Here is a 72,089-nt window from a genome sequence, read left to right as displayed (position 1 = left end):
GTTAAAATATGTCAAAAACCACGGGTGCATTTATGTGACGTGGTTCAAGACTTGTTTTAATGACGTTGCAATTTTCCTTTAAAAATAAATAAAAAGCGGTTGAAGTTAAAATTTGCACATAGGTTCAACATGTATTAAAATCAGATAAATAAGCCGAATATGACAGTTAAGCGACCGTGCTAGAACCATGGAACTCGGGAATGCCTAACACCTTCTCCCGGGTTAACAGAATTCCTTATCCGGATTTCTGGTTCGCAGACTGTAATACAGAGTCAATCTTTTCCTCGATTCGGGATTCAACCGGTGACTTGGCACACCATAAATCTCCCAAGTGGTGACTCTGAATTAAATAATAAATCCCGTTTCGATTGTCCTTTAATTGGAAAAACTCCTCTTACGCCCTTGCGGGTGTAGGAAAAAGGAGGTGTGACAATAAGAATAAGTGGAGCCTGTATCGAATAGAACCGATGCATCTCTATGACAAACCAGTATAATACCTGTGATGATAGAATCAGAGGCAATAGCCTCGGTACGGGCAGGAAGGGCATAGTATCGGGCCTGGCCTCCCCCTCTAGGGTGACCTCTACCTCCCCGACCTCCACCTCTGGCTGACTGAGCAGGTGGGGTAGCAACTGGAGCTATAACCATAGCCTGGGAACTTTACAGGGCGCGTTGTGGCTGAGAAGTCTGTGGAAGCGCACTCCTCCCAAGTCTAGGGCAATCCCTCACCACATGGCGTGTGTCACCACACTCAAAAAAAGCTCTGGGAGGGCGTGGCAGTTGTGACTGGCTCGGGCCAAGTCTGCTGGACTGACCTCTAAAAGCACCCCGCGCAAGAGGCGCGTTAGATACCGGGGGTGCATAATAAGGCTCCTAAGGCCTAGGAGGAGATGGAATACCACTAGCTGCTGGAAGAGCTGAATGAATAAGGTGACTCATATAAACCCTACCATAAAGACCTGCAGCTGGGGCACGGGCACCAGAATAATGGCCTAACTCTCGAAACCTCTTGGCCTCCCTCTCCTGTCTATCCCTATCATGCATACCCTCAATCCTCCTAGCAATGCTCACCACCTGCTGATAAGAAATATCCATCTCTAACTCATGAGCCATGCTAGACCTGATGCTGGGAATAAGGCCCTCAATAAACCGGTGAACCCTCTCGCGAACATTAGAAACCAAGGCTAGTTCATGTCTAGCCAAACTAGTGTAACAGATAGCATACTCTGAGACAATCATAGCACCCTAGTGCAAATGCTCAAACTCTGCGCGCCATGCGTCCTTGAGGCTCTGAGGAACATACTCTCTCAGGAACAGATCTGAAAAATGAGTCCAAGTCAGTGAAGCAACCTCATCCGGACTGTCTAACTCATAGGTGTGCCACCACTCATAGGCGGCTCCTCGAAGCTGGAAAATAGTGAAGGAAACCCCACTCAACCCTGATATACCCATGGTACGGAGAATGCGATAACACTCATCTAGAAATCCCAGAGCATCATCCGATGCTAGACCACTGAATACAAGAGGCTTGTACTTCTTGAACCTCTCAAGCCTCAGCTGCTCATCCTCAGATATCGCTGCCCTGTCCTCGGGCTGATCTCGGACTGCAGGCTGTACAGGAATAATCTTAGGGACCTGCTCAACATGCACTCGCTGCTCAGGAGTGCGGGTGGCGAGAGTCTGTGATCCTTTCCCGGCCTGAGATGTAGCTGTAGTAAGGGGAAGCAACCCTGCCTGAGCCAAAGTGGTGTACATGCTCATGAACTATGCCGGAGTCTCTTGAAGTGATGGAGTAGGAGTAGCAGTAGGCGTATCAGGTGCCTAGACTTAGACTGGAACTGGTGGTGGTACCTCGGTGGCAGCTCGTTCAGGTGCTCTGGCTGCACCACGTGCGCGTCTTTGGCCTCTACCCCGGCCTCGGCCTCTGACGGCTGCAGTAGGGGTGCGGGTGCCTGATCATCTCAGGTAGCGCGTGTCCTCACTATCTGTGAGAATAGAAAATAGAAGTTTAGAATTGTGATGTCAAAAACCTCGCATGACAAGGAAATCAAATAAAGTGGAATTTTCCTAATAGTTACATAGCCTCTTGCAGATAAGTACAGATGTCTCTGTACTGATCCACGAGACTCTAATATACCGGCTTGTGATTCATGACTCCTATTAACCTAGAGCTCTGATACCAACTTGTCACGACCTCGGTTCGCCCTCCGTGAACCATCGTGACAGCACCTAGTCTTTACGACTAGGTAAGCCTAAAATGTGGAAGATAAACCAATTTGCAGAAGAAAACAATTTAAAGCAGAAATAGTGTAATAAAATAGCGTTTAAAAGTGTCGCTTGGCATACACAATATTAACTCTCAAAAACTAATACATTTTCCCAAAACCCGGAATCTCATGAAACTACAAGCCTTTGAATGTCTACCAGTGTCTAACTCCAGAATATCTAACAAGGAAAGAAATACATAAGGGCTAATACAATAGGGAGAGTAGAAAGTCACTCCTCGGTCTACGGACGTGACAGATATACCTCGAAATCTCTGGAACAGTCGCCTCGCCTCAAGGGTGATAGGACTGAGTCGAAGTACCTGGATCTGCACATGAAAAACATGCGCAGAAAGGGCATGAGTACACCACAGCGGTACTTAGTAAGTGCTAAGCCTAACCTCGGTCGGGTAGTGACGAGGAAGGTCAGAGACCTACTGAGATAAAATAAAAATATAAGGTATGACAGAATAAGATAAGTAGTACAGTTGAAAGCTAACAATAAGAATTTAATACAGGAAAATAAGGACTCAATAACTAAAACAGAGGCAGAAACAATCATAAGGAGATACCACTCTTCACAAGGATAATAACCGGGGATCTCTCAGTATCCCGAGGATCTCTCGGTATCCTCAATATATTCTAGGGATCTCTTTGTATCCCGAGGATCTCTTGGTATCCTCAATATACGTGCTAGGGATCTCTCGGTATCCCGAGGATCTCTTGGTATCCTCAATATACGTGCTAGGGATCTCTCGGTATCCCGAGGATCTCTTGGTATCCTCAATATACGTGTTAGGGATCTCTTGGTATCCCTCACCTCAACTCAAATCATAAATACGTGCAGGGGATCTCCCAGGATGCCGTCCCTAGTCCCAAAGTAAAACACGCAGCAACAACACAAGGAATACTCAATTAAGCTAAATTCCGTACCAAGTAAACAGGTAATTCTAACCTAACATGCTTCACATAATGAAATTAAGGCAGTTTAAGCAAATAAGCAATTAAGTCAATTAAACATGCTTTTCTAAGCTAACAACAGGCTTAATTTGCAAGTAGTATAAAACAGAAAAAAGGAACACGGTTGAAATTACTTAAAGAAAATTGAATTTTCAACAATTAGATCAAGTACGCACTCGTCACCTCACGTACAAGACATTTCAATTATCAAATATACCAAATCCTAAGGGGAAGGTCCCCACACAAGATTAGGCAAGCCACTTACTTCGAACAAGCTCAAATCAATCTGAAACCACGCTCTTGCCACAAGTACTCGACTCCAAATGGCCCAAATCTATTCAATTCAATTTCATAATGTAAATAACACTTCAAGTAACTAATTCTGCAAAGAAATTCTAAGCTAATACACAAAATTAGGTAAAATAACCAAAACGCCCCTCGGGCCCACGTCTCGGAATTGGGTAAAATTTACATTTCTAGAATCCTCACACTCTCACAAGTTCAGTCTTACCAAAAGTACCAAAATCCAAGGTCAGATTCCCAATCAAAATTCGAATTCTAGGTCTGAGAAATGTTTTCTAGCTTTTCCCCAATTTTCATCTCCAATCCGAGATTAAATAATAAAACTAACAATAGATTGATGGAATATAACTAGAAAGGGTTAAAGAATTGTTACCCAATGATTTCCTCTTCAACTTCCTACCAAATCGCCCTCTCTCGAGCTCCAATTTGATTTTTCGAAGTTTTGAAACTAAACCCTCGAAGTCCCTATTTTCTGACCAGTGAAATCGTATTTGCGGTCCTGGGACCGCACCTGCGGTCCCACTTCTGCAGAGCCAAGTTCGCATCTGTGAACTTTCATTAAATCACCATTTTCGATTCTACGACATGCTTCCTGCACCTGCGACCTCGCAGGTGCGGCCTAACTCCCGCGTCTGCGGATGCAGCCCATCTTCCTCTTGGCCGCATCCGTGGCTTCCCTTATTGCTTCTGCGGGCTTGCACCTGCGGTCCCCAAACCGCAGGTGCGGTTATGACAGCAGAACTGAAACTTCAGCTGCAAACTTGCAACTCCAAACTTCCCGTTAACCACCCGAAATCATCTCGAGGCCCCCGGGACCTCAACCAAAAGCACAAACAAGTCATATACCACTGTCTAAACTTGTACCAATCTTCCAAACACCTCAAACAACATCGAATCAACCAATTAGCATCGTATTCAAGCCTAAGAACTTCAAAACTTTCCAAATACGCTTTCGATCAAAAAGTCTGTCAAACCTCGTCCGAATGACCTGGAATTTTGCACACACGTCACATTCAACACTACGGAGCTACTCCAACTTCCGAAATTCCATTCTGACCCTCGGATCAAAATCTCACTATCGAACCGGAAACTTCAAAATTCGACTTTCGGCATTCAAGCCTAAATTAGCTACGGACCTCCAAAACACAATCCGAACATGCCCTTATGCCCGAAATCACCCAACGGAGCTAACAGAACCATCAGAATTCCATTTCGAGGCCGTCTTTACACTGTTCCGACTACGGTCAAATTTCCAACACCTAAGCCTCATTTAGGGACTAAGTGTCCCAAAACTCTCCGAAACTCAAAACCGAACATCCCGAAAATAAAAATAGCAGAAATAAACACGGGAAAATAGTTAATAGGGAATCAGGGTGTTAATTCTTAAGACGACCGGTCGGGTCGTCACATCTACTTTATGTTATGTAAATGAGACTCCTTGAACATCTTAATTGCATTGGTTATGGACCCTATGTACTGAGTAATATGAGAACATTGTTATGTAAAGATAGATAGAAATATGTGGGCATAAGGTGCTGGGTGTGCTAAAGGTTTGGTAATTAAAGTTATGATATGAGACATCGAGTATGAGATGGCTGGAATTGTGCATCAGAAATGATATGATTTATTGAACTGACATCGCCTTCCTTGTTTGAGTACATTTTTACTTGTTTGTGTCCCAACTATTTTGGTGTTAATTTTTTTGGTTATCTTTCGTTTCCATCCGTGTTTCCCTTTATTGTTTCTACCGATTGTAGTTTGTTCTTTCCCTACTGTTGATATTGTTGATACCCAATTTTTTTATATATTTTTAATACATATATAAACTTTTAAAATAGCATATATACATATATAATCATGCATAAGTATTTTTTATAATTTTTCTATAATTTTAAAGGCTTCAAATTGATTTATTTCTTCCCTTTTACTCATAAAATTTCCAATAATTATCCTTCAAATTATCTTGTGGTGATTTAGTCATCTAAATTCATTATTTATGCCAAAATATTATTTAAATATTTTAGTACATTTTTTACAATTGCATTTGCATTTTTTAAGCTAATTTGCATATATTTGCAATACATCCCTATCAATGCATAATTACATTATTGATGCAGAAAATGATATTTTATATTTTTAAAATATTAAATAACTATTTTAATTCATTTTAGTACATGAAATTATCTTTCAGAAATCATTTATTATTTCTTATAAATTATATAGTGTTAAAATGGCTATTTAAAATTTAGCCTAATTTCATTTCAATTTCAGCCCCAATACTCAGCCCAATTTTTGATTAAATTACCAAAGCCCAATACCCGTCTGACCCTAACAAACCTACCCGACCCGACTCTTATTAGATACTGGCCGTTGATCATTTTGATTAACGGTCTAGATCTCTCATTACCTAAAATAAACTAACATATACCCCCCAAACCCTAACCATTTCCCACCTTACACCGCCGCCCTAAAATCTTCTCTGTTCTCAAACGCTCTCACCCTACCTCTAATCCCCAATCTCACTGACCCCCATCTATGGCTATCTCCGGTATATTCTCATCACCTCTCAGGCCCTCAAGGGACCAGGGCTATGTCGACTTGCATCTAGGGTTCATCTCTCGCCTGTTCCAGGCTATTCCGGTGTGATTTTGAGTGAGATCATCCTATATTATCCACGATCCATGATTTTCTAAACAGGTTTCTTCACCTCTGTATGGTTCTCTTCGAAACCCTAATATCTTTTCTAAAAACCTCCCAGATCTGTACAGATCTAAGGTGATTTGAGTTTGTTTCCTGTGAGTTTTACAATAACCTTGAGATTCTTTACAAGAATCGTATGATTTCAAGTGATTTTCATCTTTTTCTAAAATTAGGGTTTCCGAAATTTCTTTTTAAAATTTGTTCGATGATTCTTTGTGTTTAAACATCTGCTTCTCATACATTTTTTGGCTGATTTTATGAACCTGCTACAACCCTATCCCGTTTGTACTGAAACCCTAATTTTGGGGGGTTCTTCGTTTGATTTCTGGATATTGGTACATCTGATTGTGTTCTTGTCTTGGGTTCTTGTGACTTCTCATGATTTTCTTGTCCTAATATGCTTCTACTGAATTTTTCTAGTTCGAACTTTCACTGATATTATGTACTTGTGTTCATACTGACCATCCGTGCAAGACTTGTATACTTCTCATTGAATCAGTGTTGTTTAACTTTTGTTTTGTTGAAATTATGTATCGATTCCTGACTACTCATGCTTTACCTCATCTTATATGCTAAGCATGATGATTCTTTCATGACTTTCTCTTCGACTGAACCCTTGATTATTCTAAATCCCTTAATTCCTGGTTTAATTTGAACACTTTCCTTTAAATGTTTGATTCTTACCTCTTTACCCAATTTGATTGAATTTGCCTGCCTAAATTGTTTTTCCCTGCCATGTTTGTATTCTGCTGATTATTTATTGATTTATTTACTTAATTAAGTTGTTGTGCATTTACCCCTAATTATCTATTATACCTAAACTTTACTTTATATTTTCCTTAAATACTTAGTATGTTTTACCGTTGATTGAATTGTCCCTTGATTAAGGGAGGATCTTGCTCATTTACGTATGACTTCCCTGATTTACTACTTAATTGATCTCTTACCTTATGTGTCAAGCTTTTGATTATTATATAAACCTCCTCTTCTTTTAAGTTCAAGAGATAACAATGAACACTAGTTCAAAAACTCTCTCTTATACTTAAACTTTCTGCTCTTTTCTGTTACTTGCTACTTCTATTGAACTAGCCGGCTGTAAGCTAAGGCTAGTTATTGCACTATACTGCTCTATACTTTGTATCTGCTCTCCTTAACTGATATGTCCCTAATTAAGTTTTGAAAATCAAACCCTATGTGTTTCATTCCTGCATTAGTCCATCAATTGTGATTTTAACTTGTATTCATGTTTATCTGTTTGCTCAGCCTGTCTAAAGTTCTGTCCTGTTCAATGTATGTTTTACATTCTGCCCCCTCTCTTGCTTACTCCTTTGTTTAACATGTCTAAAATTCTGTCATATTCAATGCATACTTTACACTCTGCTTACTTCTTTACTTAGCATGTCCAAACTATATGCTTAAATCCTGTTCAAGACAAGCCAACTATTATTTATGTTCTAAACTATTTACTAAGTCTCCAAGATCCTAAGCATGTATGCAGTTTGTGACTATATGTTTCTACTATCCCTATCCATGTACCCTGAAGTGATTCTTATGCGCCACAATCCTTTTATTCCCATGTGAAGTTCTGTTTTTAAGTGATCCGAATATGACCAATTGCTTGTCTGCTGCTTGATACACTTCTCAAACTATCTTTTTCCACTAAGTTATTTCTTGTTTTCTGGAAAAAAACCTTTCCTACTTCTGAAGCCATCTCTATACTATTTTCAAAACAAAACTATGTCAAGCACTCTCACACTACTCCTAGAGTGTTAGGTTCTGCCCCTCTGGCATGTGTACTGCCTTGATATCCTTGAGATTTCTCTGAACTCTGGCATGTCAGAGCTGGCCTTTCCACATTGCACTTAAATCAGTTCTTGTTTGAGAAAAGTCTAGGTGTGAGCACTGCCCGGAATCCTTGAGGTCTTTAGGGAACTCTGACACACATAGACAAGATATTGTCTATGGAACCTTGGCATTTGAGGCTATTGGAGGCTTGGGGAAGTCATTTGGGCCTGCTTCAGGCTCCCTATAGTTAACTTCTTCTTTTTCTTTATTGTTTATGTAATTTATTCAGCTGGTCTGTAATAATTATTTGTAAACAACATTAGGGTGATTAGTGAAAAGGGCTGGGTAGCTACATATCTGTTGGGTAACTTGGGTAGATACCATGCCTATAGGATAATGTTAATACTTTGCTATGTTTGCTTTGCTAGAAATCATGCCTATAAGATCTAAATGGATTCAATAATAGAAATCATGTCTATAGAGTTAAAATTAACTTTATAATTAGATACCATGCATTTAGAGTGTAAAGTGATTAAGTTCAATTTCTGCCACTGGATGTATCCACATTCGTCTCACTAGAAATCATGTCTGTAAGTTCAAAAATCAGCTCTTAACAATTAGATACCATGCCTATAGGAATTAAAATCAGAAATCCTGCCTGACTTAAAATCAGTTTAGTTAAACAAATTGGCTTAATTCACGTTAGTTCATTCTAAATTGGCTTAATCAACGGTCTGCTTCTTTAAATGAGTTTTCAAACACTGTTTTAATTTACTACCGCTAGAGAGCATGTCTACAGGATATTAGGTGTCTGTTTAAAACTGCTCAGTATTTTACTGCATCAATGTAGATGTCATGCTCTTAGGACGTCACTGTTTTGTGTTTAGGCAAGCCTATAGGGCGTTTCAAATTTCTGCAACTCTGAAACTGTGCTTTGTTATTTAAAATTGTTCAGATTTAACAAGTCTAAATCAGTAGACAAGCTAAATAGAATTTTTACACTTTGTCCTAAGTCAATATTATATAATCCCTGCTCACCTAGATGTCATGTTCTAGGATTTTCTCTTAAATACCTAAATGTTGTTTGAAGACGTGCATTTATTTGTTATTTTTGTGGAGGTGACTGTGAGCCTATAATTTGTTCTCTTTTAAATGCAATCCTAATTTTTCTTAATTGATGCCTAGACTTTTATCCTTTAAAACCTTAGGATGGTCTAGAACTATCCAAAAGTAGAGGTCCTAAAATACCTCCAGGGCCACGAGGAAGGGACGGGTAGTGCACGCATAGGACATTTATCAAGGCTATTAGAACGCTTTAGGCTATGACTAAGGGGAGGGAATTGTGTAGTAAGGACATAATGACTACGCGCTAATATCACATGTAGCCCCTCATTGAGGAGTGTTTATCGGGCATTGTATGAGTGATCCTATAGGCTAACCAACCTAGGACCCCTCTTTCCAACTCTTATAATTTTAAACAAATTTAATTCTCTTTATAGATGTTCAAACCTTTCTCTTGTTTTCATTACTTGAACCTTACATATCCTTACAATGTCCAAAAATATGCCTTTATTTGCAAGTACGTGTTTAAGCTATTTATTTGTTAAAAGGACCAATTCACATAGTATAAGTTCGGTCGGGACCCACTATTGTAAACCGCGAGGGGTGCCTAACACCTTCCCCTCAAGATTATTTTGAGCCCTTACCCTAAATCTCTGGTAATGCAAACTAGTATAAGAGTTAATCGCTCTAGGTGCCCTAACGCACCATAATCCGTTAAGTGACGACTCTTCAAAAACCTAAATTCCCCAAAGGAAATAAGTTATTACTCCTATGAATTTTGGAACCTGGACTTCTCTCTCTCTCTCTCTCCGTGGAGGGAAAAGAAAAAGGGGGCGCGATAGATATTACTTTGTCATCTTTAGGTTGATAGTTTATTATCATATCCTGTTCAATTTATTTGACCAGTAGGTGTCTGGACTGCTCCTCGTCACTACGCCACCGAGGTTAGTCTTGATACTTACTGGGCACCACTATAGTGTGCTCATACTACACTTCTATACATTTTTGTGTACAGATCTAGGTATTTGATCTATAGCAGTTGTGCGGGTCGATGCAGTGGAGACTCAAGGTAAACCTGTTGTTGCGTTCACAGGCCTTGGAGTCACCTTCATTTGTACTTATTTCCATTTGTTCCTTTTGTTTCGGAACAGTGATATATTTATTTTGTGTAACTACTCTTAAAAAGGCTTATGACTTGTACCACTGGTTTTGGGAGTTATATTTTATTAAGAGTTATTTAAATTAAAGCTAGTAAATGTCGAGGTTAATTCAGTTAATGTTAGGCTTACCTAGTTTAAAGACTAGGTGTCATCACGACTCCTTCAGAGGGATTTTGGGTCATGACAAGTTGGTATTAGAGCTGCAGGTTCGTAGGTGCTACGAGTCATAAGCAGTTTTAGTAGAGTTTTGCGGATCAGTACAGAGACGTATGTACTTATCTTCGAGAGGCTACAAAACTGTTAGGAAATTCCACTTCTTTCATTCCTTATCATGCGATATTGATTCAGCTCGAAGTGTATAACTTATGTTCCTTTACATTCACTCAAGTATAATATTATGCTCTCCGTGTCCGCTATGCACCAATGGTTCTGATGCTACAGACGGGCTACGAAGGGGTCAGAGATGCTCAAACATTATCTCAACGTGTTGTCCAGACTGAAGATACAAAGGTATTGAGAGACTATTCAGTTGTCGTATGGAGGCACAACAGTTTCCAGTGTCTGGTTGACGAGTGCGAGCTTGGAAAGATTTAATTAGTTGACTAGTCATCACGATTGTGGCAAGGTCGCGAGGTGGATGTTGATTGAGGATAACTGGTGGTATTGGAGTGCCTTGTGATTTTTGTTGTACGAGCTGTGAAAGTTAGTTTTGTGGATCATTAGATGTTATTTTCTATGGCTTTACGCCAAGTAGAGGAGTCCAATAGCCGCGTTCAGACTGCAAAGTCAGATTTACATCAGTTTTGGCCTAAGGAATGGGTATATGCGGTATTGGTCGGTTCCTGGATTTTGTATATGATCAAGGTCTGAGATATTGCCCGAGATGATGTGGGGCTTACAATATTTCTACATCAATAATGGATCTACATTTCAGCATCAAGGGGAGTCGGAGGAACAACTTCAAGTTCACAGGAGGTCTATTCAGCGTGGGTATCGTGGTTGCGGCAGAACGGGATGCTTTAGAGGAAATGTGGTGGTTTATGAGCGTCTGCCTACGTGATTCATGTTAGGATCATCTATATTTGGGACTTTGTTTGGGATTATTACATAACGACTATCCGAAGATATGGGTCAGTCCCGTAGTATTGGGTCAACATGGCAATGGAAGTAATTGGTCCCTTGAGTAAGAATTCTCTACTAGCATTTGTGGAAACACTCTGGTATTGGATGATTGGTGTGAATCGGTTGATTTTGGGAGGTGCAATCCGAATGGCTTAGTTACGTGTGGGCGGATCTCGGGGAGTCCCCGATGGTTTGGGCAACGGCTTGAATCGGCTGGCTACTATGAGCATAAGGAATATGTTGTACATTGTGGATTTGGTATCAACAATTAATAAGGTGTTGGCATTGTTGGCTATCATATGTGAAAAGTGTGCACTTTTGGAAAAGACCTTGAGTTTTGGTTTGCAGTGTGTGGCTGGTAGCATGATGATTACAAGGTTTTGAGGTTCATGTTTTGTTACGCGGCCAGAAACTATATATGAGTGCTTCAGCAGAATGATAGGGTGTAAGTGATATATCGGCCATTTGATTTGCGTAGTTGAGTTTGAGTTTGGAAGTTTTGGTATTCGTGAGGTTTTGGGGCTAAATGCCCTTATATGTGGACTATTTCATGTCTGTAGATTGTGAATAAACGTTGAGGATGAGGTAGTTAATAGCATGTATGATTGATAGGTTGCTGTGGATTTTTGGAAAGGATATTTACCTATTTGGAAATAATTAGGATTTGGGTTAGGGGCTATTTGAAAGCTCAATGAGAATATATATCTTGTATCAGGTCAAGTTTGTATGCTCCTGTAAGATTGTCATTATGGTTATGTTATCAGGCAGAATGGATATTATTTGTGCCCCTAGCCTATGATATGTGCTACTCTTTTATGTTGTGTTAGGCGGTAAGGTTGTATGATTATTCCCCACGCATGTTGTAATTCTGTTCAGGCTTTATGGCGATGCGGGTGAGATAGCCCTCGTGATGTTGATCTGCTCATTGCACCTTGGTTGTGCTTGTTTCTTTCATGTTTTATTACTTATATTCATTTTTCCCACAATTTTATTTGTGCGCTCTATTTTACTTGATATCATTATTCATATGTTCAGTGAGCCCGAGCATTTTGGCTTGATGAGTATTTGGGAGCGGGCTGCACGCCACAGCGAATGTTATGTCGGATACCCTTTTCTTGTGTTTATTTGGTATTGTGTTTTTCCCTATGTGGGATGATTCTATGAAGAACTACACTTTTGTTGTTACACATGTTGTACTTGTTAGATAATTCTTATACTTTGCTTTTCTTTATTTGTACTGCACAATTGAGTTATTGCTGGTTTGGTGTACGAATTGTGTAGTGTGAGAATCTATGTGGTTTCATGATGAGATATTAGTTGGGTTGCTTTTATTAGGTTGAGATGAGGTTCTTAGACCTGAAATTAGTACTATGGTATTGGGAGTGAGGAGTGTTTGGAAGTGTGAGGGTGTTTCTGCTTAGATTTGGGTAATGGCCCTTGGCGGGCGAGAGAGCCTCTTGACTTTTTGTCTTTATGGGCAAATAAGAGTTCTCGCATGTTTCTTTATTATGAGCAGCGATGTGGAGGTCCAAAACAAGGTTATATTCAATGTGAAGTGTATTGCCGGCATCCAGGATGTTAATTGAGCAGCTATGGTGGTCAGAGGTTATTGCTTCGAGCATTTGAGTTGTGTGGGGAAGCATGTGGTTGTATTCTGGATTGGAATTTTGGCTCGATTCAGCTTGTTAAGGTTCATGCAGTGTGACGACGTGGAATTCGGATCCTATAATGAACTTCAGATGTTGAGGTTTGGGTTCTGTCCTAAGGGTATGGACTAGAGATGAGATGAGATCTTCAGTTAAGTTGCATTGTCAGTTCTGCTTAGGTTGGGTGATGGGGAATCACCCCCGGGTGTATGTATGGTGAGCTCATGCAGTGGTTCGATGGCTTTGGAACGACTCCGGGCACGTTCGAAGACGAACGTATGTTTAAGTGGAGGAGGATGTAACGACTCGACTGTTCGTTTTGAGCAATTTTGTTTGGTTCAGCAGTTTGAGGTCACGAGCAACTTCATAATATGTGTATCAACTTGCGTGCATGGTTGAATTTAGTCAACGGATGATTCAGAGTCAAATCGGAAGAAGGAAACTAGTTTTGGAAGTTTAAACGGTGAGAATTTGACCGGAATTGGACTTTTGAGTAAACGGCCCCAGAATGGGTTGTGGGTGATCTCAACAGCTTCGTATGGTTATTTTGGACTTAGGCACACGTCCGGATTCATCTTTGGAGGTCCGTAGGGTAATTTGAGGTGTTTCGGCGGAAATTGGAAAAGTTGAAGTTTGGAAAATGAAGAAGTTTGACCCATAGTTGACTTTTGTGATATCGGGGTCGAAATGAGATTACGAGAGTTGGAACAGCTCCGTTATGTCATTTTGGACTTGTCTGCAAAATTTGGCGTCATTCCGGGTTGATTTGATAGGTTTCGGCACGAGTTTTGGAAGTTGGGAGGTTTGAAAGTTCCTAAGTTTGATTCATGGTGTGATTCGTTGTTTCGGCATTGTTTGATGTGATTTGAGACCTCGAGCAAGTCCATGTTAGGTTATATGACCTTTTGTGTGTTTGGACGGGGTCCCGGGGGCCTCAGGTGTGTTTTGGGTGGGCTACGGGTCATTTTTCCTTGTTTTTGAACTGCTGCTTCTGGTATCTGATATCCTCTTTCGCATTCGCGAAGCCCCTTCCACGTTCACAAAGTATCTCTGATGGTCGCCTCAATTTTCCTTCTTCGCGTTCGCGAAGCTTTGTTTCTTCCTTCTTTGCATTCGCAGCTATCCATCACATTCGCGTAGTTGTGCCATCCCACCCTTCGCGTTCGCGTACAAGTTCACGCGTCCGCGAAGTGCAGTCTTTGGGCCATCAGACTTCCCTTCTTTGAGTTCGCGGATGCACTATCGCGTTCGCGATGAGCAACCTGGGCACCTTCATTTTTCTTCTTCGCGAACGCTATACTTCCTCCACGTTCGCGATGCTTTAAGACCTGGGCAGAATAAATAGTACTCTATTCCGAGGGTTTGCCATTTTCACCATTTTTTGGAGTTCTAGAGCTCGATTTTGGGCGATTCTTTGTGGGTCTTTCAAGCAAAACGATTGAGTAAGTGTTCTTCACCTAGAATTGATTATATTTCATTCTTCATTTTTATCATTTAATTTGTGATTGGGTTGAGGAAAATGTTGGTTTTTGAAGAAAATTTCTAAAATGGAAAATCATGATTTGAGGGGCCAAATGGTATCGGAATTTAATAAATTTTGTATGGTTGAACTCATATTGGAATGGGTATTCAATTTTTGTAAAATTTGTCCAGTTCTGAGGTGCGGGCCCGGGGGTCGACTTTTGGACCGATTTTTGGATTTTGTTAAATATTGATACTTTATGATCCGGAATAGTTTCTTATGTGTTTTATTTGTGCTTTGAAGTTAATTTGGTTAGATTTGAGCCGTCCGGAGGTCTTTTCACCCGAGGAGTGCATTTTAGAGTATCGGTTTGTCGTCTTTGAGGTAAGTATCTTGCTAACCTTGTGTGTGGGACTTCTCTTTAGAATTTGAGTCTTCTATGCTAATTGTAGTCCGTGCACGCGAGGTGAGGAGTGTGTGCTCGGACTTATTTGTGGAAAATTTGCCTTTAGGGTTTTTAGGTCCTTATATTCATTATGTGGAAAGTATTCCGTTAAGATTGAGTTTCCTAATTACTTAAATTACCTCTATATGCTCCATATGATGTTGTTAGCTTTCCTTTAATTCTTACTTGTTACTTGATCCTTAATTGCCTTAATCGAAGTGATTGCCTTCCTTATTGTTTTGATACTTCTTGATTGTGAGTCCCTTATGATTTCGTGCAAATATGTTATATGTCCAATCGTTGTGGTTAACGGTGTAGTTATCACGTGCTTATTATGTCTTGTTGTTTTGTTATGGTTATCATGCTTTTTAGTTTTTCCGTGATCCTTATTATGTGTTATTCATGCTTAAATTGATGATTATTCATGTTGAACAAGACTTATGACATTCTCTTGGTAATTGACCTTTGTTGAGTATTGACTCAAGTTGAGATCTATATTGCGAAGCTAACTGTTGAAACACGATTGGTTATTGTTGATTCCCTTTCCTGGAGGTTGTTTTTTCTATTGTTGATTCCCTTGCCGGGATGTTATTGTTTCTATTGTTGATTCCCTTGTCGGGATGTTATTGTTTCCGTTATTGATTCCCTTGCTGGGATGTTATTGTTTCTATTGTTTGGGGTGAGGAAGAGTGTAAAGCATGAAGGGTGATGCCATGCATGATATTGCGAGTGAGTGTTGATGCACGAAGGGTGATGCCGTGCCGATATTGTGAGTGTTAAAGCACGAAGGGTGATGCCATGCCGATATTGTGAGTGTAAAGCACGAAGGGTGATGTCGTGCCACATTATTGAGAGTAAAAGCATGAAGGTTGATGCCGTGACACATTATTGAGAGTAAAAGCACGGAGGGTCATGAGATGCCATGATTATGAGAGAGTTAAAACACGAAGAGTGATGACGTGCACTTTCCGTTTGTTGTGTTTATTTGTGGTTATCAATTCAAGTATTTAATTGTTCAGATTCTTTTACTATTGTGATCCTTTGTGATGGAATCCCATAGTGTTTTCAATACTTCGCCGTATTTATATATATATTTCGATACTTCAAATTTCAATAATTATTTCATTTTTAATTTAAGTAGTTACTCAATTAAATTCCCTTAAACCGTCTGAGGTTGTAATTTACTTAAAAGGAAATTTCTACTAAGTTAATTTATTAAATCCCATGTTAAAGGTAATAGTTCATTCGATGTTGTATTTTAATTGAAAATGGTACTTCATTTATTCAAATGATTTCTAAAGATAACTTTATCTTTTCTTGCTGAGTTCCTAATTGGCTTAGAAGTTGTACTCTACTTTATGTTATGTAAATGAGACACCTTGAACATCTTAATTGCATTTGGTTATGGACCCTATGTACTGAGTAGCATGAGAACATTGTTGTGCAAAGAGAGATAGAAATATGTGGGCACAAGGTGCCGAGTGTGCTAAAGGTTTGGTAATTGAGGTTAAGATATGAGACATCGAAGTTTGAGATGACTAGAATTGTGCATCATAAATGATATGATTTATTGAGCTGATATCGCCTTCCTTGTTTAAGTTCATTTTTACTTGTCTGTGTTCAAGCTATGTTGGTGTTAATTTATTTGGTTATGTTTTGTTTCCATCCATGTTTCCCTTTATTGTTTCTACCGATTGTAGTTTGTTCTGTTTTTGCTGTTGATATTACTTTGTCATCTTTAGGTTGATACTTTATTATTATATCCAGTTCAATTTATTTGACCAGTATGCGTCTGCACTGTTCCTCGTCACTACCCTACCGAGGTTAGTATTGATACTTACTGGGCACCGCTGTGGTGTGCTCATACTACACTTCTGTATATTTTTGTGTACAGATCCGGGTATTTGATCGGCAGTAGCTGTGTGGGTCGATGCAGTGGAGACTCAAGGCAAACCTACTGCTGCGTTCGCAGGCTTCAGAGTCACCTTTATTTGTACTTATTTCCATTTGCTCCTTTTGTTTCGGAATGGTAATGTATTTATTTTTTGTAACTACTCATAGAAAGGCTTATGACTTGTACCATCGGTTTTGGGAGTTGTTATTTTGTTAAGAGTTATTTAAATTAAAGCTAGTAAATGTCGATGTTAATTTAGTTAATGTTAGGCTTACCTAGTTTCAAGACTAGGTGTCATCACGACTCATTCGGAGGGATTTTGGATCGTGATAGATCTGAATCAATTTTCGTCGCCATTGCAGCAATCAAAGCCGTTTCAAAGATGAAATTCAGAAAACCTCAACTAACGGAACAAAATTCTAGAAGATTTAGAAGAAATATGTAATAGATTGTTAGTGAAAAGTAACTAGGTCGAGCAAGAGCTCTGATACCGTATTCATTTTAGAGAGAGAATTTCTGAAGAAGCCAAAATTGAATTTCTATTCTATTGAATATATCTTTGTTACAAGCAGAAAGGGAATATATATATATATATATATATATATACATCTCAATAACTACTAACCGCCTCCCTTGTATCACTAGCTAACCACGTATGTAATGAAAAATGAAATTACATAATTAACTTGTTCTAGAAACTACTCAAACTATATGATACAACTGTAGCTTATGGACAGCCCATGTGAGAAATAAAAGGAGTGTGATGAAGGTCCAATAGCTATTTTTACCCGCATAGCCCAATGTGGTCATTTACCTCATTTAATCGTAGTCATTTGGAAGAAAACCCTAGCACTTCTTGATCTTCTTCATTTAATATGGGTCTGGTGAAATGTCACCGGCAATATAAAGACACGCAAACTATATTCAGATACATATTAAGCATGTGTCTCCTTAATGACCAAGACTCATGGCGTAGCCAAATTTAATGAAGGGTGGTCAATTGAACATCCTTCATAAAACAGTTAGACTGTGTATATAAAATTCTACTGCCTATATAAATCAAAAATTACTTTTTATATATGTATCAATCTTGAACAGTCTTAGCAAAATTCCTGGCTTTTGCCACTACGGAAAACTGCATCACCACAAAATATGTTTCCTATCAGTATGACTTTTATAGAATACAAATGCAAATTGTAAAGAAATATATGAAAAATGTATTTACATGAAGACTCATCTAATGTTATTTGGTTGGAGATGAAAACTAGTTGCATGTGATAATGATAGAAGTTGGTAGCGGGGTGTAATGATCAAATTAGAGGTGAAGCATTTAGACATTCCTTAATTTTTTGAACTAAAAATTAACAAGAAATTGCGTTGAGCTACTATAAATTAAATTTCCTCCATTTTATTTTATCTGAACTAGTTAAGCACAAGGTTTAAAACCGTAAAAAGACTTTTAAATATTATAGTCATAAATTAAAGGTGCATACAACATATAGAGATACCCTTGAATCTTTGTAATCTTAAATATGTCATGTCATTTGTATAAGTAAGTGTCATTGAAGGTAAATAGAATATTGAAACTAAAAACATACTAAATATAAAAGGATGATATCAGTTGCGGAAGATTTCACCAAGGGCTTCAAAAAATAAAGAAGTAAACATACAAAGTTCAAAAAGATTCAACATATAGTATATAGACATAAAACTACTTGTCTATTTAGTGTAATTTGACTTCCTTTAATTAAAGGTAGCTCCCCACTAAATGAGTAAAAATTGCATGAGGTAGTCACTTTTTAAAGTGGTATTTACTTTTTATCCATCATTTTTAATGCTGAGCAAAAGTAGCCACTAATTTATTAAAATTAATATGAAAAAATGGTGTTACCCTTTCTTCTAGCCATTATTCTTTAGGCTTATGACCTCTCAGTACAATCTGTTTAGCTGTATGGTGCTCATTTATCTTAGGTTTCTATACGAGTTTTGAAATTCTAATGTTCATTAGTTCATCCTTAATCACAAAAATTCCATCTTATGCTGGAAGTTTGAATAGGTGATCCTTTAAAATATTTTCTTGTCATTCTTGTTGCTGCTTGTCCTTTGGTCACAAGAAATTTATTGTTTCTTTATTCTGGTGGAGGGTGTTCTTATCATGCGAGTTTCACTTTATTTTTTCATTTTGGAGTTCTTAACATATGATCTTTGTACGCCGCATGGTGTCACTAGATTTGATAATTGACTTTTATGATTTGCTTGACTGTGCCAGATATGTATAGCCAAGAGAGTATGAGTCCTTTGTGTATGTGTATTTGTTGGAAAGAAAAAAGTGAGTGCGAAGAAGAAAGAGTGAGAGTTGTAAGTTGTCTGAAAAAATGGAGGAGGGTCGTCAAAGTAGGGAGGTTATCGGAATAGTTAAGGACGGGTAGTCTTTAACTTAGACTTACAAGCTTATAAATTAACGACAACTAGTCCGGAACTTATAGTAACAAGCTCATAAGTTAAGGATGCTTGGTCCTGAACTTAGAGTTACAAGTTCAAAAGTTAAGGACATTTGGTCCTGAACTTAGACTAACAAGCTCAAAAGTTAAGGACAATAAGTCCTGAACTTATAGTTACAAGTTCAAAAGTTAAGGACAATAGGCCCCGAAGTTCTAAACTTAGACTAACAAACTCAAAAGTTAAGGACAATAGGTCCTGAACTTAGGCTAAGAAGCCCAAAAGTTAAGGACAATAGGTCCTAAACTTAGACTAACAAGCTCAAAAGTTAAGGACACTTGGTCCTGAACTTAGACTAACAAGCTCAAAAGTTAAGGACACTTGGTCCTGAACTTACAGTTACAAGTTCAAAAGTTAAGGACAATAGGTCCTGAACTTAGACTTACAAGTTCAAAAGTTAAGGACAAATAGTCATTAGCTTAGAGTTACAAGTTCAAAAGTTAAGGACATACAGTCCTGAAGTTTTGAACTTAGAGTTACAAGTTCAAAAGTTAAGGACATGTAGTCCTGAAGTCCTGAACTTAGAGTTACAAGTTCAAAAGTTAAGGACAGCTGGTCCTGAACTTTATGAGCAGAAGAGTGTTTTCGTCTGGGCAAGTAAAATTTATTAAAGTAGTGGCAAAAGACTAAGACATTTTAAACAGTGGCTTAAAAGTAAATACATTGTTATTAGTGGCTAACCGTGTACTTCCCCCACTAAATGATAAGTATTATTTTTGAAATAGACTAAAAAGAAAAGTAAAATAAATAAATAAATAAAATGGGAAGATAATTAAAATTTTATTTAGATATTATTAAAAAATATTTAATTTTCAAATAGCAATATGAGTACTCCTATTATATAGAACGAGATAATAGGAAAAAAAAAATGCACGATTTGATGACAAGGAAATTGGATTCTCATTCTGGCCCCTACACGACACGTATTCAAGTCAGCTGTCGGCAAATGGCAAGTATCCTAAATTATCGCAGCATCAATTTGGACATTTAAGAAAAAAGTGGCTTTGGCCGGTTTTGGCTGTCCAAATCTTTTATCACAACACCAAACAACCCTTTGAAAAGCAAAACAAAAAAACAAAGACTTCTATTTGACGCAATGTTCGTAGTAAATATAAATATAGATGGCAGTATACGCTCTTTGTGTTTCTGCAAAAAAGGTTGTGTACAGGGACTAATGTTGTGTGCTAGTTATGAATTCAATTGAACACCCATAACTTTCGACGCAAAATAAAATTTTATGTACAAAAGTTTATTAAAATTATAAAAATAATAAATATAAATATATAACTTAAAAAATATAATGGTTCAATTCTAAAACTTAAAATTGGATAGTTTAAATCTTTTATCCAGTGTCCTGTTTCTTAAAAGTATTCTTCTAAAAGTCATACTAATAAAACATGTTTTGACTATTAAAAAAAAGAGAAGAGTATTCAAAACCAAATCGTAAGAGAAACTCTAATCTCTTCATTAAACCTCTAATCTTCACCACCACCATTTTTCTTGCCTTATAGCTTAATCTTGTGAAATCCCACTTAAATAACACAAAAAAAAAAACACGTTCTCATAGTCGCTTTACAGTACTGATTCTCTCTTCAATAACTTCACTTTCACCGAATCTTAAAAAAAGAAGTTGAACAAACAAAGTGGAACTCTGAAGAAGAAGCAAAATTTGAGATGTCATTTGTTTTGGGACTTGTAGTTGGGCTTATGGTTGGAGTTGGTTTAATAGTTCTCTTTGTTAAATCTGAAAATTCCCGATCCAAACTCCGTTCTGAACTGGTTAGTCACTTTCTTAGTGATTATTAAAACAAGGGTTTTCTTAGTGATGGAGTATTAAAAAAAGGGTCTTTTAGCTTTCTTTTTTATTTTGTTTTGTTTTGAATTTAAAGGGTGCATTTTGATGTATGTTGTTATTGAATACTGTAAAGGCTACTACCATAGTAGCGTTTGCTAGAATGACAGTGGAAGATTCCAGAAAGATTTTTACACCTGACCAGTATCCTTCTTGGGTTGTTTTCTCCAATCAGCAGAAGGTCAGTATGTGCGTGTGTGTGTTTGTTTGTTTTAGACTTATCTTTACTTAATGTTTACTTATCATATTTGTGATTAATGTTTTTGTGAAAAGAAAGTGTCTTTTTTTTAATGTTTGTTTCATGTTTTCAACTCTTACAGTTGAAGTGGCTTAATTCTCATCTTGAAAAGCTCTGGCCTTATGTAGATGAGGTTAGTCTAAATGTCTATCCATTTTTGGTCTTTTGTTTGGGGGTCAGCATTTTTTTTAAAATTTTTAATATTTGTTTTTTTCCCCTTTTATTATATATTTTTGGTTAATTGTAATTCAGGCAGCATCAGAATTGGTAAGGTCAAGTGTGGAGCCAATTTTAGAACAATATAGACCTATGATTTTGGCTTCATTGAAATTTTCCAAGTTTACTCTTGGTACTGTTGCTCCTCAATTCACAGGTTAGATGATGGCTCGTAATAAACTTTTTTCAGCAATTGCCTTTTATTTCTGTGTGTATAAACATGTGGTTTGGAAAATAATTTCTTATTGTTAGAAGGGAAGGAAATACATAGTACTACTTACTATTTAAAGTAACTGTTCCATTTCCAAAACGAAAGAAAACAATGAACATGTAGTTAGCTTTCAACTCATCGTCGTCCCAATACATGCTTTCCAATGTGTGGCGTATAAGTAGCTAATGTCTCCTTACATTTTTCTTTTACTCATGTTGGCTCTCATATTACTTTAATACTCTTTTTGTCCTATCTTATGTTTCTGACTTTTGGTGGTACACAAAGTTTAAAGATATGTCACAATTGAATATTATTTTGGTGGTAGTATAATAAGACACTTTTGGAGTAGTAAATTCATTAAGTAGAGAAAATATCATATCATATTTAGAAAAGAAAAAGAACTTGTATTGTTTGAAACTTGTGTGGTTTGTACATTGTTGCTATTCATCTGTAAAATTGTGCCAAAAGAAGTGTTAGAAGATAAGAAATAGTGTCTCATAGGATGGAGGCTCTGTGCAATGTTAATGCCCTTATATATCCTAAATAAGGAAGAATTTTGCTGAAACAATTGTGGTTAGTATAATATTATTTACCAGCTTATGGTCCAACTCTTTTTTCTTGCACTCCTTTAATTCCCAATCTCTGTCTCTCCCGCTTTATCTCTCAAATAACATTGATCCTGTACTAAATGACTTTGAGCATGTTTTTCCTTGCACCAATCACTTTTTCTTTGCCATTAATTTACTTTTAGTTTATATATTCATTTGTACAAAAATTCAAATGGGCACATAGAGTGCTTGTTGTGTTGATTCCTAATATATAAATGGATTTATTTCCCAAAAAAGGGTAGAAAGACTTAAAAGTGGTCATGGAGCAGGTAAAGAGAGAAATTATCGAGCTTTATACTCGCCTTGTTAGAGATTGCAAGTCGTGCTTTTCTTTTTGCTCAAGCTGTTGGTTTTCCTTGAGCCTGTTATACTAGATTTTATCTTGCCTTTTCTGCTTGTCCTACTTTCCCCTTTGATCCACCCATGAGTCTTGACTACTTCCATAGATGGCAATTCGACCAGTTCTATTGATGCTTCATTTAATTATTCTAAAATTTTGCATATTAGACTACCTAAGAAATCACATCGGACGAGTTTTATCCTAATTGAAAGTCAAAAATCATTACCCCTTACCTTACTGTTGGAGTAGTCATAATATTTCTGCAGTAGTGTAGTCTCTTTGAGAAGTCAAAATGTGACATAAATTTGGAAAGACGAAAGGATGAAGAAGATATATGAACCTGATGAAGCTATTTGAATAATAATCTAGTGCGTAGTTTCATTTAACCTCTAATAAAATATATTGCTTTTTTTTGGGGGTGGGGGGGGACATATTTTAATCAACACATAATTGGTGCTCACATAATGTTTTCTTTACAGGAATTTCTATTCTTGAAGATGGAAGTGAAGGTATTACCATGGAATTAGAGATGCAATGGGATGGGAACCCTAGCATTATACTTGATATCAAGACATATGTTGGTGTAGCGTTACCAGTGCAGGTAATTTAGTTGGTAATTGCAGCTTAGACATTATACTAAATAGCTTGCGCTCCTCAGAGTTGTGACATTTTTGTTTCATTGCACACTTAATGTGATCTTAATTCGAACTGACATGCTAACTGCTTCTGAGATACCAATTTATTGCTATTGTAAATAACTCGAATAATGCGATCGAGCGAATCAAGTAATCACAGCAAGAGAAACATAATCAAACCTTCACAACATTCTCAACAAAACTTACTTAAGCAAACATAAATATCTCTTAATAGAGCATCCAACAGAAACAAAAACCGATGGAAGCATATCGAGCAATTTAGGAATAACTTATACAACTTTGGATAATATCTGTAAAAAAGGTCTGAAATACATAACATATTAGCTTCAACTGAATAAGTGAGGGGCTCATCAGAAGCCTTAACTATAACAGGGGTCTGGGATCCCTCTCGGCAAGCTTACTCCTCGAGAACATGTATCTGTATCAAAGAGTCAGGAGTGAGTCAACTGACCAGCAAATGGTTAAAAAAAAAACCATAACTTACCTGGGAAAGTGTGTTTTGGTTTCCGACATTGGATGGGGATTCGGCACTTGGACTCTTTATATGGTCTTGGGCAATACTCACCTCATAAGCTAGCTTTTGGGATTGAGTTAGGTCCAAGGTCCCTTTTTTTTAATCAGTATAGCTTCCAAAACATGCATATCTGGGAGAACATCTCCACAATAAAACTGATTGTACGATATTGATAAGAAGTATCTCAATACATGCTCCTTTTACTTTTTGTATTACATGACCCTTGTGTCGTGTGTGCATTTGCGCTCTATAGTCTATACTTGCAAGTTATTTCATATAATATTTACCATCTGTCTCTTCCGTGTAATGTACGAATTGAATTTGTTATAGCTACTTGCTACGTAGACAATAGTGGTATATTGTTAAGTATTCAGGATTAGCTTCTCTGTCTTCATGGTCTTCTGTTATTCACATGGTTGTGGTTCGGCTACAGTCAATGCAATTAACAAGCCGTCTCAACTATCCTCTAGACATTCTATTACTCTAGTGTTCTCTGGTAGAGTTCTTTTTCCCGTCATTTCCCTGCGGTATCTACTTGTTCTCCATCTTAGAAAGATAGCTGGATCTATTTTCCACTTAACTTGATTTAACATGTTTTCTTGTCACCTTTCTTCCGACTTTATTTAGCTTACAAAAGTTATCTAGCTTTTTTCAGGGGATTTGATTTCACATTAATGTTTCCTTCTGTTTTAGGTGAAAAACATTGGGTTTACTGGGGTTTTCAGGCTGATCTTCAGGCCGCTTGTTGATGAGTTTCCCTGCTTTGGAGCTGTTTGTTATTCACTAAGGCAAAAGGTGTTGTATATACTTCTAACTTCACTTGTATCCTTCCAAGATTATTGAACATACTGAATTACGTATTTGTTACCGCACAAATGTGTGCACGTCACGTGTGTGCATACAAGTACAGAATCAACTTATGAATGTCTAAAGCTATTTCTTGGGTTTAGAGTTATATATTGGATTTGGATGATTTCTAACAGCAACTTGGTCAACAATTGATGGATTTGCCAAATGACTCATGGATTTAGATGCCGATCCTCCACAGTAAGGACATGCATGACACCTAACATGTCCAACATTAATCATCCTGTACCTGGTTTTGGTTGAAGTGTAAGGTTCACACAATGGCAGAGCCACCTTAAGATAAGGGGCGACACCCCTTCACCGAAAATTACACTCTGTAGCTAAGTCAAAGATTTCTTTTAATTTATATATATACTATATGTTGAAGCTTTACTTATATTTTGACACCCTTTAGTAAAACTCTTGTCTCCGCCATTGGGTTCACATAAGATGCAAGCTAACCTGGATAGCCACACACATGTACAACTAACACCTCTTCTGAACTTAGGAGAAAAAAATAACTCTGAAATTTTGTGGTCTGCAGAAAAAGCTGGATTTTACGCTTAAAGTGGTTGGTGGTGACATGACAGCAATACCTGGCATTTCTGATGCAATTGAGGTTTGGGCAAAATTTTACCATTTAATTTTTTTTTTATTTTTTATTTTTATGTATATAGGCACATCTTCTTGTCCTTCAATAACTTCTGATGCTGCTTGATTAGATATAATAAGTCCCTTAGATGCTCGGAGTGCTGGAAATGGATAATGCTGGCACGGTCCAAGCTTTATCTGTTCCCTCTCTCCTTTTCGGAAAAGAGTGGAAGAAACTGAATGAATACAAAATATCTATGTGGTTGGTGGTGGGTATAGTTACTGGTACATGTGCTAGTAGGAGGTAGCAAGCATGCGGTGGAATAGTCGAGGTGCACGCAAGCTGGCCTCGGCACCATAGTCATAAAAAAATCTATGTGATCAGTACAAGGATAGGGTTCTATGTGATTATACAAGGGTATCTCATCTGTTTCGCATTAGGTTTCATAGTGCAGCTATGGCACATTAATGATATGTGATGAGAGTGAAAATGAAAACTTCCGGCCAAAAAAAAAAAAAAAAATTTTAGTCTCTTGGTGCATTTCATATGACTGTCCTCATTGGTAAGAAATGAGAGGACAAACCATTTGTTTGCTTGAACTGTTTTCTCATGTTTGCGACTTTTGCACTCATGGTTTGGGAAAATTATAAAATGTTTCTTATGGTTTGATACGATCCAGGTGTACTAAATGAATTTCTCTCTACAGGGCACCATCCGCGATGCCATTGAAGACTCTATCACATGGCCTGTTCGAAAAATTATTCCCATTTTGCCCGGGGATTATAGGTATTCTCGTTTATAAGGGCGCTACAATCAAACACATTCACTTTCTCATTAAATACTACAAGGAACTTTTTCAGTACTCCTGTCGTATTTTATGTGGCACACTTTCCTTTTCTGGTCCATCCTAAAAAGAATGTCACCTTCTATATTTAGAACAATTTTACTTCAAACTTCCCATTTTACCAGTAATGAGATGATTTACAACCACATAAATATTTAAGGTTTGTTTTAGACCACAAATTTCAAAAGGATTTCTTTCTTTCTTAAACTCCGTGCATAGTCAAATGGTGCCACATAATTTGGGACGGAGGGAGTATAATATATCGGAAGATGGAACTTGGAATTTGGACTTTGGAGAAGTCCCCAAAATTTGGGAAAGTAATCGAGATTACTTTCTTCCATTTTGCTGTTCAGTTTCCGACTTAAAAAGTTGATATGTTTAACTTCATAATGACCTAATGTCTTCGTGGAAGCTGTGAACTTTGTACAAGATGTTTATCTGAATATTGATCCTAACAAGACATGGTAACATTTTAACATTTTTATGCAAAACTAGGACTTTGATTACATTTTCAAAGTCTGAGGTACCAGTTTCTCTTTGACATTCTATTTTATTGTTATTAGTGACCTTGAACTGAAGCCTACTGGAGTATTGGAGGTGAAACTTGTTCAAGCAAAGGAGTTAACAAACAAAGATCTCATTGGTAAATCGGATCCTTTTGCTGAGTTATATGTCCGCCCTGTACGAGATAGAATGAAAAAGAGCAAAACAATTGTAAGTTTTTCATTTCATCTGTTCGTATGGAAGAGATTTGGTAATACACTGATCAAGTTTAACATTTAAAAAAAAAAAAATTTAACATTTAAGTAACCAATTGTTCTTTTCAGAACAACCAATTGAACCCAGTGTGGAATGAGCATTTCGAGTTTGTAGTTGAAGATCCATTGACACAACACTTAGTGGTAAAGATCTATGATGATGAAGGGCTTCAGGCAGCTGAACTAATCGGATGTGCACATATCCGTTTAAATGAGCTCGAGCCTGGTAAGGTGAAGGATGTCTGGTTGAAGTTGGTTAAAGATTTGGAGATCCAACGAGACCAAAAGAATAGGGGACAGGTGACAATTGCAAACAAATTCATGCAATAGTCTATTTTAGCTCTTTGTCTGAACTATTCTCTTCATCTTTGGTTTAGGTGCACTTGGAGCTATTGTATTGTCCTTATGGCATGAAGAATGGGTTCAGTAACCCTTTTGCGCCGAATGTGTCAATGACTTCACTGGAGAAGGTACTTAAAAGTGGAGCAGAAGGAAACGTACTCCAAAACGGGGGTGAAATCAACAGGCGAAAGGACGTAATAGTACGGGGTGTACTTTCTGTAACGGTGATATCAGCTGATGATCTGGCGCCAACTGATCTAATGGGGAAAGCTGATCCTTATGTTGTGATTACTATGAAGAAGACTGAAACCAAGAACAAAACCAGGGTATCGTTTCTTATTATTTAAAGGTTTAGTTAAGTTTAAAGATGTTCTTCTGTTGCCTTCTTTTTTGGTAAGTTGATATAAGTAATCTGCTTTAAAACTCATAATCCATAACTAAGTATAATGCCTATTTTTTTTGTCCATATGTAGGTTGTACCAGAAAGTTTAAATCCCGTGTGGAATCAGACTTTTGACTTTGTCGTTGAGGATGGGTTACATGATATGCTAATTTTAGAAGTGTGGGACCATGACACCTTCGGAAAGGTAGAGTATCTTTCCCTATAGCCAATTCCGAGTACTTATCCTATTACTATTGGTCTTGGTACAAAATTAACATTAATAAACTAATACTTATTATATCTATTTTTTTTTGAATTGATAACTTTTGTATATATTAATAACATCAGTACATAGGTTGTACTGAAAACCAAATTTACAAGTAGATGGTAAGTAGATGTGCTGGTGTGCAACCTAGCAAGATCCTAGTATGTCTACGATTGTCAATGTATCTTCTGTGTAAGTCTGTTTACACCAAAAACAAAAAAGAAGAATACAATTGAGTTTGATCTTATGTACTGGGTTGCTTCTATCTTCAAAACATCTAGCATTCCTTTCCCTCCAAACTGTCCACCAGATATAAGCGGGGACAATCCTCCATCTATCTCTGATAGTTGCTTCAGCACCAGCTTCTTCCCAACTATAAAGAACTTCATTAATCCTGCATGACATTGTCCATGAAATACCCCTAAGACTAATAAAATTTTTCCATAGTTGGTCTGTTATCTTGCAATATAGAAATAAATGGCTAACAGTCTCAGCGTTTTCCCCACATAGGAAACATCTTGAACACAGAGAAATTCCTCTTTTTATAAGATTATCCTGGGTTAATATAGCCTCCTTTGTTAGTAGCCAAGAGAAACATGCTACCTTATATGGAATCTTTGTTCTCCATATATGCTTCCATGGCCAAGCATCTATCTGAAGATCATTTTGATTCAAAATTTTATGTGCATCCTTCACCTGATAGACCCCTCTGTTGTGCCTCTGCCACCAAAGTGAATCCACCCCTTCCTGTAATTCTTTAAATGCTTCCAGCTCTTTGTAAAGGTCAGCTAATCTTGTTATCTCCCAGTCATTCAGCTGTCTTCTAAGAGTGAGTTCCCATCCTTGATAACTCCACATATCAGCTACTGTCCTATGTAGGTTTTGTGCCAAACCAAACATATCAGGGTATCTTTCCTTTAGACATCCATGTCCCAACCAATTATCATTCTAGAATGATGTGTTCCTTCCGTTGTTCACTCTTATGAAAGAGTGAATCTTCATTATAGGCCAAAGTTCTCTGATGGATTTCCACACACTAACTCCATATGATGTGCTGACTTTGTTTGACACCCAGTTATTTTCCTCACCGTACTTAGCTTTGATCACTTTGCTCCATAAAGTTTGAGGTTCTTGAGAATATTTCCATAGCCATTTCATTCTAAGAGCCTTGCTTTGATTCTTCAAATTTCTTATTCCTAAACCACCTTGTTTTTTGGCCATTGTGAGGATCTTCCATTTAACTAAATGGAAGACCTTTTTCTCCTTATTCCCTCGCCAAAGGAAGGATCTTCAGAGTTTGTCCGGTCTCTGTAGGATTCCGACAAGAATTGGGAACTGTGAGAAGGCACGAGAGAAAATATGATATATTGATATTGTGTGTTCAATACAATACAAGAGGTCCTTATTTATAGCTATACTATACAAGGACATACTACTCTTATTCCGATGTGGGACAAGACTACATTATGTACATATCTAATACTCCCCCTCAAGCCGGTGCATACACATCATACGTACCGAGCTTGTTACATATGTAACTAATATGAGAACCAGTAAGAGACTTAGTGAAAATATCTGCTAGTTGATCATTCGACTTTACAAACTTTGTAACAATATCTCCTGAAAGTATTTTTTCTCTGACAAAGTGATAGTCGATCTCAATGTGTTTAGTCCTCTCATGGAACACCGGATTTGACGCAATATGAAGAGCAGCTTGGTTATCACACACTAGTTCCATCCTGCTGATTTCTCCGAACTTTAACTCCTGAGCAACTGCTTGACCCAAACTAACTCACACGTTGCCATAGCCATGGCCCGATATTCCGCTTCGGCGCTAGATCGAGCAACTACATTTTGTTTCTTGCTCTTCCACGAGACCAAATTACCTCCTACTAGAACACAATATCCAGATGTAGATCGTCTATCAGAAGGTGATCCTGCCCAATCAGCATCTGTGTACCCAACAATCTGCTCGTGGCCTCGATCCTCGAATAGTAATCCTTTGCTTGGAGCTGACTTTATATACCGAAGAATACGAACAACTGCATCCCAATGACTATCACAGGGAGAATCCATAAATTGACTTACAACACTCACTGGAAAAGAAATGTCAGGTCTAGTCACTGTGAGGTAATTCAATTTTCCAACCAGTCTCCTATATCTCGTAGGGTCTCTAAGAGGCTCCCCCTGTCCAGGCAGAAGCTTAGCATTCCGATCCATAGGAGAGTCAATAGGTCTGCAACCCATCATTCCAGTCTCCTTAAGAATGTCTAAGGCATACTTCCGCTGTGAAATAACAATACCTGAGCTAGACTGAGCGACCTCAATACCTAGAAAATACTTCAGTCTGCCCAGATCCTTAGTTTGAAAGTGCTGAAAGAGATGTTGCTTCAGATTAATAATACAATCCTGATCGTTGCCAGTAATAACAATATCATCAACATAAACCACCAGATAAATATACAATGTCGGAGCAAAATGCTGATAAAACACAGAGTGATCAGCCTCACTATGAGTCATGCCGAATTCCTGAATAATTGTGCTGAACTTACCAAACCAGGCTCGAGGGGACTGTTTCAAACCATATAGTGACCTGCGTAATCTGCATACACAACCACTAAACTCCTCCTGAGCAACAAAACCAGGTGGTTGCTCCATATAAACTTCCTCGTCAAGATCACCGTGGAGAAAAGCATTCTTAATGTCTAACTGATAAAGAGGCCAATGACGTACAACAACCATGGACAAAAAAAGACGAACATATGCTACTTTAGCCACGGGAGAGAAAGTATCACTATAATCAAGCCCAAAAATCTGAGTATATCCTTTTGCAACAAGACGAGCCTTAAGCCGATCAACCTGGCCATCCGGGCCGACTTTGATTACATAAACCCAACGACAACCAACAGTAGACTTACCTGTAGGAAGAGGAACAAGCTCCCAAGTGTCACTCGCATGTAAAACAGACATCTCGTCAATCATAGCCTGTCGCCATCCAGGATGAGATAATGCCTCACCTGTAGACTTAGGAATAGAAACTGTGAACAAAAAAGATATAAAAGCATAATGAGGTGACGACAGGCGATGATAACTTAGACCAACATAGTGGGGATTAGGATTAAGTGTGGATCGTACACCTTTGTGGAGTGCAATTGGTTGACTAAGAGGAGACAAGTCTGCAGTATGTGCAGAATCTAATGCAGGACGTGAATCACCTAGGCTTGATGCTGGATGTGGACGGCGATGATAAGTCAAGAGTGGCGGAGTTGCAGAAGGTTGAACTGGATTATGTGGAAGAATTAGACCTATAGGTGGTGGAACTAGAGCTATAGACGGTGGAACGGGAGCTATAGGTGGTAGAGCTGGAGATGTAGAGGAAGATGGATGGGAGATAGTGACTGAATCTCCAAAAGAAGAGACTGGTAGTACCTCAGAAATATCTAACTGATTACCTGGACCTGTGAAGTATGATTGGGTTTCAAAGAAGGTAACATCAGCGGATATAAGGTACCGCTGGAGGTCAGGAGAATAGCATCGATACCCCTTTTGCGTTCTCGAGAAACCAAGAAATACGCACTTAAGAACACGGGGAGCTAACTTATCTGTTCCTGGAGTAAGGTTATGGACAAAACAAGTGCTTCCAAAAACACGGGGTGGAAGAGAGAACAAAGGTAAGTGGGGAAACATAACAGAGAATGAAACTTGGTTTTGGATAGCTGAAGATGACATACGATTAATAAGATAGCAAGATGTAAGAACTGCATCCCCCAAAAATGCAACGGAGCATGAGATTGTATGAGTAGGGTACGAGCAGTTTCAATAAGATGTCTATTCTTTCTTTCAGCTACCCCATTTTGTTGAGATGTGTACGGACAAGATGTTTGATGAATAAGATCTTCATATTGCAATAATAGATTGATCTCTTCCCCTGCTCCTTTTCCCATCACTCTTGAATTTGACATCAAAGGAGGTTAATCCTTTTAATTCCAGTGAGCCTTTGAACCTTTGTTTCTTCACCTCCATCTCGGTCTCCACTCTTATAACTTGTCTGCAACTGTCAATTTGCATTAGTAACTCCAATGCTTCTTCTTCATGGCCTTGAAAATCTACTTCAAACATTTTCCTCAATTTGATCATATTTTGATGGACCCACAGTGTTGCATCATCTCTTTATCCATTACTGGATTGTGTTGTACTGATATAGGAGTAACCTCCTCGATTTCCCAATCTTGGATAGAGTTGAAGTGCTTTAGCTGTTGTTGGTGCTCCAATGCATTTTCAACTTGATCTTCCCCCATCTTTTTGTTTATGGTATGGTCCCCTGCCTTCTGTCCCAGTATTCCTATCTCTGCTTCACCTTCTGGCTGATCGCAACTCATATGTGTTGCCTGTGGCATAATTTCAAGGTTTGCAATGGGAATTGGATCCCCTGGACTGGATTCTTTGACTTTCAAGTAAGAGGTGCATCCCAGTTCCTCAATATAAGGCGTCAACCTAATTTCATCAGTGGCCTCACACGAGAGATCAAAATGACTTGTGCAGCCAAATCAGACTCATTTGTTTTCAGCTCATTATTCGCCACATTAATGCACAGATTTGTCGAACTTGGACCTTGCGTATGTTGCACCCGTGTCTTTCCCTTATTATTATTTTGCAATATGGTGCATCCCACTTGGTCGTCCATGTTTCTCTTTGCTCCAAAGCTATGTGTGTTTTCCGACGACTTCAGCTCAAATCTTGCCTGTTTTTCAGCCCAGATTGGGATGAAAAATTTGATCCCTTCTCTTTCAATCCCAATCTCATTAGGAATCTTTCTGCCGTCACCAACAATTTGAATTCTAGCCCACTTAAGGTGATTTTTGAGATCAGTTTCTTCTTCAGTAGCTATCCATCCCCCACAAAGATCTCCTATTTCTTTGAAGATCTTTTGTGACCACAGATATAAGGGAATCCCCATGGCTCTGATCCAGCATGTTTCCACAATTTGAGAGTTTGGAATGCATCCAACAGTGTAGTTCCACCATTCTAGATGAAGCTTGAACTTTTTCCTATCTCCAATCTCCTTGCAGAATCTGCTCAGCCATGTATCTGTTCGGAAACTCAAATAGAAACATGTTGCCGGTCATTTCATACATGTTGACTCCATATGCTTTGTTCCATGAAGCAGTAACCCATCGCCTTATGTCTGCTAAAGTGGGTCTCTCAGTGATTCCTTTCCCAAAATACCCAAGAATGCATCTTTTTAGTAAACCTGTGTCCGCTCCGGGAGGTTCCAAAACAGAGATATCTCCATTGTTTGTACTGACATTTGCCTCTCGAAGGGTATTGGATTGCCATTTACTCTCCTTAACTGCTTTGACATAAGGATAGTTGTCCACAGTGTTTCTGGGTGGTACTGTGGTATTCAGGCTTGGGGGCATGATAGATGAATCTTTCTATCTTAGCTACTATGTCTTTCCAGCCTGCATTCAAAGCTAACTCTGGGATTATAATAACTGACCTCCCTTCTCCCTTTAGTGGCAGAATACTCATATATCTTCCATGAGTGTTAAATTTCCTAGTGCAGAAATGTTCTGTCATTTGGTCCTTATACTTCCATCTCTTCACTAAATTCTTTTGATCTGTCGAGGCTTCTTTAAGTACAAAGCAAATCCATTCCATTGTCTTTCTACCCATGGATAAGTGTCTCATCATGTTGCGGCTTCTCTCCACCCATCCAAACCATATATCTTTGTTGGAGTTCCATCTGGTGATGTCAAAAGATTTGAATCCGGCGTTGAAGTATATCCTGTTGTTTCCCATAATGTACTAACCCGCTGCTCAGGTTATGAAAATTATAGAGGGTGTTTGATAGTAATCACAGTGGGTGAATACTAATTCCGAAGGAGATGTTTGGCTCCGTTGAGAGGCTCCCCGTGATGGTATTCTGCTTGAGAAGAAGAAGAGAGAATTTTGTTTTGCAGCTGAATGAAAAATGATTGAAAAATGGAAGCTTCACGTCGCCGGAGAAAACTAAAAGTGGTCGGAATCTAGATCTGCAAGGAAGGGTTTGGTCGGAACAGGGTGATGAAAAGGCTGTCCCGAAGAAAAAAGTTGAAAAGTTGCCTGGAACTCCCTCACGCGCCGGCGCGTGGGGGAGTGCTCGCCGGCGCTTGGCCGCGTGTGGCGGCGCGTGGGAGATCCGATGTCGGAGCTGTTTGCAGGGGTAGGCTCGCGTCACCGGTGGCTCTCCGATGGTGTTTATATGAACTCAGAATTCCAGGTTCTCAGGCTCCTCGCACTCCCCTGAGAGCAGATTTTTAGTATTGTTTCAAGTCCAAATTATCCAATTCAATTGTCATATTTAATACAACATACCAAACAATAGATAAAAAGCAATCCCAGCATAACGTACACCGGTATAACTTATCCAAGCCGTATTCAAACCAAACGACCCCTAAAGGAGTTACTATTGGAGCAAGGAAGAATATTAGCTAAGGCAGATGGCGGTAGGAGAAAACATTAGGCTTTTAACAGGTACAATGTTCAGAGGTATTGCACCAAAAGTTGCTTTTACTTATTATATCTATTAAAACACCGATGTTTCTTGATGTGAATTTTTCTTTAGCTGAAAATTGAAATAACCTCATTAAATCCGTGCTAATTTTTTCTTAAATTTAGAACAGAAAAAGTCTCCTTTATTGAGATGCCTTGTTTTGGAATGGTCAGATGAAGTGAGACATACTAGAATCTTTTTGGAAAATTCAAAGGCTTAATTGTTCAGATTGATAGCATGAGCAATTGAGATATTAAAATGTTAGCCCTCGATATTACATAAGTGTTGATCAGTTACCGCGCTCCTGAATTTTAATTGAATGGTCAACAGTTAAATTTTGTTCATAAATTCAACCTGATCTCTGCGTGTAATGAGCAAGATGATTGGGGAGAAAAACAAATTATCTAGCTTTTATCCAGACAAAAATCATGCCTTGTCTATTCCTCTAAATACCATTTACCTTATCCTCACGACCAGCAAAACAATGTGGTCATCTCCAATTATTTTCTTGATATACAAATGCTTGATTAGTACAAAGAAACTGCCGAGTCCAAAGATGAGGCTGGTTCGAATCAGGCCTTCATTACTTTCTTTTTTGGTTTTCTCATCTTTTTATATATTTGTGCTATTCATTGTGTGGGAAGCAATTATTTGTCAGTATTTCTCCCTTAGCATGTCAAATTGCTTAGACATGCGAGACCGATAGAAACATTAGCGTTATTCATTATGGTAAATTGAATTGTCGATATAGATCCATATATGTAATTTATGACCAATCAATCCTACAAATCAAGATAAAGGATGATTTTTGAGGGATTTCCCCCTTATTTTAAGTAGGGATTAGGGGAAGGGCGGAGACATTTTTTTGTATGGAAAAAACGTACTGATACTCGATGTTTACACCATACCACATAAATTTACTATGGTTAAGTATGGATTGAGGCGGAAGTACATACCAATCCACCATGATTAGAGATAAAATTGTATATGAATGATACGCGTGCAATGTATTATTGGTGTAAACACTGGACGGCGGCTACATAAATGTGATTACAGTGATTCATTTCCAGTGTTTACATTTTTATTCTGTTGGCAGGATTACATGGGAAGATGCATACTGACATTGACAAAAGTACTAATGGAAGGAGAATATAAAGAAAGCTTTGAATTAGATGGAGCTAAATCAGGGAAACTCAACTTGCATCTCAAATGGGCACCACAGCCCATATATAGGGACTCCTAATGATAAAACTTTTTTATAGGAATGTTTTTTGTTGTTGTAAGACTTGTATACAATAGAAGTTATTTTGTATCTTTGCGTTATAGGCAGTGATAATTTGTAGAATTAATCATTTTTGTAGATAATTGTTTGATTAATGCAGAAGAGAGATAAATGTAAAGCTGCAAAACTTCTGAAGTAAAGTTGAAGCTGGAGAAAGAATAAAATGTAATATAAGCTTACATATATAAACTTAAGAGTAAGGCGTTTGTTTGGTTAGATGTATTATTAGAAATAATATAGGGATTTAATAATAATATAGTACTTCCCTTAAGAATGTAGTTGCTTTTTTACTTGTTCATAATGCATTTTGTGCTATCCTTAAGAAAACATCAATTAAGTATTTATTTTACTAAATTACCCTTATTAATGATAATTAATACTAGTATCACTTGACTACTTATTCTCCAATAATTTGAAAAATGGCGACTTAATGTATAAGAGTAAATTAGAAAAAAAATTTGATTTTCTATTGATTCTCTTGAGTGGAGAAGTGAAAAAGAACTTTTATCTTAGTAGGCTATTCTTTTCAAAATGCCCATTAACAGAGTACATCATATACTATCCTAAAAGTGGAACCTTAAATGTTAGAATTTGAATTACCAAAATATTGACAAAAACTAGTCCAAAAACACGTGCGCTAAGATACACGAAAAAAATTCAAAAATAATTAGATTTACAAGTGGTCATTCAAAAATAAAAACCGTTTCAAAAATAATTGTAAAATAGCCACTTTTCATGTAAAGATAAATCTGAACGAAAACACTATTCAAAATCTGAAAAAATGCAAGTATAATATACTGGAATTCCAGTATAATATACTAGAACTCCAATATATACTGGAGATTGGAGCATAATATGCTGGAAGTTACCGATCTCCAGTATGTTATGCTGAAACTTTTCGTGTAGCAGCAAAATAGTGGCTATTTTTCAATGACTTGCAAACGCTGGCTATTTTTGAATGACCAGTCCAAAAACTGGCTAACCCGTGCTATTTTTACAAGATACACTTGCAACACACCGGTCCAGAAACTAGTCAATTCAATAACATAACGATAAAATTGTAATAAGCAGCTGTTTCAACTTTCAACACGAAAGAGTTTCAATCATCTTCGGGGAACTTTACAAGGACTTAACACTTCCATAATGACATGATGCTGCCATAAACAACACAAATTTCTTAGTAGTAAGGTAGCTGGATCCACTCTTCAACACAAGTAGATAGATTTTGAAACTGGACAGTAGGACCGTGGCGTAAAACTACCACTACGTTGACAACAACAACAACCCAGTATAATCCCACACGTGGGGTCTGGGGAGGGTAATATGTACGCAGACCTTACCCCTACCCCGAAGGGTAGAGAGCCTGTTTCCAGGAGACACTCGGCTCAAAAAACAACAGAAGCCGATATATTAGTACCATAAAAATGCATAATAAAATAACAACGTTGACAACATGCTTGAGAAACTATGTTTCAGAACCGCGCAGTGGAGGGCCTTTCTGAAATGACAGAGTGTAGATGATTCTTATTCAACTTTCTCCTGCGACGAGCACTTCCCCTGCATAACCATGAGTTGCACTCATCAATCAATGGGAGACATCAATAGTAAACAACAATGGGAATCATTAGATGCTTTGCTGTACTGAAGAGTGTGGCGTAGCGGTTAATGAAGTGGGTGAAAACTATAGGAGATCAGCGTTCAAATTCCAACATAAACAAAATGCTAGATGATTTATTCCCATCTACTTAAGCCATGGTGGACAGAGTTACACGGTGTGATGCGGAACACTCGAGGTGCACACAAACTAACAAACGCCATCGTTATAAAAGAATGATCATACACCAATTTGTATTTCAAGAAATAAAATGGTCGTAAGAGCTCAGACATATAGAGACATTGACGAGGGCAACTGTGGAAGAATCAATAAGCAGTGAATGCATAAAGCTGAGGTACAAGTACTAGCTTGTCAAGATTTATCAGTAAAAATGACTCTTCACTTGTGAGGGTAGAACTCTAATGGAAACTTAATGCTTTATATTTTAGCAAAACCAATTAGTTTCCATCACAGTGCATCAAAGGCATTTCCTTGGATCTTTCCATGTGTAGGATTAAATGCAGAAATGTTATTTCAGTTTTGTTCAGTAACTAAATTTATCAAAAAAATCACAAGGTCAGTCCATCGACTAGGATATAAGAGCAAGTGCATTAGATATTCTTAGCCATCCTAGTCATGGCATCTACTATTCCGGACTCTTTTGGTTAAACATCAGTATCTCACACAAGACGCGGTGTTGTTGACAAAATCACCTTTTAGCCTTGAGAATGATTTCAAGATTCAGTGTTGTTAACATAAAAGTAACACCACATTTGTTCACTATTTTATGGCATAGATCTAAAGTCTGAAAGCTATATGCGTTGGAAGTTCTTCAATGTTATCAAATTCTGACTAATCTGTTCCAATTAGATGGGACCAATAAACAAATTATTGTGGGAGAGGGCAGCGCGGTGCACTAAGCTCCCGCTATGCGCGGGGTCCGGGGAAGGGTCGGTCCACAAGGGACTTTGTACGTAGCCTTACCCTGCATTTCTGCAGGAGGCTATTTCCACGGCTCAAAACCGTGACCTCCTGGTCACATGACAGCAACTTTACCAGTTATGCCAAAAGGTTCCCCTTTATTGTAGGAGAAATGAAAAGAAATTTTATGGAAAAGCTAGAAAGGAATGACACTGACCAATACTGGTTGTGCAACGTGAACGAGTCAGTTGAAACTTTAATTCCATCGTCATTTCGGTTCCAGTGGTAGATTGCATGTGTTCTATTCTTGATCTCTAGCGTCGAATGACCATAACTAGCTTCACGGAAAGCAGAATAATCTGGCTGTGGATCTCTAAATCTGCATAGAAAGGGAAATGATAATACTGTTCAACAGCATGCGGAAAGCCACATTAGTTGGATAGAAAAAAATGTACAGCAATAAAATTCCATAAACTCAGGCTGTTAACAGAGTCAGAGTCAGATAAATCAATTACATATTAAATAGACAAAGGTCCTTGGACAGGATCCCTTGTGAAAATTGTGGTGGTTGGAGATATTTTTGGAAGGACAAAAAGAAGCAAAAACAAACGACAAAACATAACTCAAACTTATCAGATAAGGTGGATAACATAATTCAGCAAGAGCGCGTAAGGTGTCATTGACTAGGGTAATCCCTGCAATCTGTGTAACTTACCTTGAAGCAAGACCTTCTTGATTTCCTCCATCACCAACAGTTATGTAAATAGGAGCTGTTTTATCCGGTACGGGATAAGCATCACCACCCGAGACATTATAGTGTATATTAGATATGCGATACTGAAAAGGATAAAAAATAGGAGGTCTCAACATCACAGCATAATTATTACGATGCCGATAAAGTTTGAAAATTGAAAAAAGACACGACAGAAGAAATGTGCAACTGATTTCTGTAACTAAATTCTCTCTAAGGCAACAGTGTATCACATATCTTCAATAAAAGAAAGGAGGCATTTATGTCTCTCTAGCCTATATCCTGATAGCCTCACATTACTGCAATTTGTGCTCAAATATTTTGAGCAAAATGTTAGGTCATCCCAGAATATATCTCGGTTTGGCAAACTCAGCATTCTTCTCTATTGCGCCTAAAATCTCTATTTTTGCTAATATTCCATGTGTTTCTATTTGTCTGCTAAGACACTCCAATCTTTGGTTGACAATATTATGTGGAGAAGACCGCAATTTACTCAAAGATATAGAGCATTGTCGGTTGAACTTTGTCAATAGGTTTCTTAGCTTCCTATTGATCTTGATTTTTTTATTTTTTTTTGCGCGAGTTAATTTCAGCTATGACCAAAGCCCCACTAGCTAAGTGGTCATACAAAAAGCTACATGATTTGGAAATATAATATCAAAATGTCATCTTTTTCTTTGCAGGGACAAGCAGTGATGGCGAGTATGATGATGAGATAAGACAACTTACTGATCTTTCATAAGCATGGACATGGCCAGCAAATATCACATCAACCCTATGTTTGATAAACCATCTTTCAAAGACGGATCTCATGCTTTCCCCTTCCATGAAATGAGCTTCATTACTATTGTAGATGGGAACATGCATAAGGACTATAAGCCAAGGAGTTTTCTCTCTATTCACATTTTTCAGTTCCTGCTTCAGCCAATGCCATTGAGGCGTATATTTTACTGCGAGACAAGAGACACAGTGACTGAGTAGCTATCCAATCAAACGAACCATTTTTATGGTAGATGATGCTCAAAGGTATAGTAAAACAAGAACAACTAGAAACATTTTCAGGTTTTAGACAATTCAAAACTAGGTCCTAAAGCTTGTTCTTTGCATTAAAAAACCAGCAGAAATTACTTTGTTCTAAGCTTGAAGAGACCTGTACGTGAAAAAAAAAATTCCCTAGCCAAATGCACCAAATGATTACTGGAACTGTTTTCTTCCTTCACATGGACATGGTTAGTCCCATCTCCAGAAGATGAAAGTAGCTGAATGAGGATGTTGATATGGATGTGTGGACATACCAAGAAAGACAATAAAGTTATTAGGGAAAAGGTGAGAATAGCCTCTGTGGAGGACAAGTTGCGGGAGTCGAGGAGAGACATAGATGCCCCGGTCAGGAGGGGTGAGAGGTTGACCATAGCGGGTCCGAGGAAGGGTAGGGGTAGGCCAAAGAAGTATTGGGGAGAGGTAATTAGGCAGGACATGTCATTGCTTCAGCTTACCGAGGATATGACCCACGATAGGAAGGTGTGGAGGTCAAGGATTAGGGTTGAAGGTTGACAAGTAACAGTGTGTTTCTCCTAGGCTTTTCTCCTAGGCTTACCAGTAGCACTAGGAATATTCTTCTAATTTCTTATTCATGGTTCTTTATTATTACATGCTATGCCATTCGCGTCCGTTACCATATTACATTGTTGTTACTATTGTTTGTTGCTTGGTTGCTTTATTTTCACTGTTCCTTGAGTCGAGGGTCTATTGGAAACAACCTCTCTATATTTATAAGCTAGGGGTATGATCTGCATACACATTATCCTCCCCAGGCCCCACTTATGGGATTACACCGGATTTTTGTTGTTGTTGTTGTTGTACATGGACATGGTTCGGCAGTGGAAGAACCCATAACTGGTAATGAAGAAAACAACTAGCAAAAAGAAGCCAGCAAATCATCTTGGCAAAACTGCAGTGCAAAAGCTAATGAGCATGAGTTCGAGGATTTTTACTTACAGATGCATATACGTAGTTGATTACATGATGTTTTGCATTTCATTTAGAAAGTTCATTAGTCCATCTTAACACCATTAACTGCAAATATTTTGTTCGTGTGGCCTTTTAAGTCTTCTGAAACTAGAGAATCTATAAATTCACGTTTAACGGCAAGATATCAGAACAAATCATTGCACCTACTAAAGTAAGAGAAAAGGGACAGATGTATTATTTACAAAGAAGCAAGACATAAGAGGGAACAATTACTTACCAAAAGGAGAGTAGCTTGATAGGACAATTATGTGAGAGGATGCCCTTCTGATGGCATACCAAAGGGGATTACTGCTTCTTGAAACTTGATAAGGTGTTGGGTATCTATATAGAAATGATTTGAATGGAACTACTTCCCCCTGTACATAATGAGAAGTATTGTCAACGGGCATCAGAATATTTTAAATGGACACAGTGCAGAGGTCCTTAAGAAGGGAGAAATTTTTATACGACTCATTGGAGGTGTTTTTATGTTATTCTAATTTAGTACATTTTAAAAAATTTCTCTCAAAGACATGAGCACATCTGACGTCTGAATTAGAAATGAATATGGGAATTTTGCTAAATACAGAATTATGGTCATGCTTGGCATATCTAGCCATCACGGCCTCAGGTCCATCTGAGGATTGTGAAAGAATCACCATTGTTCAACATAGCGCAGAACATCTTTAAGTCATCTTTAGTTCGAGTGAATGGAGTGCTTGTGGCTACTAGAATGTTGCAACATACGCTGACATCTCAGAACAAAATGAAGTAAATCTCATTTTGTAACTAGAAAGCAGTAGTAACAATGAGATTAAAACATGTCCTACGGTAGTCCTGACGTTATAAAAAGCCAAAAACTTTGTGAAACATATGTAAGGTCATTACCATATTTGGAAAGTACTCTATCTCATGATTCCCAGCGGACCAAATCCATGGCTGGTATGCTGCACTTTGTTCAACGAAGCGGCCCCATGTATCCCAACGGACTCCAACATCGTTATACTCATATCTGTCAGCATAAGAGAGATCTCCAACAAACAAGACACTTTTGGCTCCACTTTGCATGTAGTGCTGAAGAGTAGAAAGAGAATTATATGTTTGACCAAGATCACCTGCAAAGAACATCAATGACGTGTAAATAAGAAAATCCTGCCATGATAAGGTCATAACATAGTGCATAAAATATGTGAAAAAACTCGAATGCTTTTGATACACGGTCTCGGTTTAAATATGGTGAACGGATAAGAAACATTAGCTAACTTTTCACCCCAAAGATAGAGAGTCATAGATTTCTAATGTTGCTTCCTATGAGTGGTTGACTTGTTTTACAATAGCAAGAAAAACACAAAGAAACTTGTTCTATATTGTTAAATCAAAAAACTATGTTTCCGTCATAACAAAGGTATATGATGTCGTGGTGCATAACCCATCTTCTTATAGTCTACAGGGATACAGCTTGTCCTTCTGAAAAACCTTAAGAAACTTGTTTAGATAAGTAATCAAATAGAAATTTAAACTACTTACCTATGATGCCAAATTTGTAAGAAGCATCTGGATCAACTTTTGGAGGAGTTTCAAACCAAAACTTCCGAGCAGAATCGTCTTTTCCGATTTCATAGTAGTACTTTGTGTCATACTAAACAAGAAAATAAAAGCAAATTGGTCAAACAGATTAAAAAAGGGGGAGAGAGGAAACATTTAAGACATCTATATGCTATTACCGCCAGATCTAACTCAGAATTTGATCTGACGAACAAAAATTTAAAAACATCTAATAGCCAGATGGAAAGCAGAATTTGATGTTCTCCTATCAACCCAAGTTTATATCCAAACTCTTGTAATTACACTAGACTTTCTTTTTTCTAATTGTTATCTTTTTTTGATGTCTACTACTTTCTTGAAACTCTACAATTGCGAAATGTTAGTTGACCTATTATTCTTGATCCTTTTTCAGTTAAGGCCCTTGTTCTTAGTCTTGTGCCAGTCTTTGCCTTGTTGAAATGAAACAGAGGAAATCATGTAATAGGAACTAAGAAGAGAGATTATGCGTACCAATTATATTGCCAGAGAAATGAAATACCACCCTCCCGCAAACAGAAAACTGAGCAGTACTTATTTGGTTGTGGGAAAAGTATATGAGAATGCTCACCTATATGCTACGCGAAAATGCACTGGACGTGATGTTTATTAGCCCATAACCAACAAGATAAAAATGATGAATGTTTCAGTTTTCAAAAGAGGATATCAAAAATGTTGGTGTTGACTACCTGAAGGCCAGTAACAAGGCACTGATGTATATAACCGGACTTGTAGTTGTAAAATGTGTAGTTTGTTACAGTCCCCTCAGCAGTAAAATCATATTTCCCCTCAGATAAGCCGTAACGCACTTGGCTAGACCCTGGTTCATCAGGAGTTATCCATGAAATTATGACAGCCTTCCCATCATAGTCACCCTGTGTAATATGCACCTACAAAAATGAATGGAAGTCATTAGCACTTCGGATGACACATAACCCATTGTAATCTCAAAGGCATGTTTATGAAAAATAAAACATATCAGAGCAAGACTTCTCCATTGGAAACAGCTTGTTGTTTGAACTAGTCTCAAAGAAACTACAGTCACATTTAAAAATAAAAAAAAGTGGAGTTTAAGCCTCTCGTGTTCTGGGGAACGATGAGCATGACAAGACTTATAGATTAGAGTACAACAATATTATACTTTTTTTATTTCACAATTCTCATTTCGTCCAGAAAGTGATCGTAAAGAACTTTGCAATCTGAAGCATGAATACTAAACATCGAACAACAACATGGATTAATCTTTTTGACCAGGTTGAACTAAGACATGGACTTAAAGAAGTCGAATAAGAATTGACTATGAAAAAAGACTTTTAACCAAACAAATACTTCTTTAAGAAAGTTTTGAATGATCCAACAAGAAAGTAAGTCTTAGGACTCCAAACTTACTTGCTGTGGAGCGTTGTAACCCTTTGGAACTGCAAATACTTCATTTTCAAGAGGAATATCCACAGACGGCCACTGAGTTCGAACAAATGCACTAGTTATACCAGCATTCCCATTGTCTATAAATGTCAAGACGAGAGATAACAAAAAAAAGAGATGAAGCAACATTGGCTCCTCTCCCCCTAACTTCCAAGAGGAGCACTGCTCGATCAGAGAAGAGTTCGGGCAACTCAAGTTTTAATTGACTGCATCCAAGAAGAACCAACACAGGGATCAGAAGGAGTATCATTTTTCTCCAAGACTCATTCCAGTTCAGATCACATCATCAAATAAAAAGAAAATGAAAACCATGTCAATTATCGATTTCCAAAATGCATTCTTTTGAATTGGGTATACTAGAACTATTACAAATCAATAAAGAATGTATAAGTTTTTTTATGGATAGTGTTCAGCTTGCGCGCCCCTCAACTATTCCATCAAGTACCTGCTACCTCGAACAGATACCGAGCAACTTTGCCAACTTAGGCAGATAAGAAGAAATCACCTAGTATTTTTTTGCCCTCTAGTGGGATTTGAATCTAAGATCTCATGGTTCTCCTCCGACTTCATTGACCACTAAGTCACACCCTTGGGTGCATAACGAATGTACAAGTTTCCAGCTCATTGATAACATTTATAGTTCTTAACCTCTATGACTAAACCACAAATCTTAAGAAAATCTACACTCATATGAATGAATGTAACTAGAACATCAAGAAAGTGATATGGGCAGGGCAAAACTAGAGTATAACTTACGGATTCGACGGAACCCAATAGCTTTAGTCCAAACCCTATATTTGTCTTAAGAAATCCATTGAGTATGTACAAATAACTAATTTAGAACCAGTAACTTAAAAGAACTAGAATCCCGAACCCATAAACTTCAAATCCTGTCTCCGCCTCTGGATATGGGATTGTACCTCGAAGGTTGAAACCAGAGGGGAGTGAACCAGCAAGGCTAAGGGGTTGATATCAGCACAGCTTAATTCATAACAAAAATGTATCCTTTTGAACTGGGTATTACTAGAATCATTACAATTTACAAATGTAAAATGTGGATCTTAGCTCAACTAAACTAAGCAGAAAATGAAGATCATATATCAATTATCAATATCAAAACATGCTATTTTCAAGATTGGGTGTACAAATTAAAACTTATCACAAATGTAATATAAATGTATCAAAATACAATCTTTCTTAACGAACAATCAAGAAAATAAAGGGAGTGATAAGGGTATTGTACCTTAAATGCTGAAACCACAAAGGAGTCAACGAGCAAGTCTTAGGTAAGCTTTTCTATATTAAAAATATCAAATCTTTTGAAATGGGTATATCAAAAAACTGATCTTTGAATTGGGTGTAGTAAAAATATTGAGAATTAGTCTACTACGAAAGCATATGAATTTAAAAGGGAACAGTGTCTCTGTCAGTTCAGTTTGTGTGTGGTTTAATGTTAGTTTAATGGCGTGAAAATACAGGAATGTACTAACGTGTCAAGAGAAATATGTGGTTACGTGGCAAGATGTGATTGGTGATCTCTTTTGTGAACCAGACGATTGTTATCGGCGCCCTCTGGACCCATTGGATGAGTTTAGGACTAATGAAATATCTTGTGCTTTTTTTTTACGTAATCCTCCCTATCTTATATCTTTTCTTGGTCTAATCTTTTTTTGATATTTTTTAATAGAATTAATACCCTAAAACTCACTTAAACTATTATATTTTTGTCAATTTCCTACTTAAACGATTTGGTGTCCTCAAAATTCTCATGAATTATATTGTCCTTCATATTAAAACTCTCTTGTTGATGACCTAGCATAACGTGTGTAAATACTCGTTCGGAAGCGTGTGACAGCTGAAAAAATCCATCAAAATGGCCCACCTAACCAAAAATAATGGCTAATAAGCCTAACCATCTTTCAAATTTATTTTTTTAAAATAAATATTCTCCTTATTTCTTATATCCACTTTTCTTCCTCATTTTTTAATCACTCTTTTATTTTTTTCACCTTTCTTCTTCTTTTTCACCTTCTTCATTTTTTTTACCTTTTTTCTTCAGTTCTCCACATGAGTTACCTCGGAAAATGTTTTTCTCTCTCTTGTTTTCTTTGATATTGTTTATTCTCTTTCTTGTTTTAGTCTTCCTTCATGTCTTATATACATATTATTGAAATAATACTAATTTAAATCTTCTTATTAAACTCAATACCTTGTAGAGAATAAAGTTAAATCTCTTGAACCTTTTTTATATAATCTGGAATTAGAGAATGTAATTGCTGGCCAGTTGATTTTTTATTTGCGAAATTTTATTTTGTTTAACTTTTTTTATGTAATATAAGATGATTTTAAAGAAATGCAACACTATATGCCTTTATTTATATTTTACTGTGCTACAAAGTGAATATAAATAAAGACTTATTCGATTAGAGTCTAGCATAAATCATAATTAAATCTAAAATTAACACAATACATTAGATATTATTTTGGCCAAAATTCGTAGAATTAATCAAACATCCGAGAGTAATGCATCATGAGTAAACTATATAAATTTTTTTGTATAAATCATAAATTAATATAGTTAGACAGGTGCACCTTTATAAGTCCAATATGAGGTTTTAATATATAGGAAAGTATAGTTTAGGGGGGCTTTGGGGACACCAGATAGTTTAAGTAGGTAACTGATAAAAAATGATAGTTTCGGCGAGTTTTAAGCTGAGTTAAATAGCCACGTGTAGTGCTACATAACACTTTTTTAGATAATTAGGAGCGTGTACTAGACACACCTCTTTTGGGGACATCTCCAACCTTTACCCCCCATTTTGGTCCAAAATGGGGATTTTTTCCATTTTGGGGACAACTTACTACAACAATTCTCCCATTTTTCCCCCAAAAGAGAATATTCTTTTTTATATTCTTCTCTCTCTTCTATATTATATTATTATCTTTCATTTCAATTTTATTTTTTAATTTTCGTTAAACAAATTTCATCTTTTATTTTGTTATATATCTCCCTACTAAGTTATTATGCTATTCCATTAAACATATCTTCCTATTAAGTTATTATGTTATTTACTGTAGTTTTAATTTTTATGTATTTTAATTTAATGTATTTTCAATTTTCATGTATTTCTAATTTTAATATATTTTGTATTCGCACCTTTCAATTTTAGCAACATCTAATATTTTATATTTGCACCATTCATTTTCTGAGATGATTATATATTTTTTGTACAATTATAACTTATAATAAAATTAACTTATAATAAAATTAACTTATAATTTTACATAAAAATAATAAATGCACGAAAATTAATTTATCAAAATTATACGCCAAAGTTAAGATGTAAAATTAATATTATAAAGATATTACATAAACATAATTAGGTATATATAAAGAGATAAATTAAAAGAGTTAAATAATAAAATAATAATAAAATATGCATGAATAGTAATGAGGGAGATGAATAGTGTACCACATATTTGGGGGAACACTATTCATCCCCCATTTTGGGGGCAAAAATGGGGGAGGGTTGGAGCTTTATTATGGCAAAAGTTGCCCCCATTATGGAGAAATGGGGGAGGGTTGGAGATGGCTTAGTTTAAGGGCAATATCATTCAGAGGGGTTTTGGGGATACCGAATAGTTTAAGTAGGAAACTAACAAAAACATAATAGTTTAGAGGGATTTTGGGGTATTAGCTCTTTCTTATAATGACATGTTGTTCGAGTTAGTTTCGATTATTTTATTAGGTACCTATTCCCTGTAATAGTATATATCAGATAACTTTACCCACTTAGATTTGATTATCTACTATTTTTTGGCTCCGTTGAAATTTGAACTTAAGATCTTACGGTTCTCCTTTTCATTGATCATTAAAGGCGAAATACACAAAGCGCCCCTTCAAGTTGTCCTCAACGATCATTTGAATACCTCAACTGAGACCATTTCCAGCTAGACACTTCAAGTGACTGTTAAGTAAATCAAATAGACAGCCTAGTGCAACATACCAGATGCGTGAGTTACACTTGCCAAATGAGCCAATAAATAAATGACACGTGTAATTTGTAATTAAAATTTAACACAAATTAACCAAAAAAAGAAAATAAATTTAAAGAAGAAAAAACCCTTTTCCAGCGGCCTTTCTCTCCCCCCCCCAATTTCATCTTCTTCTTCCAAACCAAAACCAGCGCCACCCCCATCGTAAGGTTTACAAAATCCAAAATTGGTCTTTTAAATCCTTGAAACCATCACAGCCAGTTGTTCCCTTCACATACAAAAAAAATATTCCACATTTTAAAGTATCTACAAATACTCTAAAGTCTAAACAATCACTACGATATATATAATTCTGGAACCAAAAGTGAAACTCGTTTTAATTTGCTTTTGTCCATTTCAAAGCGCTAGAATGGGAGAAAATGGAGAGAACACTTGTGAGGTTTCAATTTCTTCTTCTTCTTTTTGCCATTTTTTTCTTCCTCTTCTTCTTCTGGCCATGTTTTTACAGGTTCTGGCATTTTTTTTAATCCAAATCTGAAATTTTTGTTGTCACAAATACTTCTCAAAAGAAAAATAATTTATTACTGTGTGTCTGTTTTGCTACTGTGTGATTTGCTTCTCTTGGCAAAAAATCTGATATTGAGAGGAGGAGGTGTGAAAATTGGAGGAGAAAGGTGTGAAAATTAGGTGGGGTCCATATTATTTTAGGAAAAGAAAAAGAAAAAATCTAATTTTATATAGGCAACTCGCGTCTAGAAGAGTGTTTCACGCGATGGAGGCTGACATGGCCGGGTATTTAGTTGATCTTCTTTTATGAATAAATAAAGTGTCTAGTTGGAATCAGTTGAGGTGTTCAATTGATCGTTGAGGATAACTTGAAAGGGCGCTTTATGTATTTCGCCATCATTAAACTATATCGTTAAGTGCTTTTTGATTTCTTTTCCTCATTTTCTGCACTATAGGAGTTGTGGGTAAATCATTTTGTTTTCTGTGAGAAATCATCTAGGCAGCTTCTTATGCAATATTACGAAAAACACATTCAAATAACTTTAGATAAGTTAAGACTATATGATTAATAATGTTAACAGTTGCCATGATTATTTGATATTAGACTACTAATGTCACAGGGGCGTTTTCTGTCTGCCAAAAACACTGCCCGTTGTGCGGCAGTCAAGTCCCCACTTGACTTCAGCCTTGTCAGATTTTCTTTCTGTCACGACCCGGATTTTTCACCCTCAGGAGTCGTGATGGCGCCTACTAATGTGAGCTAGGCAAGCCAATTATTTGAACAAATTACTTCTTTATCCATTTTGTACTTTTTAACAATTATGAAACAATAACATTTAAACAGCGGAATTTAATATGAGAAAAATAAAAACAATAAATTATATGAACATGAATCCAATACAATTGTTTGAACCTCTACTACCCAGAACTAGTGTTACAGTTCCACAGACGATCTAAGAATGCTACATACAAAGTCTGAAAATAAGCAATACACTGTTTCTGAATTAAGGAAGTGAAACAAGAATAAAGGGATAAAGGGAGACGCCAGGGCCTGCGGACGCCTGCAAGTCTGCCTTGGATCTCCGTGTGGACTGAAGGCAGCCACCCAATCTACGGTCCAAATGTTGCTGCTCCGGGATCTGCACATAATGCAGAGTGTAGTATCAGCACAACCGACCCCATGTGCTGGTAAGTGCCTAGCCTAACCTCGGCAAAGTAGTGACGAGGCTAAGACCAGACTACCAAATAAACCTGTGCAATTCAACTATATACAGCGGAAAAGAAGAACATAAATATATAGTCAAGTATGTGAGGGATAACATGTTGCGGGGGAACTATCAATTTAGAATAGAAAGACAACAGGTAATTGAAAGAAACAACGTATCTCAGATATCAACGAAGAATCAGAAATCAATAAGTGCACGACATCACTCTTTGTGCTTTTACTCTCGTCCTCACCAAATCATTCAAGTAATGAAAATGTGCACGGCATCACCCTTCATGCTTTTACTCTCGTCTTCACCATGTAATCAATATAATCGGCACGGAATTATACATCGTGCGGCACGACATCACCCTTCATGCTTTACACTCTTTCCTCACAAATCATACACGGCATCACTCTTCGTGCTTTAACACTCTTCCTCACCCAAACAACAATCACAAACAATAGGGCGAATAAATGAAATTACAATAAGAATCCTGGCAAGGGAACAATAGTTCAACAATCAAGTCCCGGCAAGGGAAAAATCATCAAAAGAAGCATCAACATCCCGGCTAGGGAAATAACATAAAAAAATAATAAATTCCCGGCAAGGGAGATAATATAATGATTCTCTTCTCTTTTTCACTTTTACTTCACAACTCACTTCACAACTTTGAGTCAATGCTCTAAAAAGTTCAATTTCCACTTATACTTTCACATTTTATTGTACAACTTGAGCCAACGCTCCTCAATGTTCAAATGTTACAATACTTCCACAAACTTTGCGCAACAACAGAAATCATCATAAAGGCATGAATAATACAACGAAGCCATAATAATCACAATATAAGACTCACGGGCATGCTTGATACCAATGTATAGATACTCGTTACCATGCCTATACGTCGTACTCGACAAATACCACATAGCAAATAGAACTCGACTCCTAATCCCTCAAGCTAAGGTTAGACCACACACTTACCTCGATGCCACGAACACAATTCACATCTCAACTATCGCTTTACCCCTTGATTCTACCACCAACTCGCTCGTATCTAGCCACAAGTTACTTAATTACATCAATAAACACTAAATGAATCAACTTCAATTCATGAAAATTAGTATTCTAAAGTTTTACCCAAAAAGTCAAAAATCGCCCCGGGCCCACATGGTCAAAACCCGAGGTTCAAACCAAAAGCCGATTACTCATTCCCCCACGAACCCAAATATATAATTTATTTTGAAATCGGACCTCAAATCGAGGTACAAATCCCCATTTTTAGAAAAACCTAAGTTCTATCCAAAACACCCAATTTCCCCATGAAAATAATTAATTTTGAGTTGAAAATCATGTGAAAAGATGTTAATGATTGAAGAAAACGAGTTAAATTGACTTACAATCGATTTGGAAGAAGAGTTGTCTTTGAAAAATCACCCAAGAGTGTTTTGGTTTTGAAAAAGTGTGAAAAATGGGAGATTTTTGGTTAAGTTATAAAATTACAGGTTGCAGATATGGGAATTGCGATCAGGGTTCGCAATTGCGATCAGGATTCGCAACTATGTTCGCATTTGCGAAGGGGTTCTCGCATTTGCGAGTTGGAAAATGCGAACAAAAGATCGCATTTGCGATAACAGGCCCAAAAGGGGCGTATCGCATTTGCGAAGGAAATCTCGCATTTGCGAGGAAGAGCTGGCCTGGGCTGTTTCGCAATTGCGACATAGCCTCGCATTTACGATATCGCACTGCAGGCCTGCACAGAAACAACTGAAGCCTGCAATTCCTTAAGTCCAAAAACCCACCCCGTGGCCTATCCAAAACTCACCCGAGCCCTCGGGGCTCCAAACCAAATATGCACACCAACCTAAAAATATCATACGGACTCGCTCGTGCATTCAAATCACTAAAATAACATCAACAACTATTAATTTAACATAAAATCATGAAATTTCTCAAGAACTTCAAATTTTCCATTTTTCTCAAGAACGATCCGATTCACGTCGTTTCAAGTCCGTTTCTTACCAAACTTCACAGACTTATCTTAAATCACATATAAGACCTGTACCTAGCGTCGAAACCAAAATACGGGCCCGATACCATCAAGTTTTAAACATTTTTCATTTCCAAAACTCAGAAATAATTTCAGAAAATAATTTTCTTTAAAAATTCATTTCTCGGGCTTGGGACCTCGGAATTTGATTCCGGGCATACGCCCAAGTCCCATATTTTCCTCGGACCCTCCGGGACCGTCAAATCACAGGTCTAGGTCTGTTTACCCAAAATATTGACCGAAGTCAACTTAAACTCATTTTAAATGCAAAATTCATCATTTTCACAGATTTTCACAGAATGACTTTCCGGCTATGTGCCCTGATTGTGCACGCAAATTGAGGTGATGTTGAAAGAGGTTTTTAAGGCCTCGAAATGCAGAATTCACTTTTAAAACAAGTGTTTAGGTCATCACATCCTCCACCTCTAAAACAACCATTCATCTTCGAACGGACAGAAGAAGGAAATACCTAAGTCGGGGAAAAGATGAGGATAACGGCTCCACATATCGGACTCGGACTCCCAGGTCGATGCCTCAGCGGGCTGACCTCTCCACTAAACACGAACAGAAGGAAAACTCTTCGATCTCAACTGACGAACCTGCCAGTCTAGGATAGCTATCGGGTCCTCCTTATAAGACAAGTCCTTGTCCAACTGGACAGTGCTGAAATATAAAAGGGGGGTGGATTGCCGTGGTATTTCCAAAGCATGGACACATGAAACACTGGATGCACGACTGATAAGCTTGGCGGCAATGCAAGTCTGTAATCCACCTCTCCCACTCGATCCAGAATCTTAAACGGGCCAATGAACCTAGGGCTAAGCTTGCCCTTTTTCCCAAATCTCATCACGCCCTTCATAGGCGACACCCGAAGCAATACCCGCTCACCAACCATGAATGCCAAATCTCAAACCTTACTGTCGGCATAACTTTTTTTCCTGGACTGAGTTGTACGAAGCCTATCCTGAATAATCCTGACCTTGTCCAAGGCATCCTGAACCAGATCCGTACCCAACAACCGAGCCTCCCCCGGCTCAAACCATCCAACCGGTGACCGATACCGCCTACCATACAAAGCCTCATACGGAGCCATCTGGATACTCGACTGGTAGTTGCTGTTGTAGGCAAACTCTGCTAAAGACAAAAACTGATCCCACGAGCCTCCAAAGTCAATGACACAAGCTCGGAGCATATCCTCCAAAATTTGAATAGTCCGCTCGGACTGCCCGTCCATCTGAGGATGAAATGTTGTGATCAACTCTACCCGTGTGCCCAACTCTCGCTGAACTGCTCTCTAGAAATGGGAGTTAAACTGTGTACCTCAATCCGAAATGATAGACTCGGGCACACCATAAAGACGAACAATCTCCCCGATATAGATCTCAGCTAACCTCTCAGAGGAATAAGAGATTGCCACAAGAATGAAATGTGTTGACTTGGTCAGCCTATCAACAATAACCCACACTGCATCAAACTTCCTCTGAGTCCGTGGGAGTCCAACAATGAAGTCCATAGTGATACGCTCCCACTTCCACTCAGGAATCTCAATCTTCTAGAACAAACCATCAGGTCTCTGATGCTCATACTTAACCTGCTGACAATTTAAACGTCGAGCTACATATGCGAGGATGTCCTTCTTCATTCTTCTCCACCAATAATGTTGCCGCAAATCCTGATATATCTTCGCGGTGCCCGGATGAATAGAGTACCGGGAACTATGAGCCTCCTCTAAAATCAACTCTTGAAGCCCATCCACATTAGGCACACAAATTCGACCCTGTAATCTCAAAACTCCATCATCACCTAAAGTAACCTGCTTGGCACCTCCGTGTTACACCGTGTCTCTAAGGACACACAAATGGGGATCATCATACTGTCGATCACGGATACGCTCCAATAAAGAGGAAAGAGCGACCGTGCAAGCTAACACATGATTGGGCTCAGAAATATCCAACCTCACAAACTGATTGGCCAAAGCCTGAACATTCAAGGCAAGGGGTCTCTCACCGACCGGAATATAAGCAAGGCTGCCCATACTGGCTGACTTTCTGCTCAAAGCATCAGCCACCACATTGGCCTTTCCCGGATGATATAAGATGGTGGCATCATAGTCCTTTAATAGCTCCAACCACCTTCTCTGCCTCAAATTTAACTCCTTCTGCTTGAACAAATACTGCAGACTCTTGTGATCCATGAACACCTCACATGCCACGCCATACAGATAATGCCTTCAAATCTTCAATGCGTGAAGAATGACTTCCAACTCCAAATCATGAACCGGATAGTTCATCTCATGAATCTTCAACTGCCGCGAAGCATAAGCAATGACCTTTCCATCCTACATCAACACTGCACCAAGTCCAATACGAGATGCATCACAATAAACTGTATAAGGCCTTGAACCTGTGAGCAAAACCAACACATGTGTTGTAGTCAGAGCTATCTTGAGCTTTTGAAAGCTCTCCTCACACTCGTCCGACCATCTGAACTGGGCACCCTTCCGGGTCAACCTGGTCATCGGGGCTGCGATAGATGAAAACCCCTCCACAAACAGACGATAGTAGCCTGCCAATCCCAAGAAACTCCGGATCTCTGTAGCTGATACTAGTCTAGGCCAGTTCTTGACTGCCTCAATCTTTTTCGGATCAACCTGAATACCCTCTGCGGACACAACATGACCCAGGAATGCAACTGAACTCAACCAGAACTCACACTTCGAAAACTTAGCATACAACTAATTATCTCTTAGAGTCTGAAGAACCACTCTAAGATGCTGCTCGTGCTCCTCTGGGCTATGGGAATAGATCAAAATATCATCAATAAAGACTATCACGAACGAATCTAAGTAGGGCCTAAACACTCGATTCATCAAATCCATAAAAGCTTCTGGGGCATTTGTCAACCCGAATGACATCACCAAGAGCTCATAATGCCTGTACCGAGTGCAGAAAGTTGTCTTAGGGACATCGGATGCCCTAATCCTCAACTGATGGTAGCCAGATCTCAAGTCAATCTTCAAAAATACCTTGGCACCCTAAAGCTGATCAAACAAATCATCAATCCTTGGCAGTGGATACTTATTCTTGATTGTAACCTTGTTCAGCTGCCAGTAATCAATACACATTCTCATCGATCCGTCCTTCTTCTTAACAAACAACACCAGCGCACCCCAAGGTGAAACACTAGGTCTAATGAAACCCTTTTCAAGCAAGTCTTGCAACTGCTCCTTCAACTTTTTCAACTCAGGCGGGGCCATACAATACGACGAGATAGAAATGGGCTGAGTGCTCGGAGCCAAATCAATGCAAAAGTCAATATCCTTGTCGGGTGACATACCCCGCAGGTCTGAAGGGAATACCTCAGGAAACTCATGAACAATGGGCACAGAATCAATAGAAGGAACCTTAACACTAGAATCACGGACATAGGCCAAATAGGCCAAACACCCCTTCTCGACCATACGCCGAGCCTTCATATATGAGATAACACTGCGGTTAGAATGACTAGAAGTCCCTCTCCACTCCAAACGAGGTAAACCCGGCAAGACTAAGGTCACAATCTTGGCATGACAATCCAAGATAGCGTGGTGAGGTGATAGCCAGTCCATCCCTAATATGACATCGAAATCAACTATATCCAGCAGAAGTAAATCTACACGAGTCTCAAGACCCCCAATCACAACTATACATGAGCGATGAATTCGATCTACCATAATAGAATTACCCACCGGTGTAGACACATAAATTGAACACTCAAAGAATTACTAGGCATGACCAGATACGGTGCAAAATAAGATGACACATAGGAGTATGTAGACCCTGGATCAAATAAAACTAAAGCATCTTTGCCACAAACCAGAACAGTACTTGTGATAACTGCATCGGAAGCCTCAGCCTCAGGCCTGACTGGAAGAGCATAACATCGGGGTTGGGCCCCACCACCCTGAACTACGTCTCTGGGACGGCCTGCTGCTGGCTAGCCTCCACCTCTAGCGGCCTGAGCTCCACCTCTAATACCTCTACCTCCACCTCTAGCACCTCTACCCCCGCCTCTAGCTGGTTGGGCGGGTTGTGGAACACTCGGTGCCTGAACCATGGCACGGAAATCTTGATGCTGAGAGATACTCGGTGCTTGAGGGCAAAACCTAGCAATGTGACCCATTTCACCACAAGTGTACCAAGCCCTCGGCTGCTGAGACTGCTGACCCTGACAACCTGAATGACCACCCCAAAAACTCTGAAGTAGTGGTGCATTGACAGGAGCTGGTGGTGCACTATAGGACTGCTGATCAAAATACTGCATATGGGGACCACGACCACCTGAAGCACCGTGAGAAACCTGAAGTGCTGACTGAAAAGGCTTAGGAGGATGGCCTCTACCATACGAATCTCTGCCTCCAGATGAGGTACCACTGAATCGGCCTGAATGACGAGGCCTCTTGTCAGACCCTTGACCACCTTCCTGTGAAAGAACCATCTCAACTCTCCTGGCCACATTTGCCGCCTCCTGGAAAGAAATTTCACTTCGAGTCTCCCTGACCATCTGAAGTCGAATAGACTGGATAAGTCCCTCAATGAACCTCCTTACCCTTTCTCTTTGGTGGGAAGTATGATAAAAGCATGACGAGCCAAGTCGATGAATCTAGTTTCATACTGAGTAACAGTCATAGAACCCTGTTGAAGACACTCAAACTGCCTCCGATAGATCTCTCTTTGAGTAATAGGGAGAAACTTCTCCAGAAATAACTGAGTAAACTACTCCCAAGTCAAGGTTGGTAATCTGGCTGGTCTAGCCAAGCAATGATCTCTCCACCAAGTCTTGGCGGATCCAGACAAGCGAAAAGTAGCAAAATCGATCTCCACGATCCCCATGTTCCTGAAAACCTCATGACAGCTGTCTAGATAATCATTGGGATCTTCAGAAGATGCACCGCTGAAAGTAGTAGTGAAGAGCTTGGTGAACCTGTCCAACCTCCACAAAGCATACGCAGACATGGCTGCTCCATCACCGGTCTGAGCTACCATACCCAGCCTCAGGAGTCATGATGGCGCCTACTAATATGAGCTAGGCAAGCCAATAATTTGAACAAATTACTTCTTTATCCATTTTATACTCTATAACAATTATGAAACAATAACATTTAAACATCGAAATTTAACATGAGCGGAACAAAAACAATAAACTATTTGAACATGAATCCAATATAATTGTTTGAACCTCTACTACCCAGAACAGGTGTCACAGTTCCACAGACGATCTAAGAATGCTATATACAAAGTCTGAAAATAAGCAATACATTGTTTTTGAATTAAGGAAATGAAACTGGAATAAAGGGAAAGAGGAAGACACCAGGGCCTGCGGACGCCTGCAGGTCTACCTTGGATCTCCACGTGGATTGAAGGCAGCCACCCAATCTACTGTCCAAATGTTGCTGCTCCGAGATCTGCACATAGTGCAGAGTGTAGTATCAGCACAACCGACTCCATGTGCTGGTAAGTGCTTAGCTTAACCTCGGCGAAGTAGTGACGAGGCTAAGACCAGACTACCAAATAAACCTGTACAATTCAACTATATACAGCGGAAAAGAAGAACAGAAATGTGCAGTCAAGTATGGGAGGGGTAACATGCTGCGGGGGAACAATCAATTTAGAATAGAAAGACAACAAGTAATTGAAAGAAACAACATATCTCAGATATCAATGAAGAATCAGAAATCAATAAGTGCACGACATCACCCTTCATGCTTTTACTCTCGTCCTCACCAAATCAATCAAGTAATGAAAATATGCATCACCCTTCGTGCTTTTACTCTCGTCCTCACCATATAATCAATATAATCGGCATAGAATTGTATATCGTGTGGCACGACATCACCCTTCGTGCTTTACACTCTTTCCTGACAAATCATACACGACATCACCATTCATGCTTTAACACTCTCTCACCAAAATAATACATGGCATCACTCTCCGTGCTTTAACACTCTTCCTCTCCCAAACAACAATCACAAATAATAGGGCAAGAGAATAAATGAAATTACAATAAGAATCCCGGCAAGACAACAATAGTTCAACAATCAAGTCTTGGCAAGGGAAAAATCATCAAAAGAAGCATCAACATCCCGGCTAGGGAGATAACATAAAAAAACAACAAATTCCCGGCAAGGCAGATAATATAATGATTCTCTTCTATTTTTCACTTTACTTCACAACTCACTTCACAACTTTGAGCCAATGCTCTAAAAGGTTCAATTTCCACTTATATTTTCACATTTCATTGTACAACTTGAGCCAACGCTCCTCAATGTTCAAATGTTACAATACTTCCACAAACTTTTCCCAACAATAGAAATCATCATCAAGGCATGAATAATACAACAAAGCCATAATAATCACAATATAAGACTCACGGGCATGCTTGACACCAACGTATAGATACTCGTCACTAAGCCTATACGTCGTACTCGACAAATACCATATAGCAAATAGGACTCGACTCCTAATCCCTCAAGCTAAGGTTAGACCAAACACTTACCTCGATGTCACGAACACAATTCAAGTCTCAACTATCGCTTTACCCCTTGATTCCACCACCAACTTGCTCGTATCTAGCCACAAGTTACTTAATTACATCAATAAACGCTAAATGAATCAACTCCAATGTATGAAAATGAGTTTTCCAAAGTTTTTCCCAAAAAGTCAAAAATCGCCCCGACCCACATTGTCAAAACCCGAGGTTCGAACCAAAACCCAATTACCCATTCCCCCGAACCCAAATATGTAATTTATTTTGAAGTTGGACCTCAAATCGAGGTCCAAATCCCCATTTTTTGAAAAACCTAGGTTCTACGCAAAACACCCAATTTCCCCCATGAAAATCATTGATTTTGAGTTGAAATCGACCAGAGTTCGCAATTGCGAACCTCGACCTCTGCTATGTTCACATTTACGAAAAGGGTTCTCGCATTTGTGAGTTGCGAAATGCGAACAAAGGATCGCATTTGCGATAACAGGCCCAAAAGAGGCGTATCGCATTTGCGAAGGAATTCTCGCATTTGCGAGGAAGAGCTAGCCTGGGCTATTTCGCAATTACAACATAGCCCTTGCATTTGCGATATCGCATTTGCGAGCCAGGCTTCGCAATTGCAGGCCTGCACAGAAACAGCTGAAGCTTGCAATTCCTTAAGTCCAAAAACCCACCCCGTGGCCTATCCAAAACTCACCCGAGCCCTCGGGGCTCCAAACCAAATATGCACATCAACCTAAAAATATCATACGGACTCGCTAGTGCATTTAAATCTCTAAAATAACATCAACAACTATTAATTTAACATAAAATCATGAAATTTCTCAAGAACTTCAAATTTTCCATTTTTCTCAAAAACGATCTGATTCATGTCGTTTCAAGTCCGTTTCTTACCAAACTTCACAGACTTATCTTAAATCACATATAAGACATGTAACGGGTGTCAGAGCCAAAATACGGGCCAGATACCATCAAGTTTTAAACATTTTTCATTTCCAAAACTCAAAAATAATTTCAGAAAACAATTTTCTTTAAAAATTCATTTCTCGGGCTTGGGACCTCGGAATTTGATTCCGGGCATACGCCCAAGTCCCATATTTTCCTACCGACCCTCTAAGACCGTCAAATCACGAGTCCGGATCCGTTTACCTAAAATATTGACCGAAGTCAACTTAAACTCATTTTAAATGCAAAATTCATCATTGTTCATAGATTTTTCATAGAATGGTTTTCCAGCTATGCACCCGGACTGCGCACTCAAATTGAGGTGATGCCAAAAGAGGTTTTTAAGGCATTGGAATGTAGAATTCACTTTTAAAATAAGTGATGACCTTTTGGGTCATCACACTTTCGCTTTCGAGGTTTAACACTTCGAATAAATTCAAGGCAGCACAAATAAACGAAGGCACAACAGATTTACGGGAACTCTTTCCTAACCTTTTATAAAATCAATTACAAAGGAAAATATCAAGTTTGGCAAGGTGCTGCCACCCTTGGCAGATACCAACTCACAAAAATAGCTGACACTTGCACGAATCTTCCCTATAAAAGTCCTTGCCTAAGGCATTCTGTGCTGCCCACTCATTTGGCAAGGCAATGGCACATATTTTGCCATGCTCAAGCCTTGACATAGACAACTCTATGCCTATATCTTTGCTAATTTCTCTCCCTAGGTACTTAGCCCATTTTTGGGGCTGCTAACACACACACATATAGTGTAGTCAACCCAAAAACAGTTTTCCTATTTTCAGTTGACACCCCCAACTGATAGGACATGATCCCCATGATAAAAAACGTGCATGTCATGCTAGAACATGCCTAAAAACGTGCATAGACTCAACCTACAATGAGCAACTCTTGGACAAGGCAGTTGTAACCGCCCAACTGCACAACATGTGTACAACACACTTGAATACCGCTCCATGTGCGCTGCATGTGTGCGTTTCTGGCCATCTGCTGCCAGCCCAAGGCTGGTTTTGCGCCCAGCCTTAGCCTTTGACACTGCTCCCGCTCAATACCATCGCCACAGCTTGTCGCCCGTGACTTAGCCACACGCATACCCGCTGCCACAGCCGCTTGTTCATGTCAAGTCGCCCCTACTTGACTTCAGCCTTGCCCGATTTTCTTTCGCTTTCGAGGTTTAACACTTGGAATAAATTTAAGGCAGCATAAAATAAACGAAGGCACAACAGATTTACGGGAACCCTTTCCCAACCTTTTATAAAATCAATTACAAAGGAAAATATCGAGTTTGGCAAGGTGCTGCCACCCTTGGCAGACACCAACTCACAAAAATAGCCGACACTTGCACGAATTTGCCCTATAAAAGCCCCTGCCTAAGGCATTCCATGCTGCTCACTCGTTTGGCAAGGCAATGACACATATTTTGCCATGCTCAAGCCTTGACATAGACAACTCTATGCCTATATCTTTGCTAATTTCCCTCCCTAGGTACTTAGCCATTTTTGGGGCTGCTAACACATATATATATAGTGTAGTCAGCCCAAAAACAGTTTTCGTATTTTCAGTTGACACCCCCAACTGATAGGACATGATCCCCATGATAAAAAATGTGCATGTCATGCTAGAACATGCCTAAAAACGTGCATAGACTTAGCCTATAATCAAATACTCTTGGACAAGGCAGTTGTAACCGCCCAATTGCACAACACACTTGACAACTGCTCCATGTGCGCTGCATGTGCGCGTTTCTGGCCATCTGCTGCCCGCCCAAGGCTGGCTTTGTGCCCAGCCTTGGCCTTTGGCACTGCTCCTGCTCAATGCCATCGCCACAGCTTGTCGCCCATGACTTAGCCGCACGCACAGCTGCTGCCACAACCGCTTGTTCATGTCAAGTCACCCCTACTTGATCAAGTTTGCCCTTTGTCAATGCCAAACTCATTTTAGCATCAAGTCACCAAGCCATGATGCCATTCCCGTTGCTAAGTCGTTTGCCCACAATTTACTTAGGTGTCAGCCCGCTCACCTAAGTCATGGCAATATCATATTGCCAATGTCACTGCCTTGGCACTAAGCTGCCTCATCTTAGCGCTTAGGTCTTTCCCGTTTTGCCTTGTCAAGCTCCCATCCAGCCCGCCTAGTTCAGTCAAGATCTTGGCCTTTGATTGTACGCAACCCACTCATGCTTTAGTATAGTCCGTCACACCGCAGCCCTCAAATAGAAGTGTAGTCCGTCGCACTTGCCCTGGCGACAGTTTGTTGCCATTGACAATACTCGCATTGTCTTGCATGTTGATTTCCCCGCACATAGGCCAATGGCAAGGCCATCATGCCAAAATACTTGCCACTGCCACGCCACTTGCCGATCAGCTATGTCTAAGGGTCGAACAACTAACTATATAAGCTAACAAATAAGTAACATTGTACGAATATATTAGCTTATACAAACAAACTGGTAACACGATGATCTGTTCATGAATCAAGTCAAACTTACCTTTTTCCTCATTTTAGAGTGAAACAAGAAGTTTTTTCAAATATTTGTTGATTAAAAACTCGACTTCTCAAACTATAACGTCATATAAGTATTGTGAATGTGCGAATATCATATTTGTAGGTCAGGAGTTCGAAAAATATAAAAAATGCTATTAGTCGAATATGAGTTTGATGTTAGAGAGATTATTTACTTTTTATCCAACAAAAATGAAAATTTTGCGAATTTGTCTAATTTGGATTGCACAACTCATTTTTGAATATTTGATAATTGATTAAGATATTTAAATACTTTTACGGCAATAGTTTGTCATTAGTAGGGGTGTACAAATGAAACCGACAAACCACACCAATCCGATAATCCAAGTCAAACCGAGAAAAAAAACCCGACTATGATTTGATTTGACTTGGTTTGGTGTAGGAAAAAAAAACCCGACCAAATTTAGTTTGGTTTGGTTTTAACTAAAAAAAGTCAAACCAAAACCAAACTAACCCGACATTATATGTATAGAAGTATTAAATATATTTAATACATAAAAATATTTATTGTAGTGTAGTTTATAAATATTTCTTAAGTTTTTTCATAGTTTTATCTTTCAACGTATTATTTCAAGCTAGAGCTTATAATTTTTAGTTGCTCCAATAAGTTTTATTGTCCATAAATGTTAGTAACTCAAATAAATCCCAAACCAAAATTAAATCAATGCTAATGTTAATAAAAAACATTCAATTCAATTGTACTATGAATGAAAATAGTGTTGGATATCTATTTTTTAGTTTTTCATGGTTTAGAAAATGTATAACTTATTTTTCTTTTAGTGGTTAGTCATGTAAATAATAGTACTTATTAGTCGTAATTTTAAATTATGTTTGTTTTCATTATAGCTTATTAATAATATTTATTTTATGTGATTTTATTATCTTTATTGTTGAATATTTTAGTACAATGCCAAGACTCATCTCATATTTATGTTATTTTATTGAAAAATACCTTATATAGTTCTATCTTACTAGGATTAAAGAAATATTTGGAGCACAAATTTTACGTTTTGTGCTATGAAGACTTTATGAAAAAAAAACCAAAGATCCGAAAAACTCGAGAAAACTCGAGATTAAAAGACCCGACTTTTATTGGTTTGGTTTGGTATTTAGATTTAATAACCCGATATAATTGGTTTGGTTTGATAATTAAAAAATCCGAACCAACCTGACCTTTGTACACCCCTAGTCATTAAAACTACAGATTAACGTTTTCTCGCGATAGTCAAATATTATTTTGTGTTTAATAAAAGTGAATTAAAATTGATAAATCAAATGAACTAATTTGAACTAAACAAGCCATAAATACATTTGATTTATTGAGCTAAAATAGCCCATCAATCATTCCGAGAAGGAGCACTCATTTTTACATACTTATACACTATTGGAAACTTTATTACCCTCCCTACTTTAAGTTTCACTTTAATTACCTCCTATATACAAAATTACCAATTATGTACATTTTTAGGATTTAAGGATAATTAGTCAATTCCTACAATCACTGTAACATACAAATCCCATTACCCCACATTTCTCTCTCTGTATCCCACTCCCCCACGTTTCTCTCTCCACATTCCACCCCTACCTTCACGTATCTTGCACAAGAGAGTAACAATTCTACCATTGACAACCATTAAAATGCTTTGAATTCGAATTTGGGTTTTCAAAAAATATTATTTGTTTGAATTGAGTGTTGTTGCAAAGAATTGAGATTCTCTCTATGTCTCTCTCCATCTCTCAATCCCTAATTTCAGTAATGTAAAGCAAAGGAAAAGAGAGCTACAATTCCATCATTGACAGCCATTAAAAAGCTTTGAAGCTTTGAATTCAAATTTGGGTTTTTAAAAACCATTATGTCTTTGGATTGGGTGTTGTTGCAAACTATTAGGAATATAGTTTGGAGTTTATATCTCAATTTTGAGGGTGTTTTGGTGAAGATTAGACTTGATTTTGGCTGAATTTCATATTGAAACTCGAAGAAGAAGAAGACATGAGATACATTATACTGCAGAAATTGTAGTAAAATTGTAAAAAAATTCATTATGTTGTTTATATTTTTTTTATATTTAAATATTGTATGAAAGTTGAACAATATTATATAAAAATTGTATTTAAGTTGTATGATATTGTAGTTGTATATAATTGGGTAGAAATAATATATGAAAGTTGTAGAAAAGTTATAGATATGTTGTATTATATATAATTAGTTGTATGTAATTTGTTTTTACTACATATATATCATATACAAAATATACAAAAAAAGGTATTGTATAAAATTTGTATAAAAATTGTGGTTTTAATTTCAAACTTATCGGAAACTTTATTGCGTAGAGATATGATATCCTGTTTGCTCACACATTTCCAGTTAATTTTCTCGACAAATTGATTTTTCTTAGCAACCAATGCTTCAACAACTTAACAGTTCCAGTATCACTTCTTATTTAGGTTTTTTTTCTTAAGGTATAACTGTCCATTTTGCAAGCAACTTGTAGGATAAAAAGACAACTCCATGTTCACTGCCAGTATCGAAATACCAAAAGCATCATCACATAATTTTGTTATAAAGATGCAGATGTTGTCAAGTCTGTGATTCTTCGCCTAGTTAGATGAGTAAACACAACATATGAGTTGGAAAAGAAACTGTGAGGAAAACGAGTTCAGAGCAGAAAATCTTGTGTGTTCTTGATTAGTAGTTTCAATTACAACAATAGCATAAACAGCTGATTAAAAAGGCATCTGAGTCTAACGCGCCTTTACTAAATCCTTGATTAAAGGCATTAATAATGGATTGAGAGTCTTTTAAGGTGGAATGTATATATTTTGTAGACTAAATATGGGCAGATTGGATAATTATACAAACATGGACATTTTTAGTAATAAAGTTTCTAATTTTGTATAGCTATGAAAAAGGTTTCTAATTTGATTGTTCATATGCTTTGGGTCGATCGTGGTAAAACCCAAATTGGTTGGGCTTGCTCAGATCCAATTGATTGGGCTTTATTTGTGAATATGTATGTAAAGAGGGGGTTTTGACACAATTACCCACAAAAATAAAATTATTTACCTTTGTCTATCCATTTATTTTTCTACCCATAAATTAATTACATTTCCTACCCATAGTAGTTTTTGTGGGAAATTTTTTCTTTATTCTCCAATTCTTTTTTATTTCTATGCTTCTTTTTTTCCCTTTTTTTCTTTCTTTTCTCCTTTCATTTAACTTTTTTTATATTTTTTTCTCTTCATAATCTAATTTCATTTACTGTTTTCACTATTTTTTATTATTCTTTTTTATACTATTACTAAAGAAAAATTAAATTGTGTACCAATTAATTGTAGCTAATACAACCAAAAAATATTAAATAACATATGATACCAGTATAGTATATAGCTATACCAACAGAGTATACAATTATACGCAAAGAGTTAAAAAAAAATTAATTCAATTATTAAACTGAAATAATATCAGTTGTCAATAAAATTTAAAAAAATTCTAAAAGGATCTAATTGTAAGAGTATATCGTTACATTACATAGCAAACTATAATATTTTATTTTTTTTGCATTTTCAATTTGCCCCTCACGCTGGGTAAAAGCTTAAAGCAAATTAAAAGGGAAAAGACAAGTGAATTTACGGGTAATAAGTATACAATTATAATATATTGTATACTATTACAGTATACTGTTATAGTATATTGCATATTATTACAGCATAATGTTGCAGTATAACTATATACTCCTATAGTATATTATATATTGTTTGGTAACTGTGTTCTTCTTCGATTATTACAATATACCATTGCAATATATTGTAAACTATAATAGCATACTGTTGAAGTATAGCTATATACTCCTATAGCATATTGTATACAAGATATGACATTATATGAATGTAACAATTTAAACAACTTTACCTACATGTAAATAAAAGAAAAGGTTAGTTAGCAAACGGAAAGGGATTGGAGCCAAGAAAAGTTACGTGGCAGTTGGTGGCTATATAAGAATTTAACTATGGATCTTTGGAATTTAATAACAAAAAAGCAGGTAAGAGAATTAAATAACCTATTAAATATTTGTAAATGGGTCTCGTGGCTTAAGGGATGGATTGTGAGTAGGCGGGTAATTTGTTTTGATCGTTTAGGCAGTTTACGTAATTATTTTAAGAATGGGTAAAAACGGGTAATATAAACGGCCAACATAGGCATTTTGTGTAGTTTCCTCTTACACAAATAGCTGACTGAATTTACTGTTTACTTTTTCTAGCCAATATGCATAAATTATATATGATTACACACATTTTATACATAAATTAAGCAAATATTATATATTCAAGGCTATTTTTAATTAAAGTGATTGGGTAGACGACTATTTATGTTAAGTCCTTAATATGGTTTCATCACGGTCTTGAACTTATGGACAACTTCAAGAGTTCAAATTGAGCAAATGACAGTAGTTTTCACAGTGTGTGAGTTTTTTTTATTTAATTTTTATTTCATTTACTTAACCCTTAAAGAAAATAAAAATGAAACCCATTAAGAACTTAGAAATTTTTAGATGAAAGTAATTTCTTATTTCTCTTTTTCTAGGAATCACTAAAAAAGATATAACTCCTACTATCTTCAAAAAAATAAAATAATGACTTATTGTTAAATATTTTTATTCTGAAAGGAATTGGGAAAACAATAATTAAATTAGTAATGACAAATTCCATAGGTATATGCACAGATTCGAATATGATGCCCACGTTAAATTGATGTTTTTCTTCTTCTTCTTTTTTTTGGGCGAAAAGATTATTCACACGTGATGTTTACAACAAACAACATTGGTTCATTTGTCGTGTGAGTTAAAAATATACATGAATCAATCATAATTAAGTGACTAAGATTAAAAATGCACTTAAAAGCTCATGTCATGTGAATTCATTTGTCGTAAACACGGGATTTCGATAAGTTTTGTCCTGCTTCAATTCTTGTTTTTTAGTAGTAGAAATGATATTAACTTTTCACCTCTAGGTTTTTTTTTCCTTACACCTCCTATATGAACAAGGTTTAGAACGTTAGAGAGTTCCCAGTTCGTCTTAATATTGGATAATTAAAATGCTTTCTGCAGAAAGTTATTTCAATACAACGTTTTGTGTATAAAAATATCTTTATTATATCATTTTCAAGTGCATGATTAAATACGGCGATCAATAATAATGAACAGTGAAACATAATTGGCTTATTGGGAAAAAAATAAAGAAAAAGAAAGATTGGGTAGTAACATGTCATTGGGTGTTTATCGCGAATCGCGAATAATAAACTTTAACGACTTAAAAGTTCATTACGTCAAGGAGTATTTTTACCTTTACAAAGCAGGAATTATGTCTACTTATACACTATTCTCTTCAAATCTTATTTGTAAGATTATGCTGTATTTGTTATTGTTATTGTTATTATTATCGACTTAAAAGTTGATTACATTTAATGATGTGAGTTATATTAGAAATCATCATGTAAAAAACGTCTTTTACCCGATTCATTAAATATTATTTAAAGCATGATGCCAATAATTGTGACGACCCGACCAGTTATCTCGTGAGTTACCGCTCTGTTTTTTCTATTTCTGCTTCGTTATGCTTTGTTTATCCGTGTTATGTGGTATCGGGTTGGTCGGATCGAGTTCGGAAAGGATTTGGTAAGGTTTGAGACACTTAGTCTCTTTAGAGTGAGTTTAAGTTGAAAAAGTCAACCGGATGTTGACCTATGTGTTAGAGGGCTCAGATGTGAGTTCCGATGGTTCGGTTAGCTTCGGGAGGTGATTTGTGGCTTAGGAGCGTGATCAAAATGAATTTTGGAGGTCCGTAGTAGATTTAGGCTTGAATTGACGAAGTTGATATTTTGGCGATTTCCGGTTGGTAGGCGAGATTTTGATATAGGGGTCGGAATGAAATTTCGAGAATTGCAGTAGTTCCGTTGTGTCATTTGGGATGTGTGTGCAAAATTTTAGGTTATTCGGGCGTGGTTTGGTTGAGTTTTTTTATCAAAAGCGTAATTTGGAAGATTTTAGAAAGTTTGGCTTGAATTCGATATGTTTTGGGTGATTTGATGTTGTTTGAGGTGTTTTGATGATTGAAACAAGTTTGAATAAGGTATTAGGATGTGTTTGTGCTTTTGGTTGAGGTCCCGGGGGTCTCAGGGTGATTTCGGATGGTTAACGGAGAAGTTGGATTTTTGTTGCAGCTGCTGAATTTGCTGCTTCTGATATTTTCGCACCTGCGGATTGGGGACCGCAAGTGCGGCGCCGCACATGCGGAAGTGGAGCCGCAGAAGCGCATTTGGGAGGAAGTGTCAGGAACCGCAGATGCGGTAGTTTGACCGCACCTGCAGAGTCGCAGGTGCAGAGTTGACCGCAGATGCGGATTTGGCCCATTAAGTGATTTTCACAGAAGCGGAGGAAATTGTGCCGCAGATGCGGAACAATTAAGCAGAACATTTAAGTTATTTCATTTCACGAATTTGAGTTATTTCACCATTTTTGACTTCGGCTTGGGAGCTTTTGGGCGATTTGAGAGAGGGATTTCAAGAGAACTTCATTGAGGTAAGGAATTTGGACCTAAAACTTGTTCCTATGCTATTCTTTCATGGATTAGAGCTAGAAATTTTGGAAATCAAAGGTTAAAATTGGGGAAACTAGGGCTTGGAAACTTAGGCCTTTAATTGTGGATTTGAAGGACCATTTGGGATCGGATTTGAGAACTTTTGATATGTATGAACTTGTGGGGAGATAAGGAACCTGTTGATGTGAAAATTATTGAATTTCGAGATATGGGCCCAGGGGTCGAGTTTTGGTAATTTCGAGATTTGTGCTCTTTATTGATTATTTTCGCATGGGCTTCGTTCCCTTAGCATATTTTGACGTTCTCGTTCTAATTTTGGATAGATTCGACGTGCGTGGAGGCCGATTCGAGGGGCAAAGACGTCGCGAGCTAGAGATTTAGCCGGTTCGATGTGAGTATTGATTGTAAATGATGTTCTGAGGGTTTGAAACCCCGAATTTGCACATCGTAGTGCTATATTGAGGTGAGACACATGCTTGATGACGAGTGTGGGGTCGTGCACTATTGGGAATTGTGACTTGGTCTGTCCCGATTGAGGATTTTACCATGTATTTGACTGAAAACTATTTGCTATCATTATTTTTGGGGCTGAATGTCATATGGCCTAGTGCCAACTATTTGAACCCTTCGAGGCTTTTTACTGATATTTCCTCAATATTTTGACTTTTTACTGAACTCAGTCATGTTATATTTCACTGTTTTTCGTACTCAGCCATGCATACTCTATTTTAACTCTTATATGATCTTTTAAATGATATTTTGGGCTGAGAAACATGTTTTACTACTGCCCGAGTGGCTTATGAGAATTTTTGACTGAGTAAGGCCGATGACGTATGTTGTGAGGAGACATTTGATACTGATTATGAGGCCCAGGGCCTGAGATATGTACGCCACGAGGTGGCTTGATTGATATAAAGACGAGGGCCTAGTGATGATGCCACGAGGTGGCTTGATATTGCGCTTGGGCCGTAAGAGGCCTGTCTAGGAGTTTGCACACCCCCAGTGACCGAGGGTACCCATTGTGATGTGAGATTGAGCCCGACGGGCTGGTATTATTCTATGTGATTGCCCGAGGGGCTGGTACTGTTCTGAGATGTTGCCCGAGGGGCGGATTTTTTGATATTGTGCCCGAGGGGCGAGCCTTTATGTGTTTACTTTTCATAATTGACTGTCAATTTTCTGCTTAATTATTGAAAAAGAGCTTTTCATGAAACTATATTTGAGTTAAAGGATTCTATCTATCTTTCACTGATTTACTATTTTTAAATGGTTTTACTGCTTCATTATAGAATGCTTTGTGCCTTATGTGAATTCTTACTTTCAGTCGTTATTTACATTTGTTACTCACTTAGTTGGAGTACTCACTTTACTCCGTGCACCATGTGTGCAGATTCAGGCGTAGCTGGTTCCGCTCCCGAGTGCTGATCCCTCCAGCTTCAGGCGGGCATTCGGAGTTCACGAGGTAGCTGTTGGCGTTCGCAACCCCGTGTCTCTACTCCTTTATCACTTCTATCTCTTCTCAGACAGTTGTACTAGTTTATTGACTTAACGGATTTATATTATGACTTATAGATGCTCATGACTAGTGACACCCGAGTTAGGGCTGTGTTGGGTTGTACTTCAGCACTTTATTGATATTATCCGCTACTTAGTGTTATTAAATCATGTTTTAGACTATCTTTATGTTGTTTTAACTGTTTAAAAAGTGAATTGGGTTTAATTGGCTGGCCTTGTCTTCATGAGAGACGCCACCACGATCGGGTTCAGGTTTAGGGTCGTGACAAGTTGGTATCAGAGCCTAGGCTACATAGGTCTCACGAGTCATGAACAGGTTTAGTAGAGTCTCGCGGATCGGTACAGAGACGTCTGTATTTATCCTCGAGAGGCTGCAGAACCTTTAGGAAAAACTTCACATTTTTTAGATTCTTGTTGTGCGAACTTGTTGATCCGAGTACTAAACTTCTCTTGTTCTATTCTCTTACAGATGGTGAGGACACACGCTACCAGACAAGGTGGACGACCACCAGTTCCACCAACTGTGGCCACCAGAGGCTGAGGATGCGGTTGTGGTAGGGCAGGGCAGCTAGAGTAGCATCTGCAGATCTATCAGCTGCCCCAATTCAGGATCAGGTCCCAGTTATGGACGCCCCTGCAGCACCAGCTCAGGAAACAACTGTGCCAATTGTTATTCTGGATCTTCAGGAGGCCTTGGTTAGATCTTATCAGTTTGCACTGTCCTAGATCAGGCGGTTTCAGCCACTACAGCAGCAACTACTTCTCAGGTCGGGGGAGGCAATCAGACTCCTGCCGCTCGCATACCTGAGTAGGTCGTGCAAGGACTTCAGACGTCGGGGGCACACCCAGCCCAGCCGGTTGCAGCTGCTCAGGACTATGTAGTTCCTATCATGCCAGAGGATGAGCAACGTAGGTTGGAGAGATTTGGTAGTCTTTAGCCTCCGACCTTCAGTGGAGCAGAGGGCGAGGATGCTCGGGGTTTTCTGGACAAGTGTCAGAGGATGCTTCGTACACCAGGTATTCTAGAGACCAGCGGGGTCGCTTTTACCACCTATCTGTTTTCAGGAGTTGCTTTCACTTGGTGGGAGGATTTTGAGAGACGTAGGCCTATTGGTGAAGCACCCCTTTCCTGGCAACAGTTCTCCATTCTCTTTCTGGAGAAGTAAGTACCGCAGTCTCGTAGAGAGGAGCTGCGTAGGCAGTTTGAGTGGTTGCGTCAGAGGGAGATGACCGTGTCGCAGTATGAGTTGAGGTTCTCTAAGTTGGCTCGTCATGCCATCTGGTTGGTCCCGATGGATAGAGAGAGGATTAAGAGGTTTTGTTGATGGTTTTACTTATCAGCTCCGTATTTTGATGACCAGTGAGAGGGTGATTGGTGATACCTTCGAGGAGGTTGTGGATATCGCCCATGAGATTGAGTCTGTTTGTTGCCAAGAGCGAAAGGAGAGGGAGGCCAAGAGGACTCGAGGATCTAGTAGTTACAGTGGTACTCCTTCGAGAGGTCAGTTTCAGCACGACATAGGCTGTCCATTCAGGCCTGCTCAGCCAGCTCGCCCAGGTTATCGTGGGGCATCTTCGGGTCATGGTTATCACAGTTCTCAATAGGGTCAGTCATCACTTAGTGACCTTCTAGCTCAGAGTTCGACCCGTGCTCCATCAGTTCAGGGCTCTTTTTATGCCAAGTGCATCTGCTAGTCACTCCGGTGCGAGGGGTTCCCTTCAGTCCCCTTCTCCAGCACATGGGAGTTGTTATGAGTGTGGTGAGATGGGTCATATGTAGAGGCAATTCCCTCGTCGTCTTGTGAGTTCATCTCAGCAGAGGGGTTAGTCATCGACTTTAGCGCCATGTACTTCACCACCACCCGCCCAACCAGCTAGGGGTAGAGGTCAATCAGCTAGGGGTCGCCCCAGAGGGGGAGGTCGATCAGGTGGCGGTCAAGCCCGTTTCTATGCACTTCCAGCTAGACCCGATGCTATTGCTTCAGATGTTGTTATTACAAGTATTGTTTTAGTGTGCCATAGAGATGCCTCTGTATTATTTGATCCCGGTTCCACCTTTTCTTACGTGTCATCATACTTTGCTCGTTATTTGGTGACCTGTGAGTTTCTTGCTTTACCTGTTCATGTATCTACCTCAGTGGGCGAT

General features: G+C 38.2%; 2 protein-coding genes across 2 annotated transcripts; one reads left to right on the top strand and one right to left on the bottom strand.

Moving 5' to 3' along the window:
- Positions 1-20,851: 20,851 nt before the first annotated feature.
- LOC104245163 (synaptotagmin-5-like) lies at positions 20,852-35,910 on the top strand. Its single transcript, XM_009800729.2, has 13 exons — positions 20,852-21,081; positions 21,231-21,335; positions 21,475-21,525; positions 21,645-21,765; positions 23,247-23,368; positions 24,631-24,732; positions 25,328-25,402; positions 26,082-26,161; positions 26,783-26,933; positions 27,047-27,277; positions 27,355-27,645; positions 27,793-27,906; positions 35,598-35,910. The coding sequence occupies exons 1-13, from the start codon at positions 20,977-20,979 to the stop codon at positions 35,742-35,744; spliced, it is 1,695 nt and encodes a 564-aa protein (XP_009799031.1). The 5' UTR covers positions 20,852-20,976; the 3' UTR covers positions 35,745-35,910.
- An 893-nt stretch (positions 35,911-36,803) lies between these two features.
- Positions 36,804-45,493, bottom strand: LOC104245162 (bifunctional purple acid phosphatase 26-like). Its single transcript, XM_009800728.2, has 10 exons — positions 45,309-45,493; positions 44,030-44,271; positions 43,330-43,530; positions 42,587-42,698; positions 41,948-42,174; positions 41,298-41,436; positions 39,779-39,999; positions 39,014-39,135; positions 38,516-38,677; positions 36,804-37,340 (listed from the first exon to the last, which is right to left on the bottom strand). Exons 2-10 carry the CDS (start codon positions 44,192-44,194, stop codon positions 37,256-37,258), a joined length of 1,434 nt encoding a protein of 477 aa, XP_009799030.2. The 5' UTR covers positions 44,195-44,271; positions 45,309-45,493; the 3' UTR covers positions 36,804-37,255.
- Positions 45,494-72,089: the final 26,596 nt, after the last annotated feature.

This window comes from Nicotiana sylvestris, chromosome 11 (assembly GCF_000393655.2).
Source record: "Nicotiana sylvestris chromosome 11, ASM39365v2, whole genome shotgun sequence".
Classification (NCBI taxonomy): Eukaryota; Viridiplantae; Streptophyta; class Magnoliopsida; order Solanales; family Solanaceae; genus Nicotiana; species Nicotiana sylvestris.
Note: the sequence above shows the minus strand (reverse complement) of the source record. Positions and strands in the feature narration are given on the sequence as shown.

Coding starts and splice junctions, on each gene's coding strand:
- LOC104245163 (XM_009800729.2), top strand. CDS start 20,977: ATGTCATTTGTTTTGGGACTTGTAGTTGGGCTTATGGTTGGAGTTGGT. Junction 21,082..21,230: donor CCAAACTCCGTTCTGAACTG/GTTAGTCACTTT, acceptor AATACTGTAAAG/GCTACTACCATAGTAGCGTT. Junction 27,646..27,792: donor AAACCAAGAACAAAACCAGG/GTATCGTTTCTT, acceptor GTCCATATGTAG/GTTGTACCAGAAAGTTTAAA.
- LOC104245162 (XM_009800728.2), bottom strand. CDS start 44,194: ATGTTGCTTCATCTCTTTTTTTTGTTATCTCTCGTCTTGACATTTATA. Junction 39,136..39,778: donor TCCATGCTTATGAAAGATCA/GTAAGTTGTCTT, acceptor TATCCTTTTCAG/TATCGCATATCTAATATACA. Junction 37,341..38,515: donor ACGTTGCACAACCAGTATTG/GTCAGTGTCATT, acceptor ATGGTTATGCAG/GGGAAGTGCTCGTCGCAGGA.